The 71,037-nt window shown below is 48.6% G+C and overlaps 1 protein-coding gene across 1 annotated transcript; it reads left to right on the top strand.

Annotated features, from left to right (window-relative positions):
- Positions 1-61,557: 61,557 nt before the first annotated feature.
- Positions 61,558-67,676, top strand: TLR4 (toll like receptor 4). Its single transcript, XM_032131037.1, has 3 exons — positions 61,558-61,797; positions 62,599-62,765; positions 64,033-67,676. The coding sequence occupies exons 1-3, from the start codon at positions 61,693-61,695 to the stop codon at positions 66,290-66,292; spliced, it is 2,532 nt and encodes an 843-aa protein (XP_031986928.1). The 5' UTR covers positions 61,558-61,692; the 3' UTR covers positions 66,293-67,676.
- Positions 67,677-71,037: the final 3,361 nt, after the last annotated feature.

The following is a 71,037-nucleotide window of genomic DNA, read 5'->3' as shown; positions in this document are numbered from 1 at the left end:
ATTGGGCAGCGAGTGCTTGGCCACTTACAGGAGAAAAACCCCAAATCCATGGAAAAGTACAAAATTACATTCATGCCTCTATTTATTGGTTTTCCATGCCATATGGAAATTTATGTAAATACACAAATGAGAAAGAGGCCCTGGAGCTCTGGTGAGTTTGCCAATGAGCCACCAGTGCTCCAAACATCGGCCATTGTTGATGCTTTAGGAGATCAGAGGGAGAGAAATGAATTCTGGCTCCAAGAGTTGTCCAGAGACATGGCTTCTTTTCTTTTTTTCCAACACAATACCTACTGTTCTCCTGAAGAGCCATGCCAGCCTCCCCCAGCTGCTCCAGTGAGTGATGGCTGTTCAGCCCCAACCCAGCCAGGCTCAGAAAATCAGACTGCTCCTGTGCCTTTGGATGTGGAGCAGGTTTTCTGGCAAGCAAATTCTGTTTACCCAGTTCTGCATGTGAAGGGTGTGAACTGGTAGAGGAGCAGTGCATGGCAGAGTTAAAACTGAAGGAATGTGCTCATTCTAACCCACTGATGGGGCGTTGGGGCTCTTCCACTCCCCACAGGAATAAGGCTTGATCCCACATGGGCTTCTCAAATGCCTCCAGTGTTTTCTGGAAGTACAGGTGGCAGCAGGAGGCAGAAGGAGAAGCTTATCAACCCTTACATATTATAACCTTATCCATAGGGTTGTTTTTAAGTTATGGGGTGATGAAAGCTGTTCCTTTTTGGATCCCACACCTTGGGAAACAGGAAAACACACCCATGAGCCACGTACCATTATCTGACCTTGGCTGGACCAAAAGTTCATATCCAAAGTGTGAGTCTTGAGTAGCTTTTTATACATATAGATACATTTACACGCATATTAAAAATGTATGTCTGGCTATGTATGTGACTAATTTGTGTACATCAGTTTTAAAAAGTGGTTCACTTATAGAATCACATCTTCCTCTCATTTTCCTTGCTTTTTCTAAGACTCAGCAGTCTTTTCTTTACAGGATGAGGTTTGTTTTAATTATTATTTCTTGACTCAGCTTGGGAGGAAATCTAGGATCTGTGGAAGACAGGGAGAAGTCTGAGCAAAATCCTCCCAGTAAGAAAAAAAAAGGTGCTTCTACGAATGAAAGCTGGAGAAACACCTCTCAACTATGCAACTTCTCTGCTTGTTATTAATTTAGTTCAAGTTCAAATATTTTTGGCATAAACATTACCATTTGTGCTTTGAACATGTATAAGGTTTCATATGTGCTAGATGCTGTTTCTAAAGAAAGTAAAAAAGATTTATGTCTTGAGTAAATTATGATTTGGATAATTGCATTCTGTCCACCCAAATCCATCCTGCAGCTCCACTGGAGTGTGGAATCCACCTTCCCTGCCTGGCCTGCGCCGCTCTGTGGTGCTGCCATGTGTGATTAAACATCTGCTGCCCATTCCCTGTGGGAGCAGGGATGCGTTCCAGTGGAAGGGTCGGGGTTGGTGAGGTGACACCACTCAACAGAGGTCTGCCCACAGCAGGAGTGTTGAGGCCATACTGGATAGAGTAGGCGGGAATGGATTTTCTTTCCGTCATGCTCACAGTTCCATGTTGGGCTGGGCAAGGAGTTCATAAGAAGCTCCAGATTTTGTGTGACCAATGTTTGGCTCCTCAGCACCCTCAGCCATGCCTGGACTGGAGAACAAGCACACCCTCAGGCTAGGGGATGCTCTCTGGGAAGATGAGGGGAGTCCCATGATGGTGGTGCCTTCCCATGATGGGTTGAACAGATGCTGATGGGACTCAGACTCTCATGGTATTTCTCTTCAAGCTCCCCATCCGGGCCCATTAAACTTTGCAGTTTTGTGTAGGCATGGCTGAGCTGGCCATGGTGTGCTGGCCCAGATTTGGGCTGTGCTCTGGCCAAGCCTCCCCTGTGTTTCACTGGTGAGCTCCGTAACTCTGTGGGTGCATTGAAATCTATGGGCACATCAACTCTGCAGGTGCACAGGGAAACAAGCACAGGGCCTTGCGTAGCGGACTGAAATGGTTCTGAAATGTGGGCCATATCAAGCTCTGGAGCTCAATTGTTTGGTGGAAACAGCCCCGAACCCTTAAAACCTCTTGAGTTGAGTCTGTAAAGTCACTTTTCACTTGCTTTAGGCTTCTCTTAGCTCTGCAGAGGGCACTGGCTCTGACACAGACAAAGCAACGAACGCCCACAGCTCTGTCTAAAGGGTCCCATGAGAACTGCAAAAACTGGTGCATTTGGAGTAAAAAAGACAGACCTGCTTCCATCAAGACAGATTTCCTTGCCTGGAGTTATTTCACTTGTGGTATGAGTGGAAACAGCAAGTTCCCACTTCAGTCAACAGCTCTTGGGAGGCGTCTGATGTTCAGCAAATGCTGAGGCTCCTTCAGCTGCTCCAGAGTCTCAGCAGAAACATCGGGTGTTGCTCGGTGCTGTGCTGTGAGCCCCGAGCTCTCCCAAACAGGGAGGGGAGAGGAAGGAGCACAGTGGTGTGTTTGTCCTTTAGCTCTGAGTAGGCTGGGAGCAGGAGCAGGTAAATGGAATTTTAATTTCTTTCTTTCCATTTTTACCACAGTCACTTGGGTCTGGAGCTGCAGCTGTAAGAGGAGAGACATGATTCTACTGATAAAAGCAGGAGAATCAGCCTTCAAGGGCTCTCCAGTGGGCTGGGACTAACATGAGTCATCAGTCATGGTGGTGACTGGGGGTATTAACATACTTTTGACTAACATTTGCCAGCACGAATGCAAAGTAGAATGAATCTGACAAATCCAGAGTTATCCGACCTCCTGTGCTCGGGGCAGCTACCAGAACGTAGAACTCAGAACTTCTGCTGGGCACGTTTCGTGTTCATGCTCAGAATATGGGGAGCCCAGGATGTCCTGCACACAGCTGGTTCTGCAGGCTGGACTTTTTGTGCAGAGCATGTTTCTTCACAGTTGTGGGCATTTTTGGATCTTTTTCTGTCTTTCTCAGCTTGGTGTGGCTGTCACTTCCAGCGGGTCTGTGGATAAGTGGATGCAATGGCCACAGTGCATTCACCAGGGAGCTGGGCAGCACAGATGTGAAAGGGCTGACCTGTCCAGATGTGCAGGGCTCGCTGACCTCTGCTGTGGACATCATCTGTGCATTTGGAATTCTGTTGTTGCTACTCCTAGCAAGTAAGCAGACAAAAATAAGTCCTCAAACTCACCCCAGATCAAGTTCTCAGGTGAAGAAAGAAGACACCCTTCACCATTCTCAAATATACGGTACAGGTTGCCCAGAGAAATTGTGGACATTCCATTCCTAGAAGTGTTCAAGGCCAGATGGAGCTCTGAGTAACCTGGTCTAGCAGAAGGTGTCCCTGCTCATGGTGGAGGGGTTGGAACGAGCTGATCTGTAAGGCCCCTTCCAACCCAAACCATTCTGGGATTCTGTGGTAGCCCTACAATGTCTTGGGGTGCAGATTATCTGGCACATCACTGTAGTGGGGGATGATGTTGAAAACCTATGGAACCAGGAATAACAAAAATAAATGTGGGCAACAGAACCACTGAGAAGCTTCCTCTGCTGAGAGCTGGCTTCTTAGTCCTTGGGAATTACTGTTTTTCCCGGTAAATTCATCAGTTTGTGAGGGTAGGAAACGTGACCTCACTGTACTCACAGAAATTTGCTATTTTATACGTTGCTGCCAGCATGGATCTTAATCAACCAGAAAAACTCAAAATCACAAACAAACAAGAGACAGCTTTTCTATCTGAGGTTCATTAGCTCCTAGCGACCTTTCAAATCCGCAAGAAACCAAAGAGAAATGTTCAGAAAACGGGAGGGCTTTCAAGGCATTTTGCCAGTAATTTCCACCTATTCCCCAGTTCCCCCTCAATAATGAATGGCATTTCTTGATTGTTTTCCCAAGATTTGCTTTTATCTAAGCAAATGTGGACTGGAACTTTGACCCACGCCATACGAGGATGGGAGGCAGAATCTCCCTGGAGGAATGGCGCACACATTGTGTCTTGCAAAGTTATTTGAAGCTGACTTTCAAGGGCATTGTTGTCTCCATCTGGGAGGCTGCAAATGTGAGCAAAGGGCAGCCTGGCTCATGCTTGGCACAAGCACACACCAGGGAGCCATCAGCACTCTGTGCTGCAGAGGTTACGTGCAGGTTCACGAGGAGCCAGCACAGACCTGGGCTCTGGAATGCATCCAGCACTGGGAAAGGAAAGAAAAGGAAGAGCTGAATGTGGATGATACATTCTTTGGGGTGCCCCTGGGCCAGGAGAACCAGCGAACAGAAAGCAGAGCCAGAGAGCATCACTTCATGGATACAGACAGGCCAGTTTCAGGGTGCTTCTCCACGGCCTCCCAGGGCCAGCTCCTCAGCAGGGGTGAATAGACCCCACTTTTCATCTACCTGAGCTTAGCCCTCTGCACCTGTACTGGCAGTTTTCCTTCCTGGGGGATTTTGAACTGCTAGGCTTCCTTGCCTAGCAGAGGCAGCAGATGAATTCCTTCATGGAATTAAAGACTCATAGAATAGTTTGGGTTGGAAGGGATCTTAAGTATAATCTCATTCCAATGTCACTGCCAAGGGCAGGGACACCTCCCACTATCCCAGGCTGCTCCAAGCCCCATCCAGCCTGGCCTTGGGCACTTCCAGGGATCCAGGGGCAGCCACAGCTTCTCTGGGCACCCTGTGCCAGGATTTCACTGCCCTAACAGGGAAGATTTTTCTTTCTAATATCTAATCTAAGCCTACCCTCTGTGAGCGTGAAGCCCTTCCCCCTTGTCCTGTCACTCCAGACCCTTGTAAACAGTCTCTCGCCATGTTTCTTGCAGGCTCCCTCCAGGTCCTAGAGGGGCACAATTAGGTCACTCCAAAACTACTCCTGGCTGAACAATCCCAATCCTCTCTGCCTTTCATGAGGCACAGAATCTGCCCTCTCACCAGTCCTTCATCTTGAGACCTTGTCACCTTGTCCAAGTAGAATGATGACAAGAGTATCATTGCTGGGGTGGAGAGAGGAGGACTGTTTGAACTACAAGCAAAATCACTTGAGGCCATGTTGTATCTTCTCAGAAAGTGCTGCTCTGCTGGGACCACAGCTGAAGAATGACTGACTGTAGATGGAGAACAGAGAAAAGCAGACAAAGCATCAGCAGGAGATGAAATGTTCAGACTAGGCAGAAAAAGGGGGCCCTGAGGGCATCTCTGGGAGATGTTTTCTGTGTTTTACTGACTTGTTTTGATGGGGAAAGAAAGGATTTTTCAAAGAAGAGACATAAAATGTCACACATGTATTTACAAGACTGTAGTCCACCCTGACAACCTCTATGAACTTCGTGCATCCAAGAAAGAAGTTGAAGAACTTCTGAAGAGATGAAAACTAAGAGATGAAAACATTGGCTAGAGGATGGAAACTCCCTTTCCTCCTGCCAAAAGAGAGCTTGTGGTGGGACCTGTCCTTTCGGCCTGAATGCAGCCCCCACCAAGATCACTGGGAGTTACTGGGATCCAGCAGGACTGGAATCCAGTTTCGTCCAGGCCACTGGCAGCATGGAGGAACAGGAGCCCAGGGCTGAAGAGCAATGAAGCCAGAGAAGGTCTACGTCACACAGGAGCAGCTGGGCAGGATAATTTGCCATCTGTGCTGAGTGGTTTCACCCCAGTGCTGCCGGTCACACCAGAGCGTGGAATCGAGAGACATCTCTTATTTATTGTGGGGAGGGGAGGCAGGCGAGGGGGAGAAACCATCTGTGGGAGGGAATCAGGCCAGGATGTGGCCTTGGAGGGTCACATCCAGAGGGGCTGAGCTAGGAGGCATCTGGCATTTATCTGGCATCTGTGAGAGGGTGCAACAGGGGTGCTGAGAGCAGCTGTGAGAAGCACGTGGCTCGGGATGTGAGGGGCAGCAGGGACAGGCTGGTGGTGCCAGGGATTGGGAAAGGACAGGAGGTGCCAACTGTGCTTTGTTTCTACAGCCAGAGCATCGGGGTTCTCAGCCTGGGGTCTCCCACCCTGGCTGCCCTGCTGCTACATGGATTGGGATACCACCGTGGAAAGCGGGAGGAAAAGGCACTGGGTCTAGGAACAGAGGGTAAAGGTCGGCTGAAAGGTGTGTAGGGGCTGGGAAGGTAAAGGGACATATTTTTAAGTCACCTGTAAATCCATATGGGAAGCCCTAATGGTCTTTAATTCCCAGGTCCACCGTCCAGTGCCTCTCCTCATTACCCTCCCAGCCTGGAAGACCAGTGAGCAGAGGATCTTCCAAGCAGAGGTTAATGCCCTGCAGTGCTGGGGGCAGCATCCTTGACAGGATGAGCCACCTTTGTCTCCCAGATTTCTGACAGCACTGCAGCCCTATAAGAAACCAAGGGGAAAACAAAGAAGTGTTGATAGGCTTCTCTGGACTTGGACTGTTAATTCGAATCTGGCTGGAGGCCATTAGTGTTTTCACACTATTACCTTCTAATGGCTTCTTGCTCTTGGCTCAGCTCTTCCTTGGCAAGTCACAGCTGTGAACTTTGCTAGCTGTAGGCTCCCAGTTAGCCTCTTGCTGGGAATCTCACTCAAGATTATGACTTGTGTCCGTGTTAGGAAAATAGCCTGTGTGTAGCAGCTGCTGTCAGACCCTGCTCCTTCCAGCACTCCCTCAACAGGTGTGAGGAGCTGTTTTTCTGCCTCCATGGGTGGATCAGCTGTTCCAACAGAAGGTGCACTTGTAATCCATTCCCCCTCGCTGTGCTGCCAGGGTCACAAGGAGCTGCTGCTGAACCCGAGGCAGGTTTTGCTAAGGGAGCTGCATTTTTTAGCTCAGGTGCTGGAGACTTGCAGTGCAATCCCTTGGTGCTTCATCCAGAGCTGCAGTTTTGCCTCTGGATTTCCTCCCTGAGGCCCTGCTCTCTGCTCAGGACCTGCTGAGGGAGCTGTCATGACACCACTATGTAGATACCTGCTGCAAAGTGTGGCTCCTTCCATGGTGCAGGAGTAGAAGACTTCATACTCTCTAGCCCTTGATTTTTCCATGTTTATCCATCAAGACTGGTTTTTTTTTTTTTCCCCCCCAAAGTTTATACTCCAGGAAAACTGCAGGAAAATCCCATGGTTTCTTACACCTGAGGTCAAACCAGGTCATCCCCCTGGACTTAGGATCTATGTTTCCATGAGATCACATCAAGGAGCTGTGTTGGGCAGTATGGCCTCACCATTTCCAGGACTAGTTCCCCGAGAATCAATAATCTCCAATGTTTACACAGCTTCTCCTCTGGGATTCAGGAAGAGCTGTTGGACAGGTGGATTAAGAATCAGCCCTGCTGTCTCTTTTCCATGCTTATTCTGAGGCTGACACAGGAGACTTCAATGTGCAGGTCCAGCTGACTGGTGTGAAACTAATTTAAAATTTGAAAAGTAAATTAGGGGGAAAAAAAAAAAAGCCTCTAAGAATTCCATGGAAAATCAATTACCCAGCACATGAAGGTGACGATGAGAACACTGCTCCACAAAAAGAGCAAAATTCCCTGCAATTCTAATCTCTTCTTCCTGCAATTTCCCTCCCATCCCTTGTGATGCTTTAAGAGATGGATGGCTTTCTTTCTCTAGTTTTAGATATGCTTATTTGGGCTGGAGGGTGGAGAGACCGAGAGAGAAAGACTGTTCCAAAAAATGTAATTAAGGTAATATTACGATGTGAATTACATATTACATTTTGTTTAGAACTATTATTGGCTGGAATGGCTCTGAAATTGAATTGTGCTGCAGATTCCTCACTGATTGTACCCACACTCACTCACGGGCAGGGATTGCATTAGACCCGGGGAAGAGGAAAGTGTGGATGGAGGAGGGGATCCAGCTGGGAAGGAGGGCTCTGTGAGTAATTTCTTCCCGTGCAGAAGCTTTCATCAGACACACAAAGAACCACATTAAAAATTACTCCACACCCATCGAGTAAAACTGAGTCGATGTGCTCACCACGAACTGGTATTTGGGGACAGTGAGGACGTCTCACTGTCCTTAATCAGATCTTCTCTGCCAAGGTGGTCACTCGTGGTGGAGGGGCTCAAGGGGTAATTGCTCACCACAGACTGTCTGAGGAAGGCAGAGGTGCTGTACAGACACTAAAAGCTCTGACTTCCCCCTGCTTTCACTCAGGGCTGCTCTGAGATGGGTTTAATCGAGCAAACAGCTCATCAATCCCATCTCTGCTCACTCCCACACCCTGATGTCCTTCTGGAGCCCGTGATGGGCCAAAGGGTAACAGCATCCCCACCCAAGGGGTGTAGTGAGAGCGGGAGTGTGAGAAATTCACTGCATGGGCAGCAGGACAGAAGATCCCAGGTTTCCTGGTGCTGTTGATTGTGGACTCTCCAATGTCTGATAAAGCTCCTATCTCTTTCCTCCACTTGGCCACTTATTTCTTATGCAACCTGTAGGAACGTGATAGCTTTGCATTAGCTCCTCTTAAATTGGTTGACACTGGCATTCAGGTTCAGAAATTATGAGGAAGGGAGGGATGAGAGAGAGAGAGAAACACCCCGCCAGCACAGCTACAGTAATTCAGAAAATGAAAAAATTATGAGATGCTGCTGTGCAAGAGAGATCCACAGCTGAGGGGTGGGGAAAGGCAGGTAAGAGGACATAGAGCTGTTGTGTGTTAACATTCGTGTCCTCGTTCTGCAATTCTTTGTTCCAGCATTCAGGTTTCTGTGTCTTTGTTCCCTTCTGCACCGAGGCACTGCCCCTCCCAAGCTGCCCTCTCAGTTGCTCTGCTTTGGTCTCTCAGTTTTGAGAGATGAGGGTGCTGCTCAAGGTGGGAGAAGTTTGCTGGGTGATCTGATGTGGTGGTGTGGTTTTGGCCGCTGACAGATGTGTCCTGGGAGGGCTGTGCTGGGCAGAGGCTTTGGATGAGCTGCCGTCTGCAAAGGGGGAGAGGGAAACTCTTTCTTACCTGCTCCTCCCTTAAACCATCAACCATCTGAATAAAGTGGGGGTATTAGAAGGGGATTATCTACCAGCAGGAGAGGTGTAATTCATTTCTGCCACTGTCCGTGCGTCAGGTTTGATTTTAATTTCAGATAATGTCAAAGCCAGATTAAAGCCCCATCGTCTAGGTAGGAAAAGAGACCCATCCTTCCCCCTCACCTCCCTGAGCTGCCAGGACAGGGACTGCCGTCCCTCCCTCCTCTCCCTTCAAACACTCTTGGGTCAGAGCACACCATGAAGGCTCCTGCATGGGAGGTTGGACTCCCTTCTCCTTCTGCTCCCAGATCCTGTCTCTGGACACCAGAGCCCCTTACCCTCCATAAATGATGCTTGTGTGGTGTCAGGGTGCTTTATCTAGGGATAAGAAAGGGATCTGGGAGGCAGAGATGTAATGTCAGCTGTGGACACGGGGAAAATGAGGTTCCAGTGCAGAAGAAAGTGAGAAAAGCAATGAGACCTGAGGAATGACTGGGTTGGCCACTAAAGAACAAGGTGAAAACAGCATTTGTAGAGCTCCCCATCGTGCCTGGCTGTTCCCCAGAGCCCTTCCAGAGGTGCCTGCAGAGTAAGAAAGGGTTATTGGTTCAAGAGGTTTATTCCTGGCTCTGCCAGAGACATACAGAAATTAGGAACACTTAGAATGGCACCATGAGATGAAAAAGACCCCTAAACTAGACAGCTCTCTCTGTACTTCACAGATAATGAGAAACAGTGTGCATGGAGGGTGTTCTACCTTTCTTTGTCATTCTTTGGTGGTTTAATGTTATTCCTCCCTCAGCCTCTCCCTTGCGCACGCTGGGTCAGAGTCAGCTCTGCTGAGATCCAGCAGCTTGCTCCAACTCCTGCTCCTGCTACCTGTGGCTCTCCAGGTTTGCAGGTTTGGGTGCTGCAAAAATGGAGCCTTTTGCCTGGGGTAAGGATGTTTTTAACTGCTTTGAGATGTTTGTGTGGAAGGAGGGGAAGTGCCTGCTTATATCTTCTTCCCTAAGTGAACGCAGACATGTAATTCCTGCTTCAGCTCATACAACATTTAAAGCCAAGTGCTTCTGACAAACAAGAGGGAAGATAGACTTTATTAAAAATAAAAATAAAATCTCTTGATATCTGATCAGGCACTGATAACTCCTCCTGGGCTTTGCTAGCATTTTGTTCTGTTTCTCAGCTATCACAGGCGGCAGCAGTGAAGAAACGCTGCTCTGATATTGATATAACAATCCTGCCATGGGGCTGAGTGTGTGCAGGTGGAGGGGTGATTCTGATGTTTATCATGACAATTAATGTGCTACTGCACCCTTTTCATTACAACTGTATTGAATCTGAGACAGAGTCAATCCAAACAACCGGCTGGGCCTTCCCACTGAAAAAAAATATTAAAACCACGATTATTTTGAAATATGATTAAAAAATACTGAATATAAAGGAATGGCCCTGGTGCTCAATGTGCTCCTTCATCCTTTGTTTGCTCTCTCCATCCTTCCCCAGCTGAAATTCAGCAGCTGTTCCCATCTGTGCCACGTGTACCAGCACAGCCCAAGCCTGGAGCAGGACACTGCCCTGGGGGAAGGTGATCATAACCTCAACACCTCGGTTTTACAAAACTCAGGTTGTAGAAAATGCAAATAATTTGTATTTTGTTTCATTCTGCCACGTCTGCAGTGAGCTGTGACCGCAAAATCGTGTCCTTGGGAAAAGGCCACTTAGCTTTTCCAAAGTACCAATTTGCACTGTGGCTCCATGTCACCTTTTGGCAACACCAACAACATCCAAGGAGCAAATCCCATGTCCCACACAGTATGGGGGAGGTCATAAAGCAAAGAGAGGGATGTGAATAAGGTCAAATTTGGTCTGGCCCAGCTAGTATGAGATTTGCATGCCTCACTGCAGGGTCTCAAAGAAACCTGAAGCCAGCTCAAATTTTTTCTAAATATCCATCGTGTTTTGCCCACATGTACCAGCAAAATCATGTGTGTCTGCCTAACCCTGCCTTCCCTGGCTGCTGCATGTCCCAGAGCAATGGGAGAAGGGAACACCTTGGATGGAGGATGTGGCTTGGTGGATTGCTCCTGAAGAAGATAAATTCTATGCCTCAGAGCTCTGCATAAATCCAAGATTTTGGGGATTACCAGGTGCTGGGGAGACCTAAAGCCTAGGTTTGGAAACAGCTGGTGACGGCTGTTTGGATGCTTCTCAGTGCTGGAGAGAAGCTGGGTGTGCTTCAGGCTGGCACTTCCTAGGTATCCATAGGGATGAGGGCTCCAGGATCCTCTGAAATCCCTACAAGGCCTTTGATACCATGCTGAGAGTGCAGGCAATTGTAATGAATGAAAAGTAAATGAATTGACACCACCACACACCCAGAGCCACTGGACTCCGTTTTGGGGCACATCCCTCCAAACTGGGGCCTGTGAGCTGGCACTGCTGGGTGAAATGCTCAGCAATGCTTCAGTCACGGCTGGTCAAATGTCTGGGATGCAGAGCTCAGTCAATGAGAAGAGCCTGATGCTAACTGAGTTTGGCCAGAGATGAGCAAAAACCTGTCATGAGCCAATAGATCTGATTTGTGTTTGAAAAAATCCCTCGTGTGCCATAAATCTGTCAGTTCTCAGGGAGACAAAACAAAACTAAATAATCCCCCTGGTCTGCTTTAAACCCAGGCTTGTTTCTCAAACAAAACCCTCCTGTCTCGCACCCACGGGGGACGGGGGAAACTGAGGCACAGCCAATCCCCAGCCTCCACCCCTGCCCTCCAGTGTCATTATCTTGCACGGCTGCGAGAGCAGAGATACACAGAGGAGCGTTGGGAAATGTTTCTATTGATCGGAAATGAATAATTATCACCCGCTCCCTGTTCCAGGGCCTCGCGGTGAGCGGAAGAGCGGAAGCACTAAGCGGGATTAATAACTACTTTTCATTACTTTTAATGCAAACTATTGATTTTAAAGTGTTGTAGGGTATGACAGTTTATTACAATAAGACAATAAAACAGACTATATGAAATAATTGAGAATAATCTCTTCCTTTTTCCTGCACGACACAAGGACATTATGTTCTGTGCATGTGGAGACATTTATGGCAAACTCTATCCAGCAATGGCAGCTTAAGCACTCTATAAAACAGCACTTTGGAGCTGGAGTATTATAAATAATAGGCAATAAAACTGGTAAATGGGGCTTTAATTTGATTCCATTATGTCACCGAATGACAGCAAGGAGGGGGCAGAGCAGGGAGGGGAGGCAACACCGAGCTCTGTTTGGGAGCCCTGGATGCTCCATGGTGGAGTGGACCACAGCAGTGCCAGAGGGCCAGGTCGTGCCAAACCCCAGCCCAGCCATGGGCTCAATCCTGCCAGGTGACATCCAGGGAGTCCCTGTGGGGCTCCTCGCTGCAGCAGCGCTGGAGTGACAGCAGGGACACTGCTGTCACAGGGCTGAAGGCTCACAGAGCATGGCTGGGTCCCTATTGAGCCAGGTACCAAATGTTTGGGGTACTATCCCAAAACCTCCACACTGCTGCCAGGTCTCTGACTGCAGGTGCTCCCTTTTTCTAAGTTTCCTGCCCCAAACTGGCCAGTGCTGCCCTTCTCAGCCCCAGCTCTGGTGAGCACAGGGACCCTGGGGAGGTTCCTGCACAACCTTCACTGTTCTCAGCAGAAACTCTCCTCAGGAAGAGCTGCTGCCTGCCAGGTACACCTGATCATCAGGTTCAAATCAAGTATACCCAAAAGAGTGCTCAGTCGAAGTGACCACCAGGAAGAGATGCATTTTATTCCTCAGCACACTGGAAAATCCTGTGCAAGGGGGGGTCTCTGCAAAGATCCAGGAGAAACCACTGTGCACCATCACTGCTTCCCAGCAGGAATGCCCCTGGCACAGAGGGTGGTATTTGGGGTGGGCTGGGGGTGCAGGAGACCAGAACAGACCACACAGCTTCTGGCTCAGGGCTCCTGGCTCCCTCCAGAGTGCTCAGACAGGGCCATTACCCACGGATGGCTTTGCTGGGCCAGCCATTTGTGAAATGGGCTGGGAGTCTCAGCCCAGTGCTTTCCACTGGAAAGCTGTTCCTGCTAATTGGGCCCCTCCTCGTCAAGGCTGGGGAGTGAATACACCAAAGGGGTCAAGGGCCAAATGTGGAGAAGGGGCTGAGGAAGGCCTGGACATGTTTCAGTGCCCTGTTGTATGGTTCCCTCCAGCCCATCAGGTCATGTATGGAGCTCTTGTGCTGTCCATGTACCCTCTGCTCATCCTCACCCCTCATCCTCACTGCCTAAAACACTTCAGGAAAAGGACTCGAAGGCTCTGGTACAGAAAAGCACCTGGGCAGGGGCTGATCTTGATGCACAGACCCAAGTCTTTTCCACTCCCTCAGGTCCTTATGGACCCCAAAGGATCTGAAAGGTGAGGGAGAAGGCAGTTCATCATATCCCTGTGCCTGGAGTGTGAAATGAGGTTGGTCAAGACCTACGTGGACCTTCCATGGCCCGGTGGGATCATGCTAAATTGCTGTGCACTGGCCCAGTTAATGTGAAATTGGAAAGGTCTGGAGGGGAGTGAACAACCAGGACCTGGAGACCGCCAGTGGGATGGCCACATCTGGCCTGAGCTCACTCGTGCAGATGGAGCACTGGGGGGCTGCCACCTGCATTCTGCGGCCCTGAAGAGCCTCCACCAGGACAGAGCTCCCCTGGAGATGTGCTGTACCAGCTCCCCTCCTTGCCACCCCTCCTGTCCCCCTCCCAGACACGTCTGCCACGGCCCCAGATCCCCAAACACATCATTATTGCTGTGAGAATTTTTGCAAAGTGAGGGAGAAGCGAGGCAGTGATACTTCTTCACTTTGTTTTCAGTTGCAAAACCCCAGCTCTTCCCAGATTCTTCTGTAGAGAATCTTGGTGTCCCTTGGGATTTTCCAGCCTCTTCCCTAAGAATATAAGCAGGGTTGTTTTAAGAGAGGGGATTACACACACAGCAGAGCAGAGAAGCCCCATCAAAGCCATTTGGAGCTGCTCTGTACCCAAAACAAGCAGCACAAGGGGAAGCACTGAACTAACTTTGCTGCATGTGCTGGGGAGGCGAGGAGGTTTGGGCTCTGGATTTTAATGGGCTTTTCTTTTGGTCCCTGAATTCTGATTGCATCAGGATGTGCATGTCCCATCCCGTGGCCCTGAACACTGATGATATCATGGAATATTGGCTTGTTGCACACTGCATGTCTGATTTTTGTGGACAACAGGATTGGTAAGGTTGGAAAAGATGTTTAAGAATATTGAGTCCAACTGTAGACAAAGTTCACCCAGGGCTGGCAGCTTGGGCATGGAGCAGACAGACTGCAAAGAGGGCAGGGAGCAACAGTACTGGGAGAGAAGGAGCTGCTGGTTGGGAATTGTTAGGCAAGACTTTGCAGGGAGTGAGGGAAGGCTGGAGATGGGAAATAGACCTGCCAGAACAGGAGGGCACAGTTCATTCCTGATGGAGGTCCAGGGAAATGGCATCCAGGATTAATTGGGGTCTGCAGGAAAGGGGAGAAGACAGGGAAAGCCAGGAGAAGGGGTGGGGGGGAGCAAGCTGGATTTGGGGAGAGGTGGAAGTGGGGTAGTGGGACAGGCACATGATGGTCTGTGTGGGGTGACCATTGCCTCCACGGCCCCCTGGGAGCCCTCCTGTGTGGCTGCAGGAGGCTGTGGTGAGGATGGGCAGCTGGTGCTGCTCCTGCTGGGTGTGAGGTTGCCATGGCAACCAGCAGCATCCCAGGAGGAGGAGGAAGAGGAGGAAGGGGAGGAAGAGCAAGCCAGCGTGTCCCACCATGGGGTTTGAGCAGGGAGTTTTGTAGCAGGAGAGAAAGGAGCAACACAAACCCCATGGGGCTGTGGCTGTGTGGTGCCCACTGTCCCCTGGCCATGGAGGACATTTGGTCCAGCTCTCCTCCTTGACCATCCACCCTAGTTTAGTTTCTATTAGACCTGAACATCTTAATATAACTCCAAACAATGCACTTTCCTGCTCCAGAGGGGCACCCATGGAAAAATTACCATTTGGAGACATTTGTGCACTGGGAGAGCTGGCGAGGAAGAAACACCCTGCTCTGGGTGATTCCATTTTACTTCCATTCTTCTGGTGCCCAAGAAAGGGCTACAGAGGGGATACAGATTGTTTCACACCCTTTTGTCTGAGTAGTAAATCTGCCAGCTAAAGTGTTTCAGGAAATAAAGGGTGATATGCTCTGAATGCACAAACTCCTGCACGCATGCACACACAGATGCAACTACTCATTTCAGTGCTTGGGGAAATTGGTTTCATTTCTTACTGGAGTATCTGTACTTAGGCCCAGAACTGGCTTTCCACACCTTTTTCTACTGCAGCCCTGTCATACACTTGGAGGAATTAAGCAATCGCCTGTAATTACATGGCTAATGAGGGGAATTGATTAATGAGATGGGGTCAGGTAGCTGCTGTGTGGGGCAGGAGGGGCTGAGCATGACCCCATCATGGGACAAAGCCCCGGGGAGGCACCCAGGTGGACAACAGGAATGATGCAAAATGGAAGGTGAGACAAGGAGAGAGGACTTTGCCAGGAGGCTGAGCCAGACTCTCTATCTGAGAAATCAAACTGTGAAAGCAGTGAGAAGCAGGTGTGATTGGTTTTCTGCCTGCCTGAGGATGGGGTTGGGATGCAAAGCTGGGGTGATGCGGAGGAAGAGACATTTCTGCATTTAATGTCTCTCCCTGCACACTGGCTCCAGGCCACCCAGGCTGAACACTCACAGTTTGTGCTGAAGTGTTGGAGAACTGAAAGGGCCTGAGGCTGTGCTGGCTGGTCCCTGGCATCTTGCATTTCAAATGCCTTCAAAATGATGGATTTGATGCTTCCCCTTTTATTTATTACATTTAAAGCAGTTTTGCTAGGGGCATAGCTCAAGAGAACAGGCAACTTACTTTCCTGAGGATCCCAGGAGCTGGGCTGTGGGAGCTGCACGCATGGCAAAGGCAGGACCCCGCTAGCAGCCAGCTGTGCCAGGGTTTGGGAGCAGAGAGGGGCTGGGCTGGCAGGAAGGGAGGAGCAGGGGAAAGCAGGCAGGGTGATTCACCTGCTGTGCTCCCCTCCTGCCAGCCGGGCAGTTTTTATCAACACGAGGCAGCTGTAAATGTTCTCTCAGCAGCAGGGACCTGGGAGCTGAGAGTGCAGCTCAGCTGAGTGTGTTATTGGATTATCAGCTGATTAGAGCTGTTAAGAGCCCACTCTTGAATAATCAACATGGTGCTTTTTGGCTGCTGGGTACCAGTGGGAGGGAAGGGAGGCAGTGCAGAGCCTGGCTGACATTGATTCATGAGCGAGCTCTCGTGCTGCCATCAGCAGACCCTGCTCCGTGGGGAGCTGGGATGCCCCACCCGCCCCAGATCCCTGTGCAAGCTCCACAGGGGTTCCTCCTCTTTCCCTGGCACAGGTTTCAATCCACAGGGGTAGGATCTGGAGAGTCTTGACCACTCAGGGAGATGCCCCTGCAGCCTGGTGGCCTGCTGGTACTTGTGGTGTACTTGATCCACCCAGAGCAAGTACTCAGCATGCTGGAGACGCGGGCTGTGTGCTCGTGGCCCTGGAGAAGGGGGGTCCGGGTCTTGTGTGTGGTGATGGAAGAGCTGAATCCCTGCACTGGCTGATATAATGGGTGGGGATGTGGGTGGCCCATTGCAAAAGGGGCTCGCTAGCCAGGGTAAAGGGCAGGGACACTTTTCCAGTGGTATAAGAGAGGTCAAAAGCTTAGAAAGAGCTTGCAGTGATGCACTGGAGTGGATTCCAGTTGAGATAAGGCAAGACAGAGGCCCAGGGATGGAGCTGAGTTAGCAAAGATTATGCTGGGAGCATTTCAAATGAAGACAACACGATGTTCCCTTTCCTCTGCCTCTCCTTTGTACTGACTACAGCAGCATTTGGGGGATAGAGCAACAGCAATGTGCCTGCTGGTCCTTCTTTCTCTTTCTTTTCTCCTCCTTTCTACTGTTAAAGGTTGGTTTGGCCTGCTGCTGAGTCACAGTTTCCCCTGGAGAATCCTCCTACAGCCCCCTTGCAGCAGGAGTCGTCTTGCTCTCCTTTGATGTGGATTTTTGCTGCCTGGAGCTGAGTCCTTCTGGTGGTCTTTGGCCTGGATACCACAATCCAACAGTAACTTCATGGGCCATGTCCTTCCCTTCAGACACAGTGTTCCTGTCCCCAGTAAAATCAATGGCCTGGCACCAGTGTGAGGGGAGAATTTGATATTACAAGGAATTATAAATCACAAGCATATTGACTGCACCCTGATATTCAGGGATTCTGAGTGACAGAGAATATCCCTCTCCCCAGACCCTCCTCTGCTCTCTGTGCCTCTAAGCTCTAGGAGAGGCTTCCCATGGGATATATTCCTTGAGTTTACAGAGCAGTGAAACCAAACATGTTCCAGGCTGGAAGGAACTGGTCTCAAGTTCATGCACAAAAGCATTTGAAGAAGAAAGGGTTTAACAAGAGCGTGGGGTAAGGGAGAAGAAAAGAAGCCATTCATTAGATAACATGATTTATACATGTACAGTGCAATCCAGGGAGGGGAGCGTGTCCTAATTAGAACTTGCAGCCCGCCAAAGAAGGCTCAAGCTGAAGACTTCTGCACCCAGGTTTCTTAGTAATTAGTAATTCTGTAATTACAGAATGGTTTTAGATTGGAAGGGACCTGAAAGATAATCTCATTCCACCCCCTGCCCTGGGCAGGGACACCTTCCACAGCCCTATCCCACCTGGCCTTGGACACTTCCAGGGATGGGGCTACTGCTCCAAATAGCCTGATCCTTTCACCTTTTTTTCAGCGGTGCCCAGCGACAGGACAAGGAGTAATGGACAATAACTATAATACAAGTTCCACTGCAACCTGAGGAAGAATTTCCTTCCACGGAGGGTGGCAGAGCTCTGGAACAGCTGCCCAGGGAGGTCGTGTAGTCTCCCACTCTGGAGACATTCCAAACTCACCTGGACTCATTCCTGTGTCACCTGCTCTGGGTGACCCTGCCTTGGCAGGGGGGTTGGACTGGGTGATCTTCTAACCTGAATGGTTCTGTGATTCTACACAGAAGGACAACGGAAAGTCTCCATCAGCTGAGCCTCATCCAGCCTCCATCTTCATTCTCCAAGGTCCTTGTGCAGGCACTCCTCCATGGGAACACCCGGGCACAGTCACACCCCTCCCCATATCTGCCCTGCACAGAGCCCAGGGAGGCAAAGGAGGAGCTGGCTGTGCTGCTCAGGAAGATGGACCCTTTCCATTATACGATAATTAAATTGCCTGTAATTATGTTCTTGACAGCGAAATGCAGGCAGTAAATGATCCTAACATTCTGCACTCCCTCCCTCTTCCCAGGACCCCCCCAGCTGCCCCTCCCCTCTAAATGCTGAATTATTTTACAGTTGATAGTTCCTTAGATTTGCCGACCTTTAAAAACTGAACACTACATGCCTGTTGAATTTTAATCAATTTATTTTTTTCAACTGGAAATGTCAGACTTCTGTACAGAATTACTTGGTGCCGGCTGATGTGACAAAGACTCAAAGTTCAGCATCTGAAGCCGCGGAGGAGCAGCGCCTTGCGTGCATTAGCACAGATAATTTGCAGGATGTGAAAATGAGAGCAGGAGTGCGGGAGCATATATTTTTCATTAGCTTTGGTTTAGAGGGTTCAGGAACCTGCATTTATTTCATCTGGCGAACTCTGGCCTCATTAAATCCAGACGGTGGCTGGTAATGACTGGAAGTAAGAAGCTGCGAAGGCCACTAAAGGGCAGAAGGTAAAGTGAGTTCACCGATGGAGTGTGGAGGGGACCTTGGTGGGAGAGCTCTGCTGTGCCCACTCCGTGGTACCCAGCGTGGCACAGGAGGTGCCCAAACCATTTCCCAGCCTCCACTGGCCCAGTTCATTAGCACTCCTTCTGCCACACGCTGCTCTCTGGCCCTGAAGACCCCAGGCTGTGACCTGAAGAGCCCAGAAAGGCTTCACCCGCGGTGCCAGCCTTTCCCTGCCGAAGGACATTAACCTTCTCATTAGCACGGAGCCTGGCTGGCACTGCCTGGAAGGATTGCACATTCCCCTGCTGGAGCAGAGCCCACCTGCACAGGAGAGAAGCAGCTGAATTGTAAACACAGTCCTGCAGGCTGAGTGCTGCTGCTGGGGAACCTGTGGCAGTGAGCATGCACCAGTGAGGAACCTTCTGGGTCTCTACTGGGGTTTGCTGGTTTTCATCCTAACTTTGGCATCACATTTGTGAGCTACAGCAATGCTGGGGGGTTCTCTGCCTCCTTTCTGAGCAGGATTTCTCTCCCATCACTGGCTAGGACACTCCACATCAGTCCTGTCCTGCGTCACCTACTTCCCTACTATCAGTCATTCAGGCATAAGTTATCACCTTCTGCTTTCCTTCTGTCAGCAGTCTCTGGTGTTTCCCTTCAGTGCTATAGTCTGCTCCAATCCTGGGCCATGACAGCCCCAGAAACTTGTTTCTGTCCTATTAAAATTTAATTCCTCCTTTGGAATAGAGACTTCTCATCACACACAACCGGATGGATAAATGTTTGCTAAGGTGACAAGGATTGAGTATATTTAATCTTCCTTCCTTCTCTTTAAAAAACTGTGCCATCGTTGCCTCTTGGCACAGGTACATTAAAATCAATAATGAACCTTACAAACTGATCTGTGATAAAATATGGTCTATCCTCCTCCACTGAACTGTAATAAGCAGCTTTTTCAAACCCATTCACATACTTGTGTGCAGCAAAAGGGATGTGATGGCTGTGTGTTGGTTCAAGGAAAGTTCCAGGAGACCCCAAGGACCGAGGTGCCTCGAACCCAAGTGTCCTTCCAGTGGCACAAACCACCTGTAGTTCACAATGGATTTGGAAACTGCCTGACCTAGAGAATCATTCCCTATTTATCCTGATCTTAGAACCTCTCTGAAGCTTTGCTCTGTGAGGTAGGGGCCAAGGAACCTTTGGTCTGACACAGCACTACAGATCCTTTATTGTGGCTTCATTTGCCTGAAATGGATTTTAGTGGGAAAATGCTCATGGGTGCTAATGGGGGACGAACCAGCTTAGATGAGTTCATAATGGGAGCAGGACAAATCTAATGGGCAAAGATGTAGAACTGATTGAGGTGGGACCTGGGACTGTCACCCAAGGAGTGACTGAGGTGTGATTGACACCAGCCTTGCTCTGAAGCAGGTGGAGGCAGACATGAACCTGCATTTATCTTGTGTTAGATGACTCTGCTGATCACAAATGCATTGACTCATCTGAGGGAACCTGTTCTTTGTGCTTTCCCTCTCGGTTCAGCCCATAAAATTTTGAGATCTCATTTTTGCCCTGAAGAAAACAAAAAATATCCTTGAATTTTGCAAGAAAGGGAACCATCCCTGCTGCGTAGCTTTTCTTTATTTACCTTAGAGGTCCCACTTCTCAAATCCTCTTGTACGAAAAGCCCTCAGAGAAGACAGAGCCTATGGAAAGCAGCCCAGCCCAGGCTTACTAACTATTCATCAGCCTTCCCTTTAGAGGAGGCAAATGTTATTATTCCCTTTGCCAAAAGGGAGTGTGAACACATCTGCTCCTCCACCCACCCTCTTGGCACCCCCTCCCAGTGCAAACTCCCGCAACTCACCCTCTGTCACAGCTCCACAGCCCACGACAAAAGGCTGTGTTTAAGTGAGGTCTTGCTCTTCATCGACAGCTCTCTGGTCGCTGGGATGGGCCCCTTCCCTGGCCTTTGTTTCAGGTTGAGCAAATGTCAGGCTCGTTTGGAGGTTCCTCACCCCCCTGGCTGTGCTGCAGACATTCGTGGTCCTCTCCCAGCTGCAGGACTCTGACATTTACATCCCAGCCAGGCAAGAGGTGATTGTGGTTCTGTCGGATTTTGCTAATCACCGGTTATGTCCAGCTTCAGAAACAAGCTCAGGTGGCCAAAGCTTATTTTCCTCATTTCCTCTCTCACATTCTCACATCCACACCTACCCCTGCCTGGTCCTCCACCCTCCCGCCCCACCACTCATCTGCCTGCAGTCATTTGATGAAATACAAGTTAAAATAAAAAATCACGAATTTTGTAGAGGAGATTAGAATAGCCTGAATTTCTGTCTCCTCCATGCATGATCATCCCTCCCAGCTCTCCCCACCCATTCTGAACCCAGTGGGGAGGATGCTAAAACGCACTGGCAGAGCTGGTGATGAGGAAAGTCTGAGTTTGGGATCTGCCCTGCTCATCTGGGAGATCCTGGGACACGCTGGGTGTCAGGGGTGAGGTAAACTCAGTAAAGAAAGCAGGTTCTGCCCGTTGCATTTTTCTAGTCCAGACACAACACCAAAGCATAAAAAGGACCTGGCATTTCTCCCTGCTGGAGAATCTCCTGTAAATGGGACTGTTTGACAAGGGGATGGATTAGGTGGCATCTGGAAGTGTTCACCCCCAGTTTTCTTCGATTCTGCAAGGCTGACACTTAAGGATCAGATCAAGACTGAAACAGTGGCATCTGCGGGGCTCTACTGATCACAAACTTCATTCAGATTTGAAAGTGAGTCTTGACCAGGGCTATCGATTTCCCTCTTTGCTTTGCTTTGCCAGTGCGTATGCATATGTGTGTATTTGCAATTTTAACCTGGAAGACTGAAAGGCACCACTCCCTCCTCTTCCTGACTTCTGTGCACCTCCCCTTTGAAGCCCCAGTAAGGGACTTCATTAAAAAAAAGCAAACTGCAGCAGTCAGGAAGTGCAAGGGGAGGAGAAATCAGAAGAACTGATGAGGACAGCAAGTGTTTGAAAGCTGAAGAAGAGGAGGAGCTGTGGCAGATGTTGCCAGCTGTTACTCAGTGCGTGGGTGTCACATCAGCCCACCCCTACAGAGGAGAACAAGTCCACAGATTAAGTCTTTGTGCTGTGGCCCTGCTGCTGCTGTCCTGTGCTATTTTAGTTGACACCTCTCGCCAGGCCCTGTCTGTCCTGTTCTCATCCATAATCCTCATCCACCAGTCAGTCCTGGCTGCTCTGTTCTGTGCTCTGGCCTCCGCTGCTGTGTCCAGTGGCTGCCAGCCAGCTGTGAACAACTGGGGAAAGACATCTTTATTCATAGGATTGAAGCCCTCTAAAATCATGAAATCAATCCACTCTCTGTGTTGTGTATAAAAAGAAAAAAACTACTTGTTTTATAGGCTGTCTCTTTTCCCTCTTTCAAATTTGCTTGTTTTCCTAGAATGACACTTTGTTCTATCATCAGAAAGGGAGTGCTGACATATATTTTTCCTTCTCCATATTACACTGTTCCCTGTGTAAGTTGTCTTTTACCAGCCTCCAGAAGGTTTTCTCTGAGCTGTCAGGATATTCTGAAGCTCCCCCATGCAGAAGCAACTTTTACCTCATACCCCAGCCTTGCCTAACATGCAAAAAAAAAATCACATGAATCCTTCTGATGCCTTCCTTCCCCTTCTTCTCCCATTTGACCAAAGAATATTAGTAAAATAATAAAATATTACTATATTAGTAAAATATACAATAATATTGTATTAGGAAAATACAGAATATTAATTTTAAAAGGAAGTTGTACAGGCAGAAGTGAAAGGCCAGCTGTCCATCTAACCTTAAACCTACCCTGTATTTAAACTCATTATTCCATCTTTATCCTTTCAATCCCTGGATATTTTCTCCCTAGGACTTCCACCTTATCCTGTATCTAACACTGGCACTTTTTGAGTGGGCTGGTGAAACGTAGCAGAGGAGTCTGTATTGTAGGACAGTTGTTTCATTTTGTGCAGACAGTGATCTTTTCTCATTTGATCTGTGCTGGCTCCTCTGTGACCCCTTTGCTCCAACTTTTATTCCTGCTCCTGCTTCCAAAAGTCAGCAGAAAAAAGAGAAAACCCCACAGCCCCTGTAGTTCCAAAGGTGTGACCCTCCCTCCCCAAACTCCCCAGCAGCCGTTCCACTGCATGCAAATTTTTACAGCCTATCAATAAAAGGATCTTGAGGCCAAATGGAAATTGAGCAGCTGCTTAAATTGCTTGAGGGGAAAGAAAGCCATTCAAAGAGAGTTATTATTATTATTTTAAACATTCAAATCGATTTCAGGCCTCTTTGTTCTGTGAGCCCTTGCCAGGAATCCCTCAGTGCTCCAGCTGCAGGACTGGCAGCTCTGCCTTGGATAACTCAGAGCATAGCTGAAAGCCCCACTTCTCACCCCCCATGTCCCTCCAGCCCCTCTGAGGTTGTCATTTCCTGAATCTCCTGTCCCTCCCAGGCCACAGCATTGAGAGGATTTTAGCAGACAAATGTATTTCCCTGAAAATCCCTCTGCACTGGGTACAAGGGGAAGAGTCTGGGAAATTTTCCCTCTGGGCAGGGCTGAGTGCAGGGTGAGTCCTTATCATACTCATGGGGCTGTAAAAAAACCTTTTGTGGGAAGGGGCAGAAACAAATAGGTCACCAGAGGGGCTTCTCTTCAGCCCCTAACAGCAGAGTAACCTGAGTGTTGCTGTGTCAAAATTGGCTTTGCATAATGTGATTAATTGATGGATTTTCAGTGTGTGACCAGCACTGCACTGGACTGCAGTGCATTTCCACTTTGAAGACTCTAACTAGAGACCCTCAGCTTAATTTTAGTAATCAATACTCTGACTGGAGCAAGGCTAAGCCGGCCACACGCTTCCTTCAATGCCACGCGTGCCATTCCTCATCTTTATTCTCCTTCTCAGTTCCTTGACCGCTGACCCCTCCAGCAGCAATCAGCCTCTCTGGCCCTGTCATTTTCCTTGCTGTAATGATGAAATAATAGCTCGCTGCCTCGAGCCTGCCATCAGGATGGTCCCGAGTGCAGATGGCCTGGTGCGCTCTCCAAGCCAGGGGAAGTGCCAGGGGATGCATCACTGCCTGCAGGAGCATCCGCACCTTCAGTGGTGCAGCTCAAATGTCCTTCCTCAATGGCACTTCTGCACAGCCCTCAGGGACAGAGCTGCCAGCAGCCGAGGTTCCAGATGCCATCTGAGACTTCAGGTCCATCCCTTCCCTCAGTACTCCACAGAAAAGTCACTCTGAATGGGTTTGTTGAATGTGTTTATTGTGTTTCTTTATTACTTGTTCTGGTGAGGTGCTGCATCCTCATCAGGAGACTTTGGATCCACGCACTGCCCTTGGAAAAAGTGCTTTTTGTCTCTGTGCATCTGCTTACCTGCATTCTCTTTGTGTGTGTGTGTCTTATTAGTGCTGACTGCAAACTTCATTAAGACTGAGGTTGTCTCCTGGAAATATTTGCATAACACTCAGCTGGAAGAGACACCCTCACCTGCGGGAGTGACTGCACAGGCTGCAAGAACAGGGCACTGCAGGGCATCACACACTGCCCTCCCTTCTGGATAGGGCCTTTCTGCAGGGTTCAGCACCTGCAAAAACTTCATTTCCACCTGAAATGACCTCGTTTCCACCTGGAAGGACCTCGTTCCCACCTGCTTCCAGACTCCATAAAGCTGGCAGCCCCTGTGAAATTCAAACTAACTTCCCTGCCCATCCGCCTCTTGTTTGTTTGTTATTTTAATCTTCCTCCCCGCAGTGTGAAGAGAAAGGGCTGATTGACAGCTTAACTGTTTCAAATCAATAGAAAGAGCACTTGGAGATTAAAGCAATTTAAACAAGGTGTTTATGTGGAGCTAAAACTGCACTTGAAGGAAACAAGCGCAGGAGCTGAAGGAAGTGGGTCAGGCGCAGACACGGGGAACCTGCCTGAGCAGAGGTAAGATTACAGCAATAGGCTGGGATGGCTTTTCATCACAAAGAGATCACTGCTTTCCATAAAGGAGGCCTAATCTCGAAATTGCTTTAGCTTTCGACTGATTGTTCCATCGATTTGGACATGCGGGCCCTGCCCCTCCTTCTATCCGGGTGCTCTAATCTCTGGCACATCTCTCTCGTTCGGGTTGGGATGCGCTGTTTTTGTAAGGGGCCTGCAGAGACATCCCTGGCTGCACCTCAGAGATGTCCCCTGGTGCCCTGGTCTGCTGGGCTGGAGAGCAGAGGCAAAGCCCAGCAGTGCTGTGACTCCTGCCTCTAGCTCATCAGGTACCTCAGGGGCATCTTTGAAACCATTGCAACGCTCCCATTACAGTTTTTAATCAATGTGAAGGCCCTGTCCCCCTGCTAAATTGCTTGATCTCCTCCCCTTCGCAGGCTTTTAGGTAATTGCTGTAGATGAGCACCGCTGCGCAGCGAAGATAGCTGAGCCAGGCCTATTGATCAATCCAAATGTGCTCTTGGCATGGTTTAGAGGAGCTTTACTAACTCACCCCAGGGGCAGATCGGGTTTTTCCTTGCAAATCAAGCAAATTTCATGTTCTTAGGGCTTTTTGTAGCCCTAACGAGGTGGTAATTGAACCCTGTCTTGCCTGACACCCGCTGGATGATGGCAATAATTTGGGAAATGCCAACCTTTCTCTAGTGACCATAGGACAAGACCCGGCAATTGGTTTATTTTATTATTATGATTTCTGGACAGCTGAAGTTGGAGGAGAGGGATCCCACTGAGTGTCCCATGAGGGAGCAGCCCCGTGTGAAGCAGAGGGGTCAGTTCTCCCTACAGCCACTGAGGATGTGACCCTATGTGGAAACAATCCTGCAGAAGATACACAGCCTGCTCCACAGAGCTGGAACTGGAGAGAGAAAGGGCATTGGGGGAAGCTCAGTGTCAAGGACAGGAAAACCTGCAACTATGTAAAATCTCCACTAAACCTGCAGCGGTAGATCAGCAAAGCCCCCTGGCCTCCAATCCAGACACAAAGGATGACAGCTTTTGGGGCCACCACAGAAGACAGGAAGTCTTCAGGCCAGTTTTACCCAGGCTTCCAGGGAGCAATTCCCTATTTCTGTCAGTCTCAGGGAGGTAATATCAGGTCCCAAGTCCCAAGCAAGGACGTGAGAGCAGTGTGGGTGGTAAATTATTGTTTACTTTCTGTGTCCCCAGGAGCATGAGGGGGATTCTGCCTCTCTGGCTTCACAAGAGCATCAGGTGGAAACACCTGCTGCTTTGGTGGGGTGACTGAGCGTGCTTTGAAGGCCACCACAGCACTGCTGTAGCCTCCTTCCAAGCGTTCATTATTTTCTTGGTGACAGGTGACCAGCTGACAGAGTAACTCAGCTGTGCCGCAAGAGCTGTCACAGCTCTGTGCAGTTGCTGTGCCTGACAAGGCAGGGCCCATCTTCCTGGGGGATGTGGTGTTTGCACTGAGGCTGTGTCACCTGGCTCGTGAGCTCCATGTCAAACCTTTCAGCTGCCCTGTCCTATGCTCCCAGCAGTGCTTGCACTGAGGCACAGCCAGCAAAGCTCCTGGGTCTTCCAGGAGCATGGGTGAGTTCATTTATCTTGGTATGGGACATGACCAGGGCCAGGTTTGAGCAACCTGGTCTGGTGCAAGGTGTTCCTGCCCATGGCACGGGCTGGAACGAGATGATTTTTAAGGCTCCTTCCAATCCAGAGCAGTCTGTGTTTCTATGCCTCAGGTAACTGGACAGGTTTGCAAGAGTTCAGACTCCTCCTGCACAGATACAAAGAGCTTTCCTGCGTTGAGAGTGCAGTGGCTGATCTCTGAGTCAGGGATCACCATAATTACTTGCCACAGCATCACTTGGAATATGTTTTGCTGGAAGTCCTGCCTGGTGTCTGACCCATGCCTTTGAAATGCACAGCTTGCTCTGCAGAGAGAGGACAGTGGCCTGTGTGTGCAGGGGCAGGACTTTCAGAGATGATTAATTATAAGGAGCTTTATTTAACCAGAGGCTGAAGGTCTGAGCAGGGTATTGTTTGCTGTGCGAGTCCAGAGTCACCCAGGCACTGACAGGGACTCACAAGCTGTGAAACACAGCCCTAGCACCGGCTGGCACTGGTGGAAGGTCTCCAGTTGAACCACTGCCAACTTGGGCTCCTGCCACGCAGGGTCCAGCCTGCAGCTCCTCTCTGCTGTGCAGATGGGCTGGAGCTGGGAACTCTGGGGTGCACCCACAGCCTGTGGGTTCACAGCACTCCATCAGTCTGACACGGGGACCCTGTGACTGCAGATCCTCCCACCCGCAGCAGCACTGGGAGCTGGGAGCAAGTGCCATCCAAATCCACCCAGGACAGGGGGAGATCGCTCCTGGAAAGCTGGTTCTGCCCCAAACACCCTGCTTCTCATTTTCTGGCAGGTGTCAGCCATGGGGGTTGCTCAGAGGGCAGGGGAACTTTGCATAGAGACAGCGAAAATTTGGGATTAATTCAACATCAGCAAATCTTCTACAAAACCACCAGTCTCCTGTGGGCTACTCCCTTTGAAATGGGCTGGGAGCCTGCTGGAAATGGGGAGGGAAAAGTGTCACATTCGCAGCTTTTACCCTCTTCCCTGAGACATGCATTGCGAATCCTGGGCCTGTGCCATCCCTCCCTGCCCACCCAGAGCCGGAGCACATCCATTATGTGCCAGCTGACAGATTAGGCAGTGACAGATTAGCTGAGCTGGAGAAAGGCCATTTGGACCCCGGGATGCTGGCGGAAGAGTCCAACATCCGGCAGCGGGAGCACACAGAGCAGAGAGGTGTGTGCTCTTCTGGGAACCTCAGGGGAGCCAGAAAACTCACAGAAGCAGGAAGGGGCATTCGAGCCATGGGGATGGATAAAGGATATTTCACTACAGGTCCTGAGCTGGCTGCTCCTAAGACCTTTTGGGTGGTTTGAAGGCGAATCTCCCACCTGGAAAATGCTCTCCAGCACATTTTCGCTGTTGGCATCCATCTGTGTTTCCCCATGAGCACAGGCAGTGGCACAGCAAGTTTTCAGCCAGGCAGAGCAGGAGGGAACTCACCCTGGGAGCCCCTTCCCCACATCCCACATGCTGGCAAAGGCTTCCACATGGAAAGGAGCAGCCGTAGGGAGATGCAGGTGTGATTGCACGGGTTGGGAGCAATGTTAGGGAGACGTGAGAACAAAGCAAGGTCAGCTCTGACACCTCTTTGTGCAGCATCAGAGGATGCTTTTGCATTGCCAGCCACTCATCTGTGCCAGTTTGCACCAGCTGAGCACTTGGGCCATGAGTTTTGTGTGCTCATGGCATACAAAATGTTTCACATTACACTGTGTTGCTTGTAAAAAAGAAAAAGAACTGTATTGGAGCTAACGATGGATATCTTCAACATGCTGAATAAATACTGTGCCTTATTTATGAGACTTTAATTCTCCACCAAATTAGAACCTGACTAAAACATGAATCTATTCCCCAGTTCCTCACACAACACAGAAAACAATGCCTGTTTAAATGCAGATTAATTCAATTTTTGAATGTAAAGGCAGGTGGAAAACACACTGAATTCCCACGTGTGTCTAATTCTTACGACTGTGACATTCTCAGAAATGTGACATTCTTAGGAATGTCTCCATTTACCTGGTGGGGAGAAGGTGCAGCTCAGCACCTGATGGTGCAGATGAACCGTAAACCAAGGGAGATGGAGATACCCAGTAAAGTGTCCCAGTTGCTCACTGTGCATGCCACATCCACGACATCTTTCCTGGACTCAAATCTGCCCTCCTGTCATCGCCTTCCTCACCTAAACATGAGGAGCTTTTGTGTAGACAGCAGGGGCACGACATTGGGAATGAAATGCCATGGCTCTCCCTGGGAAAAAGCAAACTATGACAGGAGCTCCAGATTTCCCAGCTCATGTCTCTCATGGATCTGTGAAAATCTAGAGGGGGAAATGACTTGCACAGAGGCATCAGGCTGCTATTTCTATGGAAATAGAGTTCCCTCCTTGCTTTTAGGAAGCCTAGGAAGTATTGCCTTCTGTGGAACTGGTTCCCTGGGGGGAGAGTGCCCTGCTGAACACCCTCTGCTCTCATTGAAACCATGAGGCCCAGGCTGTGAGATGCCAACTGCAAAAATTCTCTATGGGAAGAGGGAGTTTTAGTAGAAGGCCACCACAACAGCACTGCCTTTCTCCTTGTGTGCTGCTGGCCAGTCCCAGTGGAGCTGGAGGAGTGGGGAATTCTGTGGCTGTTGCATTCCAGGGAGCAGGCAGTGAGGATTTCCTTAAACCAATAAAGCAGGGGGCCCTTGGAGCCTGCAAGGAAAGCCAGTGTTGTTCAGCAAGCTGAAGGAGTCGAGTTCTGGCCGTGCCTCACTGCACCACTGAGCACCTGCACACGTTCTGAGGGCTGCCAGCAGGCAATTCCAGGGGTAATGGCAATAACCCAGCCTGATACAGCTCCCAGGCGTGTGAAAGGTGATGGGAGAAGATGGGGAAATTTCTTTCCTAAGGCTATTCTTTCCGTGCATTCTCAGGTCTGAGATTTCCATTCCCCCATTCACAGGTATAATGACATGCTCTTAATGGCTGTAAAATTACAGAGCTCTTTCTTAACTCCAGCTCCAGCACATCACTCTCTGACCTCCTGCAGCAGTGAATTACATGAACTGACTGCACAGTACATCAGCTTTGGTGGTGGTTTTTTTTTTTCTTTTGACCTGTATTAAATTTGCCTAACCATTAATCTAATCGAATAAGATCACAGTTTCCATATTATGATTCCAAGGCAAGAAGAGCAATAAATTCCTGTTCACTAAGACTCTCACAATTCTGAAATTCTCCCGCCATTAACATTCCTCCCCAGGCTAAATGCCTTCTGAGAATTCCTGCCACATGGGGTGGCCATAGACAAAACCCATTTAGGTCTTCAGTTATTTTTGTTTCCCTTCAATTTTTCAATCTCAATTAAACATTGACATCTTCCCCAGTGTGAAATGGCCCAGAACACCCTGTGCTAGAGTCTAAGTATATCCAGGTCAGATTTGGCCAAATATTTCCTATTTCCTTTAATGCCTGGGAGACATGGGCATAGTCTCTTTACCCCACGCAGAAAATTCAAATCCAATTTCCCAAAGATCAAATTTCTTTCTGCTCCCTGAAGCAGCAGAGCTGTCCTGTGACTGTCTATTGATATCCTCACGCCTGGGGAAATACTTGAAAGCCCCTTTGTTATCATAATTTTGATGATCTAATGTCATCCAATCAGTAAATGCTTACTTTGAGTTGAATCTGTTGCTGGATTAGTTTTACAAGAGCCCAGTACTACCCTGGATGTGTCACCACCCCCAAAACGTTTCAAAAAGCAGAAAGTGACCCCATCCTCTTGTTGGTGAATAACACATTGGAAAGCTTATTCCTGACATCATATTAACCAAGATGGATCTTTCCTGCTGCTCATCCTCCTCCTCCTTGGATGCTCTGATCTTTGCTGCTCTCAGACCTCTCCTCTCCTGTCTGTTGATCTTTTACCCTCTGACCACTCTGCCTCAGTCAGCAAACCCCACCTTCAGCACAATCAGGTCTCCTAAAAGCATTTTTGAGCTGGGCAATCCAGTCCTATCTCAACACTAACACTGCCCTGAGACTGCAGGGAATCTCAGAGCAACCTGAAAAGGCAGGAGAGCGTCGTTAGCCACATTTCACAGACAGAAGGCACAGGGAAGGAAATGATTTATTTGAAGTCATATCTCAAGGAGGAGATGGAGGCAGGGAAGGAATGCAGGAGTCCCGACTTGCAGTTCTGTGATGGAGTGTAAGTGGGAACCCACGGGGTGCTTACAAGTGTCTCCAGGTACAGGGAACGCCAGGGCTGCTCTGGCAGAGCTGGCTGCCGGCCAGCTGGAGAAAGAGAGCACATATAGGGCCCAGCTGAAAGAAACGAAATCCTCCCCTGGGAGTTCCAGACTTAATTGGCTGCTTTATGACCAAGTCAGCTAACAAAAATCTTGGGCTACATCCCTTTGCTGCAGCTGAGCAGGCTATGAAGTCCAAACCAAGTCCTATATACACTGCTTGAGCCTCCAGAGACCCCAATCTGCTTTGTGCTTAGCAAAATGTGTCTCTTCTTCTGTGAGATTATGGTTTTTTTCTTTATTACCTTTATTTTCATTTTCTTTTAATTTTTTTTTCATATGGACTCATCTCAGTGGCATTGACAAGGGAAACAACCAAGAGGAGATTTGCAGGGGTTGTGAGACTTCTGTGTGGAAAAATGCAAATGTTTTCCCAATACTCTCCCTGCATACACCTTCCAAACCAGCTCCAGGTCATCAAGAGAGACCTACACACCAGGCAGGCTCTGAAAAGCTCTATCAAGAAACCTTCTGACCCTACCAGAACATGACTCGTGCCCATGGTTTTCTTTTCTCTGCCCATATTGCCCATTTGCTTTTCAGTACTGGCAGCACTTTGCTTACAAATTGCCTTTTTCTCCTTCAGTCTCTTTTCTTCTCTCTCCCCATCCTCTCCTGGGCTAAGCCACAGCACCACTGTGCCCAGGCAGTTTGGCAAGGGTGGCTGTACAAACGGAATATGGGGACTCACGGAATTTGAGTTACTTTTTAGCGGCATAATTACAGCCCTTGGGGACCTGGGTTGAATCCTGGGGTCCATCACTGAGCAGAGCAGCTCCCCCAGACCAGGGGGAGGCTGTGGGGACCAGAGTGAACGCCCTACACAGACAACAATAACCAGGATAAAATCCAGAAAAGCAGCAGGCAGGATGCAAAGATCTCCCTGGAGCCGGCTGCTCTGACAGCCATGTGCCAGCCCTTGCTTAGAGCAGAGTGCTGTGGCCTTCTAACTGCACAAGGTGGTGGGAAAAGGGACAAGGAGGAGAGGCACAAACCTTGTGATAGAAGAGGCAGGAGACAGGCAGGAGAACACGCCTGCAGCAGGGAGCTGCATGGCACGGGAAGGGTCCGCACCAGCGAGTAAGGAAAGCAGATATCCAACATGCAGCAGCCATGGGGAGCAGCCTGCACTCCCAGAATAATGATCACTGCTGCCAGCAGCCTGGGAGACAACCCCGTGCCATCCCTCCCTTCTCGTGCGTCTCAGCTCTGGGTGAGCTGTACCCTGCTGCTGGTGACACCTCTGTGCTGGAAAGCAGCTCCCACCCCAACCCCCCCCGAATGCAGACCTCTGACTGGCAATGAAGACATGCCCCTAATTCTTCTTCCCTTCCCCACTTTCAGGGCTGCAAGGAGCAAATCAAGCCTCTTCCCAAGTGCGGAAATGCAACCTGCAGAGTGTGGCGGTCAAAAGGGCAGAGCAGGGCCCTGCCTCCCACAGTTTGTTTCAAGTTTGTTTGTCTCAAAATGCCTTGAGTGTTTTAGACTTCCACTGCTGTCAAAGGTGGCAGACAGGGCAGGGCTGTTATTCTGCTGAGGGAGAGAAATAAAAATAAAAATAATAACCATGTGCCTTCAGTGTGACTCAGAGTCACAGGAGACAGTACAGGATAAAGAAGGACCTGGGACCTCACCTGCTGTTGTCCTGTGTGAATCCAGAGGCTTTTGTAACATTTAAAATATCAAATACAGCCTCAGGTAGTCTGGTGAAGTCTGATACTTCCCCATCAAGCACCCAGATATCAAGAGACCAAGTCCTTCCTCTGCACGGGTTTGGGCTGTATTTTGGAAATGATTAAATGGTGTTACTTTTTTTTTTTCCCAAGGTCCCTAATCCAAATGCTTTGGCATCTCCAGAAATGATACTCTGAGAATTTGTTTCATCAGACAACACAGTTACCCTCAGCAGTGAGTTATTTGCTCTTCTTTTGCAGACAGGGGAGAGAAACTGATACCTCTGGGGCGCAATCCATCCCGTGCTGGTGTCCACAGCAGGTCAAATGAATCATGCCCTTGACACGTCTCTTGCATCCATAGCCTGGAAAAGGCTGCCTGGTGCTATGGAGCCAGACAAACACTGTGGACATCCAGAGTGAAGAGAGGAGACTATCCAGGCTCTTCATGAGAGACACTCCAAAAGAAAGCAGCCAGGAAGGATTATTTGGGAACATTTACACACCTTTGTATGGGTAGTTTGTGCCATTCCCCTCTGCTTTAGCTGCTGCCACCCGAGGTGCTGGCACAGAGCACCAGGTCACCTTTCTGGGGGGAGCCTCAAAGGGTGGGCTCCAGGTCTCCTCCGCCCCACCCTCACAGGGACCTTCAAAGGGACACTTGGCTGCTCTTCCAGTGGCCTCACGATGGAGCCAGAGCCGCGCACGGCCCCGGAGAGCCAGGGGATCCCACCTGCCGGGGACGGGGCGGGAGCATCCATGCAGCTCCTGTAATTTCTCTAATGGCTTTCTTTGGCTTGATAGATATTGAAGGAAGCTTGTTGCCGGGGCAATTTCCATGGAGAGATAATAAGAGATCATTTTCAAGTGAGCAAAACTTTAATGGCCCATTCTGGTAATGAGGCAGCAAGGAGAGTAATGACCGGAGACCTCGGAGTGCGAGCACATTGTGAGAGGGGGAGAACTCTCAGTTCACTGCTCAAGGCAGACTTTGGAGGCCTGATCTGTGTCCCCTTCAGTTCAGCCTGGTGTGCTGCTGATTACAGGGTGAGGAAGATTAAGGTCCAAGTGTTGGTAGTGGGGCTGGATGGCTCCATGGAGATGCCCCAGCGAATTCACTGGGGAAGCAGGAAGACTCTGTAGGGCTCAGACACCAACTGCTCCAATCTTTTCCTTCAGTAGAAGACAAATTGGAGAAAAATGTCAAAGGAGAGCTGGATACTCCTGAGCTCAATCATGGGGTTTCTCACTGAAAACAACAGGAAATATTTTAGGCTGTGTGTGTTAAGATACCGTGTTCCTGGAGATGGGAGGGAAAGGGTTGTAACAGAGGGTGAAGGTCCTGTCTGGTTTAAGCTCTGTGTTCTGAGATCGACATCTGCAGAAACACTTAGGAAGCAGGTCTGAAATTCAGGGATGGTGGTAGAAGCAGTGCAAAGACTGAGATCAAGGGTTCATGAATAGGGAAAGACAATGATGAAGACTAAAGAATTCCCACTTATTCCATTAGGTTTTAGATCCAAGACGGATCTATACCCATTCCTTTGGCGAGTTCTGTGAGTGTAAATATGGAATTCTGCAGCCAGTATAAACATTAAAGCCACTTCTGAATTAGGAGAGCAGAATGTCCCCAAATTAGATCACTGCAAAGTCACAGATTGCAAAAGACCATGGAGAACCCGTGTGGGCCCAAAGCCACCTAAGGTCCAGGACTGTGCTTTCTAGTCAGTTCTGAATGTCTAAACTGAGGAAACCTTGCCCAGGAACTAAAGTACAGAGGAGGCTGTGGATTTCCTGCCTCCTCCTGGAGGTATGAAGCACTTGCATGCCTCTCCACTCCTTGAATTCATCTCTGCAGCTTGGTTTTGGCAGTGCTTTTAAGGAGGGCTCTCAGTCAGCTGCTTCTTAAGGGCAAAGCCAGTTGCTGTTCACCTCCTCTCAAAAGAAGGAAGGTGAAGGGTTTGCTTTGCTCCAGCCTCGTTAACAGTTGTTTCATTAATCACAGCTTTCCCTTCAAAACCAGAGACAATCTGTCCAATTAACATTAAAGCTCTGGCAGTCGCTTGTGACAGTGGGGAAGTTTGCAAGCAGCACTTTGACAAGCACCGCTATAAGTTTTATATTTTTGAAGCTGCTCACAAACAAACCAGCCCAGTCTCACCTTGTTAATCCCCTCTGCTCCCTGCTTGCACAGAGCCAGCCTCCTTTCTAGTCACTTTTACAGTGAATCCCAGCAGGCATCGGGTCCCACAGTGCTTCTCCCAGGCCTCTGGGATTGTGTAAGCATTCCTTTGTATTACACCCTGACACTGGACTGCACCTCAGCTGAGGTCAGAAAGAATCCTCCAATTAAAGTGCAGGTCCAGCAGAAAAGGTCACTAATAGCGTCTTGTCTCCAAATGCCATGTGATCAGAGAACAGTAGGAGTAGTGATCAGAGAACAGTAGGAGTAGTAACGTGCAGAGAAAAAGTTACCCAGTTAACTCCAAGCCTCTTAGTCTAACCTTGACTGGAGATTTCAAAGTGAATTTTGAAGGGAAGAACAATTAAATACGCAGAGATAAAGGGGAAATGAGATAAGATGCAACATGGGTTTACGAAATGTAGATTGTGTCAGACGAACATGATAGCTTTGTTTTGATAAAATACCTGATTTTCTAGACGAAGGAAATGCTGCTGATCTCCTTTATCTAGGCTTCAGTCAGGTATCTGATAGGTGCCACGTGGGAAATTATTAGTGAAGCTGAAGGAAAGGAGGATTAGTAAACTGTAAGGTGAGGTGCAACTCTCTGGAGGGAATTTACCAAAAGAGTTTCTCACAGAACTGTTTGGGAACTGATCTTTTCTTCTTGTGGATGATCTTGGCAATGAAAGCAGGATCCTGAGGCTAAAATCACCCAGTGACACAGAACTGGAAGTTTTGACAACACAGAGAAGAATGAGAGTACAAGACTGAAAGAACTAAATAACCTTGAGAATCAGAATAATTGAAATGAGAGGGCAAACCTAAAGTTTGAGATGACAGGTCAGGAATGTGAGGACTTGTGACAGTCTGAGATAAACTGTAGGAGATGATGAGCAGCAAATGGTCAAGGACTGTGTGGTCTGAGTGACTGCAGCCTGACTGAGATGCCAGGCAAAGAAAGGCAAATGCTATCCTTGGATGTATCAGGAGGGATTTGTCAGCAAATATAGACAAAAAATGGTGTCACCGACCATGTCTGGCTTCTTAAGGTCAGGGTGGATAAGCTTAACCTTGCTTGAATGCAGAGGAGGGCTGGAAGATGGAAAACAGAACACTTACAGGAGGTCAGAAGGGTCAGGAACAGCATGTGTGATTTGGTAAAAGACAGACTGACATGGGAGAAGCTCCGGAGAGGTAAAATGGCTCCATGAGCTGCTGGGATACAGCTCCTGAGGCAGCTGGGGCACGAGCACAGTGAGAACACGTCAGGAGAAGAGGTTCCCTGCCTGCTGGTGGAAGATGCAGAGAGAAAAGAGAAGGTTTGAGGTCTGAGCTTCTCCTTTCACACCTGCAAGGACAAGGACTGCCCTTTCTAGCCAGAAGGTCCCTGACATTCCTGTGCTCCCAGGCAGGGCTCTTTCCTACGAGTTTTTCCCTCTCTGAACAGCTTTCTCATTCCTGATGATCCCGAGAATCCCTCCAGGCTCCTGACAGAGTCAGAACATCTGCGTGGGAAACTGAAGTGATGATTGCAGCACACATAAGAAAATCTCAAGTTTAATGTAGCCAGAATAGGTGAGAAAACCAGGAAAAACAGGTCAGGAGAGGAGTTAGCCCGGTGTGAGAACACAAACTGTCTGTCCAGGCTCACGGTGATCCGCCTGCTATCCTGTGCTATCTGCTTTTACTGCTCCCTGTTAGCATTTCCTGCCACTTGCTTCCTACTTTACATCAACACAGGACAATCCCTTCTGTATTCTGCTGCCTAAAGCTGCCTAAAGCTGTAAACTGGCATTTGGAACCCAGTGTGCTGATAACATTTGCACAGCGCATGTTTTCCCCTCCTGTCTGTTGCTCCTGTATTAGAGTCATTTTAACTCGAATAAGCTCTTTTCTTTGGCTATTTGCCTCATTTTCAGGCCTTTTGTGAAACTGGGACAAGTGCTTCCTGATGAACTGACTGTGGATTTGAGGAGCTCACTGGGAAGGCTATTTATCGGGTGGCTATGAACTGGGCTTAAATCTAAAGGAACTGCTAATGCCTCGTCTGGCACAGGGCTACCACACGTGTCACAGCTTTGATTATTGCTTCCTGCCATGCTGGGAGGTCAATGTGAGATGAAAGAAGATTGGGAAACAGTCAGATTTGAGCAATCAAGGTGATACATCCCTGGATGGGGCTGGGAGGGAGAGTGGGGAAGGCTTTGGTGAGCTTGCAGGTTTTCCTTCTCAGCGCTGGGCCAGCAGCACACATGCTGTAATTACATGTAGATGCTGGTGTCCTGGGGAGAAAGCTGTTTAAGGGAAATTCTTGCAAAGTTTTTCCCCCTGCTGGGATGATTACATTAACAGGTGCCAGGCACGGGGGAGCCTGGTGGGCCCTGAGGAAGGAAGAGGCAGGAGCTGAGATTTAGAGATTCTCAGTGAGAGACTTGTTGCCTATTAAAAAACGCAACCCGAGAACTGCATCGTGCCTTGGACATGGGTCTGTCTATCTGCCCCACCTCTTTAACATGATGCCCTGCAGTCCTTTTGGTGTACCTGCTCCCCTGTGTGTTGGGAGCTCTGCTAAATCCTAATTGTCACTGCTCTGTTCTCTGTCTGCAGCTCCCAGCTTCTGTTATCCAAATTCTTTTCATGCACAGCATGGGAGAGAGGCTGGTGGGCAGGACTGGGATTGGGGTCTTAGCTTCTGAGGGGCTGGGGACAGGCAGTGAGGGCAGCAAGGGGAACCTTCACTCCCACACTATGTTCTCACCCAGGCCAGTTGTTCCAGCTGGTGACAATTCTGTGTCCACAGAGTAGCTTGCACACTCTCCTGGACCCACCCTTGCCATACCTCCTAAAAACCACCATAGTCTGTATTTTTCAGAGCAGGAAACTTAGGCACAGGCAGTGAAAGTGGTCCAAAGGCAGTGTTTGCAAACGTAGAAAGTACCCTGGAGTCTTTTGCAGTTGGTGCTTGAATCAACATTAAATCAACCCAATCCCTGTGTGACAGGAGCATCCTTCCCCCACTCCATCAGAGGTGTCTTAGTCCAGCCACAGGTGCCCAGAGGCTTCTGTGTCACCTAATCCTGCCCCTGACCTTCTCCTTGCCCCAGCTGTCCCTAGAGCAGCTGTGAATGGGGAGCACAGCTCTGCTCCTGCCTAAATCCTCTTTCAGATGCTCATGTAGAGTGCCAGGCTTTCTCTCCCTGTCTGTGTAGAGCTACCAGAGCAGGAAGCCTTCCTCCCCTTCCTGTGGGATCTCCATGTTGGCAGATGGGTGGTGAAACGCTGAGTGTCAGTATTTGTCCCCTCCAGAAAAGGTCAATGCCCAGCACTTGAGGGCCATGGCACCACGACCTTTTCAAAGCTCAGACAGATGGCAGTGGCTCTGCAGAGAAAGGCCAGGGCAGGAGGGCAGCTGGCAGCCTTTCCAGGAGTCTGTTAGTGTGGCAGGACGTACAAGGCTCCCAGACACAGGCGTGTTCATGGACAGCTCCTCAGCTGCTTGGAGCTGGTTCACAGTCAGTGACTTCAGGGGGCTGTAGTGCTTGAAGCAGTGCTCAGTCCTTGATGCTTCTCTGACTCTGCCTGAATGTGAGTCAGCAGCGTCCTTGCAGCCCAAAGGGCCACCCCTGTCCTGGGGGGCATCAGGCCCAGCATCACCAGCTGGTTGAAGGAGGGGATTGTCCCACTCTGCTCTGGGCTGGGGTGGCCTCACTTTGAGTGCTGGGGGCAGTTTTGGGCACCACAATATAAAAAAAGATCTAAAGCCGTGCAAGAGTGTCCAAAGGAAGGACATGAGGATGGTGAAGGGTCTGGAGGGGCCATAAGAGGGCACTTGGCTTGTGCAGCCTGGAGAAGAGAAAACTGGGGGGAGCCATTGGGGTCTGCAGCTCCTCCCGAGGGGCAGCTCCAATCTCTGCTCCTGGGCCAGGGACAGCACCCAGGGAGCGGCTGGAGCTGGGCCAGGGCAGGCTCAGGCTGAGAGCAGGGAAAGGTTCTTCCCCCAGAGGGTGCTGGGCACTGCCCAGGCTCCCCAGGGAATGGGCACGGCCCCGAGGCTGCCAGAGCTCCAGGAGCGTTTGGACAGCGCTGCCAGGGATGCCCAGGGTGGGGCTGTTGGGGGGGCTGGGCAGGGCCAGGGATGGACTCTGGTCCTTGTGGGACCCTTCCAGCTCAGGGTATCCTATGTTTCTGTGACTCCTCCACACTCTGTGAGACCACTTAGCTCATTTTCTAATCGCACTCCAAAGGTCTGACTTTCCTCTCCCTGGTGTTTAGAGAGCTCCACCTCCACACAGGAGATTTAAGAGATGGATCCATTTCTGATCTCTCCATCTGAGCCATCCAGTCTTATTGTCCATCCTGACCTGAACCCAAGGCTGTAGAGCAGAGGGGACACGTTTGCTGCCTGCTAAGTGCTCTGCATGAGACCACTGCTGGGGAGCATGAAAAGAGGTCAGAACTGAACTTGCAGGTGATGCACAGTGCTGCCCCTCTCAAAAAGATGCCCTGCTAAGAAATGTCCTTGATATGAAGGCACAATCTAAATTATATTTGCTTTTCAAAGCCCATCTCCATCTCACTCTGTGTCAGGATAAGAATTATCTTCCCCCTGTATCAGTATTGCAAAAACAGGCTGTAGGCGTATGGCTCAGAAAAAACCCCAAATTATCTAGCCCAGGGTCCTAGGAGTTGTATTTTCCATGTGATTTTTGGATGTCTTGGTGTCAGGGTGAGACATGAAGGTCTTTGCTGTTTGTGTGAATTTAGTGAAATGCTCGTCTCCACCCCACAGATTTAGGGATGCTCAGATGCACAACAGAATTGGGACCCAGATCCAGAGCCATTCCAGAGGCAAGGACAATAGACAAAGCAGATCCCCTGCTCTCTAGAGAACCCACTTGGGTAACATTACCTTCCTGGCCAAATGAAATGAAGCACGGAGCAGGTTTAATTTGTGTGTTACGTTCTTGTTAATAACAATATCTAATTAAAACATCTGGCGACAACTTAATGGGCAGAAAAGCAAAAACATCAAGGAGGCTTTATTGAATTTTTCTTTCAACTCCAGCTCTCCAGGTCTGAATGAATCCATCATTGGAGACAGTGCCTTGTTTGTCTGATTCTCTCTTCAGGGTAGCCGTGTAAGTTGTAGCTTTATTGTCTAGAAACTTTCCTTAAATTAAACTCGTCATTCTTATGAAGATGATTGCTTGAAGGGGAGATTAACCTTTACGATGTGATGATGGAAGTTGTTGTTCATTTCAAGAGCCCCTGAAGACTGCTGGGAGCTGGAAGTGATGGAAACTGGACTGGGATTTGGCACCACAGATGAGAGGTAGGAATGGATTTGTCTTTGATGGGGCTCCTCATGCTGATTTCATTGCAGGATTATAGTTTAGGTACTATAAAAAAGTATATAAATATATATATATTTAGAACAGCCTAAATCTTATCTGTATGTGTGTGCAGCATCTCATGCAGTAAGATCCCTATCCCTGTCTGGGAACTTTATGTGGTCCTAAATAAGAGCGGGGTAATTTATCAATAGCAGAGTGGTGGGTTTAGTTTGTTACATGCTGAGCATTCCCTCTCCTTCGTGGAAGAGACGACCACGTTGCCCATAGCCTCTTGCAGATAAAAAGCCCTTGGGATTATTGTTCCTATTTTCTTTTAATAAGGATGACATGAAGGCTGTGCCTATCAATATGACAAGCCCTGGCCCCTCAGACTGTGTCACCACTACAGCCCAAAAGGATAACCAGGACTGTGCAGGTGGAGCTGCACCCTCGGGGAGGGAAGCAGAGCTCCCAGAACAGTTCAACCACAGCAAACCCAAACCCTCACAAAGGTTATACACATCCAGCAAGGACACAAGTGGAGCCCTGACTAAACAGTTCCGTGTGAAATGACACGAAGTTGTTTTCAAGCTCTTCTGTGTGTGACTGATCTCCTGTAACAGGACATGTGCAATTAGCCAGCAGCTCTGCTATTAATAACTATCCCCGAGCATGTGGATGAAATGAATTGGTGTCTCTGTGGATTATTGCCTTTCTCCGTCTGACACTTCTCTAGATGAGTGATACAGAACAAAAAGGGAATTTTAAGAGTATATAATTGAGTGTGTATTAGGGTTTACGAAGAGATTCCTACAATAACTGTCATGTTCCACCTGATGGAGTAGCTGTTATGTGAACATGCCAAAGAACCACTTTCCTCGCTGTGATCTTTGTTCTCACTTGCTTTGCCTGCATTATCTGAAAATCTCCTTTAGCTGATGCCACTGAATGCAGCCTGAGTAATGACTTGAGTGCAAAATAAGGACAGGAATAAAGAATGAGGTGAACACTTACTGTCAGAGGCCTCAAACTGGGCACCAAAGTGAAAGGAAGCCCACTGTCTCAGAGGCAGATAGCTTGTGCTGCTTCCACCAGTGACAGATCCTCTGGGAATCAGGAGACCTCGATTTATATCCTGGTGGAAACTGAAGACCCAGGCACCACTGCACTGTCAAACCTCTGCTCCAACGGGAACAGTTACATCAGCAGAGGAAGCACTGGGAAGAGAACAAAGGCGTGGAGGGATGGAGTGACTTGCTTTGTGTGTCACAGCAGGCGGGTGGCACAACCAGGACAGGAGCTCTGGGTGCTGGGTGTCCCAGATCCTCAGCTGGAGAGTCCTGGCAGGGTTGTCCTGTTGCCAGTGAAAAGTGATTCCTCAGAAATGAAAGCTCACCTGTGGTTTTAAACATGGTTCTGTGGAGGCTCCAGCAAGGTGGGAACAGAACCTTTGTGTGCCAGTTAGTGGCCTTTGCTGAGGGTGTGCTGGAGCCCTGTGACCCCAGGACAGCGCTGCCATCCTGCTGTGATACCCAACGACAGCCAAAGCTGTGGGGTCTCTGGGACCACCCCATGCCAGGGGGAGAAGGGGGAGATTTGCTTTGCCGCTCTTTGAGGCCTTGCTGTGTGTCACTGAGCTTCTCAACAGAGACATATGCTCCTCTCACCTACCTGCCAACAAAATATCTTGGCTCTGAGGAGCAGGAATCCTATTGGAATTTCGTGGTGTTGGGTTGCTGTCGTTACATTTACATCCAACACACAGAGGAAGCTCCCTTTGCATCCCAGCTTTCCCATCACCAGCCCAGACCTTTTTCCATTGTTGCCCTGGATTTTTCCATCCTATTTTCTTTCTCTGGCCTTACTTCTTTTTTCCCCTCCATTTTTCAGTTTGGCTTGTCACACACACACGGAATCACACACTCAATCCTCCCAGAGCCTCGGGCCTGCCAGCAGATCTCAAATGCAGTGGGGCTGAGGGATGCCCTGTCACCTCCTGCCCCTCCACGTCCCCCCTGCCCTATTCCCCACTGATCTATTGCAAAGGACAGGTAACCTCAGCCAGAAAGATGGATGCCACAATTACATTCCCCTTTTCAGCAGCTCTTTCCCCTTGCCTCTTCCTGATGGAAATCGTGGGCAACAAAAATCTATTATTACTCTCCAAATCATATCAAATATTTATCAGGGTAATTCTCTAGTTATCACCACCAATTGCAAGCCTCAGTCACGTACTAAATCTTGTTAGTGTCATCCTCGGGAACGTGGCTCGTCTGTCTCCTCAGCCGAGTGCTGCACAAACCAGGCTGCCCCAGGGGAACCTGGCTCATGGAAAAGCTGTGGGGAAGGAGGCAGAGGAGGCAATCAGAGATGGGCACGAGCTTCCCAAATCGCCAAATTCTCCCAGGGCATGAGGCGATCTCTGCTCAGGACGGGCCCAGGGCGGGGCAGGCAGGTTGGGTGTGGGAAGGGGAGGTCAGCTGGGCCACACTGAGGGATCTGATGGTGATGTCCAGATAAGCTCGTTCCTAATCAGAAACTGTCTGAAACAGACCCAAAAAGTGAGGTGTGTTCTTGCCCAGGAGTTACCCAGGGCTGTGTGGGAAGTCAGTGGCAGAGACCAGAACACAGCTCAGGGTCTCTGGCTCTAATGACATGATTGCTCCTTTTGGAGCTCTGTGGCTGGCTGGAAGCAGCACTGTCCTGGGGGTCCTGTAAGTCAGGGCAACCTTGACATCCCCGCAAGCCATGCCAGGGAGCCTCCCCTTCCACCCACTGCGTGCAGGACTAGCACATGCAGCCACTCGAGCTGGGCTTTTGTTGTCATGGTTCTTGGCACCAATATGTTTCCAGATTGTACCTATTTTTAAACTCTTTATCGGGTCAGATCTGGACAGCTTGGAGACTTCAGCTCTTCCCTCTCTCTACCCCTATGCACACAACTTCTTGCTGCAAAGGGAAGAAATGAGCAGCAAATTTCCTCTGCCAGAACCAATCAGTCTGGCACCTGTCATCAGCATCACAGCAGCTATAAAATATTTAATTTCTTAATGATGAATTGGCAGATTGTTTAAAAAAGACAACAAGGAAACAAAGAAAAGGAAACAGACACTCACAATCTGCAGTCACACTCTTTGCCAGGCTGAGCCTTTGGAGCTGATAGCAGGAATGTGGTTTTCCATCCCAGCTACCTGACAGTGCTGTCTATTCATAAAGCCCTGCTGGTTGTTTTGGGGATTTTCTGCTCAGTCACTGGACCCTCAATTTACCATCCTAGTGTCCCACCACTGATTCCTGAGCAAACTCAGCCTTCAGAGGGAGATTTTTTTTCAGAAAATGGGCAAACAGCTTCTCAATGGCACAGATTTTACCTCCTGCAGTGCTGTACACTGAAATAAGTAAGGAAAAAGAATGATCAGGCTAGGTCAGAGCACAGGTACATCCAGCCAGGTATTCCAGTTCCAGCAGTGACCCACAGTTCATGTTTTGGGAAATGTCTAGGACTTGTTCAGTCATAAAGTGCCATTTCTCTTACAGCCTCCAGCAATCTGCAGCTCAGGGAGATCTTTGTGGTTTCTAGCTCCAACTGGAATTTTCTTCTGTGAGCTTGCCTAGTCATTTTTTTAAAGAGATGCAAACTTTGGGCATCCACAAAAATCTTCACTCAAATAGTCCCATAGTTCTCTTGTGTGAAGCTGAATTTCTTATTCTGTTTTCAGCATATCTCCTACTAATTTAACTCGATTCCAGTTCCTGCATTAAAGAGACAGTGAAAAATTATTCTCTCTTCACCTCCCATCCCTTGAACATGTTTGGCTCACAAAACAGGGAGAGGCAGAGAGAGGCCCGTGTTAATGAAGACCAGGACTGGGAATTTGCCGTGGACAGTCTGACTGCAGAGGATGTCAGCTTGTGTGTGCCTGTGGATTCATTCTGCCTCCAGTTCCTACAGCTGTGAGCTTGGAGGGGAGCCAGAGTCCTCACCTCTATCATGGTGTTCTTGGAAATGCATAAGGTAATTCTGATGGGAGCCACCTCAAGGAATCCTGTAAATACAAGCAAGAAAACTGCCTGACCAGCCTGAATCCTGTATTGCAAATGTTGTGATATTTGGTGGTTTTTATTTTGTTTTATTAACTTCTAAGTTCTGTTATTGGAACTTTTAATTACAAGAGAGCCATAAGGTCTCACCAAAGCAAACACAAACTTTCATCCATCACAGAAAAAAACCCGGAAACCAGCTTTAACAGCTTGTGAAAGCCTCCTGAACCCTGGGGAAATGAAGAGGAAGGGAACATTTTTCACTTACCACCATTTATTATTTTTAAGCCGTCTCATGATGGGGAGCGGTGACGCTCCTCGCTGGCGTGACCAAACCTACACTGTTCCTCTGGGCCGGGGAGTTTGGCAGGCGTGGGTGGCTGGCTGGCAGCTCTCAGGCACAGCCTTCCTGCTTCCTCCTCTGCCTCTCCCGCAGCGTGTGGGGATCCAGGGCTCCAGCAGAGCTGCTGCTGGTGGGATGGCAGCATGCAGGGGATCCCAGGGTCATGCAGCATCTCAGCTCAAGCTACCAGGAGATACCTGGCAGAGCCCTCAAGCTCTGTCTGCTCTGGTGATTTGGTTTATCCCTCCTGTGCAAATATGCAAAACGAAAGCTCCCGCTTGTACAGGAAGGGCTTGACCTGCTTTCCAGAGGGGTTAATGGAATTAGGAGCACTCCCCAGAACAGGGAGCTGGTACTGGTGGCAAAGTGACCCTTCCCTGCTGGTGTGGGTCTGCTCCAGGGCAAAGCAGGTTTCCCCCAGCCCCTGTGCAAATCCTCAGCCACAGAAGGAGGTTTCCATTGTGCTTTGGCACAGGGATAAGATGAAATCAAAGGACAGCACTTCTGGGTCAGGCAGCTCTTTTCCCTGTTAACTCTGGGCCTCTGTCTTCTGCTTCTGGTGTTTAAAGAGAAGTTTGCTCCACGGATCCTGCCTAATGTCTCTTCCGAAGTTCTGAATGGAAAACATCCGGCTTATCTTAATCAAAGCTGGGTTTTCTCTGCCTCTGGGCCAAAACATTGCAACAGGCTATCCTAGTGGGAGTAGTGGATGCTGATCAGTGGAGCTGCCTGCTGCCTTTTTAGGCATGGGCAGAACCTGAAAACCCACCTCATCCCACCTGTGCCACCAGCTGCAGGGTTTTGGGGTATGGAAGGGGAGATTAGACAGCAGCAATCCAGCAGCTCTGAGCTGCGGCGCAGGGAGCTGGAGAGGCTTCGCTTTCCATCTATTAAAATAGATCCCACTGCCAGCAAAAAAACCTGGGAAGTGTGACTCAAAGTGGGGGAAGGAAAAGGGATAGGGCTGATCAGAAGCTACACACCCACATCAGGACAGCATCTCAGCAGAACCAGTTGCATCTCACCGTTATCAGCGTGGTTGAACACGTGCTGGAGCAGAGAAGGGACTGAGGGAAGAGTTGCCTGTGGGAAGTTTTTGGCTCACAGTGAAGGCACATGGGGGGGTGTCCGCGGGATGGGCAGTGCCAGAGTCCTCTCCAGCACAGGCCTTTTCCAGAAAGCTTTAACAAAGAGCACGAGCTTAGGGAGATTCTCTCTTGCTACCCAAAATCAGCCCTGGACACTGCTCTGAGGGCGTCCCTCTGCCCTTGACTCCTTGCCAGCCATGCCTGGCTGGAAACCTTCCTCCAGATGGAGCAGGCTAGGAAAGGTGTGGAAGTGCAAAGAGGAAGGAAATGAGGATGTAGGAGCACCCCTAACTGTATGTTTTTACTGTCATTTAAACTGCTATAAAATGAATAAAATATTGAGTAAAAAATGAGTAAAATATTGTGATTGCCCTCTAATAACTTTCTTCATCCGCTTATGCTGGAATACATTTACTCTGAGTCGAAACTCATCAGGAGCTGGTTGGGGCAGATCCTTTAGTTTATTATTTGATTGCAAAGAACCTACTTTCTCCCAAATATCTTATTTTTTTTTCATTAAAAAGTGATAACAGGAGGTGGTGAGCCATAGCCACGTGTTGCAGTGAAGGCAGAGCTGTGGTAAGAGAGGGAAACGGGAATATTTTGGGTGCTGAGGTGGGGGCATCACCAAAGCTAATTATAACACTTTCAGCCTAAATAGTTTGGCTCCATGTTAGTTGGATTAAAAAGGTCAAATTTTCTCTGAAAGACTTTGACAGAGGAAGGGTTTTGGCTTTAGGGGAACATTGTCCCTGCCAGCCCACTTCACCCTGGGTGTGTGGTGTGGAGCCATTTGCCCCTCTGCCTGCTCCTTCCCAGAAAACCTGGCTGGGGATGACGCAGCAGAGCCAGGAAAAGCAGCTTCTCATTAAAACAACCCCCTCAGCCACTCGCTGTGGTGGGCCAGTGTCATCAGCTCCTGGGATTTCATCCCCCAGGATGAAAAGCAGTGTGCCGTGAATGGTTGGGGTTTTCTTGCATTAGCTCTTTTTTTACTTGCAGAATTTTCTAGGGCTTGGTTAGGCTCCAGAGCTTGCTTGCATCCTTGCTGCCTGTCTGATGTTCAGGGGGAAGGTGGGCTGGAGCTGCACGAGGGCAGGAGGAATTGACAAAGCTCTGGGCTGGAAAGCTGGCATCAGAGCAGCTGGAGAAAACAGGAGAATGGAAGGAGGCTTTCACCTGGAATTGTGCCTTGGATGAGACTTGGGGAATGGGAAGAGGCAACAGGCCAAGCCATGGGACCCCAATATAAAAAAGACATTAAGCCATGGGAGAGTGTCCAAAAGAGGAACACGAGGATGAGGAAGGGTCTGGAGGGGAAGCCATATGAGGAATGACTGATTTGACTTGGTCTGTTCAGCCTGGAGAAGTGGAGACTGAGGGGAGAACTCATTATGGCTTTCAACATCCTCAGGAGGGGCAGTGGAGAGGCAGGCACTGATCTCTTCCTTCTTGTAATCAGTGACAGGACTCAGGGAACAGCTGGACCTGTGCCAGGGTTGTTTAGGTTGGAAATCAGGAAAAAGTTTTTCCCTCAGAGGGTGCTGGGCACTGCCCAGGCTCCCCAGGGAATGGGCACGGCCCCGAGGCTGCCAGAGCTCCAGGAGCGTTTGGACAGCGCTGCCAGGGATGCCCAGGGTGGGGCTGTTGGGGGGTCTGTGCAGGGATAGGAGCTGCACTGGATGATCCTGGTGGGTCCTTCCCAGCTCAGCACATTCTGTGATTCTGTTTCTGTGATCCTATGATTCCATGATTCTGTGATTCTGTGTCAGGACTGGGGACCTGCCATGGCTGGAGCAGCTTTTATTAAGCAGCAAGAAGGGCCTGCTAGGAAACGCCCAGGATAAGGAATATTCCAGGTGGAACAGAGGGTCAACCCCCCCATTTTCCACCCCACGGCTCTTTTGCTGAGGCACCCTTATCGATTCCTCGCCGAGATCTCCACAGCCTTTAACAGCCCTGTCGGGAATGGGGCTGAAGGACACTGATCGCTGAAACATTCGGTCCCGCAGAGCTGCTCTGCCCCCTGCACCCGTGGCAGCGGCGGCCGCAGCATTCCCACTGCTGGCTGCTCAGCGCCGGAGCAGGGACACGCAGCGCCAGGGAGGTTTTGCTGTCCTCGGCCGGCCGTGCAGGCTGTGGCAGCAGCGTCTGTGCAATGTGCGCCTACAGCACACGATGGCACTGCAGGAGCGCGCAAAGCTCCGCTCCTCTCGGCCCCTCCATCCCCTCCGCGCCGCCCGAGCTGCTGCAGGCGCCGCTTTCCGGGGACAACGCGTGCAGGGAGATTGGGGGGATGCCGCACCCAGAACTTCTGCTGTTCCCAAGTAGGGTAAAGCTTTCTGGGACCCCCCCATCTCCTCGGGACCAGAGGAGACACAGAGCTGCAGCGTGGCCCGAGCGTGTCACCGGGCTGGCAGCTTCCACAATGCGCAGTGGCTGCTTCCCCACAGCGCGACACCCCTGAGACCTCTCCCTGCTGCCCCAAAGGGACCGGCTGTTCCCAGCCAGGCAGCAGCGAGGGGCAGCCCAGGGCTAATTGGGGCAGCAGCGTGTCCCGAATTCCTCCAGCACTGAGGGAAGTTGCCCTGGGCTGGCTCAGCCCTCGTGGCTGCCAAATCTCTGCTTTCACCTCCTGAGCTCCCCCGGGCACGGAGAACGCGCGCTGGTCGGAATGAAGCCCCGGTGCAGGTCTTGCATGATAATATCCTGCTCGGCTGGCAGCTTCGGAAAAGAGACAGAGAAGAATTCGTTACTTTGCTTGCTCCTGAAGGTGCAGATCCTCCAGCCAAAAACCAGGGAGCACCGTAGGGATGAAGAGAAAAGCTGCAACACCATTTCCATATAGAACAGGCTTTTTCCTGAAATAATCCCTGCAGGAAAGAAACTCTGTTAAAATATCTGGAAGTGACAATCCTGGTATTTATCTGTTCTTATCTACAAAGATTTTGAGATACATAAATGCAGCAAGTTCTGCCCAAATTATTGTCAGATCAAAACCAGTGTGATCTCCTTCATAGAGATTGTCTGGAATTATCTGGTGGGCACAAGGTGGACGGCTCTGCTTTTTATCCTCCTTGTCCCCACAGGAAAAAGTTCTCACTAGGACTTTTCCGTAAGCAAGAAGAATTACATCCAGGAGAAAACACACTCAGAAGCAGGAGAGGAGGGGGGGGAAACCCTATTCCAAGTGAGGAAGACAGAGGGGAGTTGATTCCTGCAGCTCTTGTCCCTCTCTCTGGATGGAGCACTCTTTACTTGATACCTCCCTGTTGTAAATGCAGCTGATTGATTTTCTTTCTGTTTCTTCTTTTGCACTTGTTTATTTTAATAAAGATAGATTTATCTTATTTGGAAGCCTGAAGCAAAATGTTCCCGCATCTCCACCCACCCTTCTGGCACTAAGCGCTGATGGTTATTTCAGTGGTTATAATTTGATTTCTGCCTCTCCTGCTGGGCTGATGTGAGAGAAACAATATTTAGGGAAGCTGATTTTTAATTTTATTTTTTTCTGGAGTAAGGGAGACAGAGGCTGGGAGTGGTATGGGAAGAGGGAAAGAGAATCAGCAAAATGCACTCGCATTTTCTAGGCATTTTATCTCCAAGTTTGCAGTTTCTGATGGACAAAAAGGACAGGGCAGCTCAACTCATCCAGTGCTCTCTGAAGAACGGAGAGTGATGTGTCTTTTGGGGTGGTTTTGTGTTATTCTTGGTCTATTGCAGGGACTCGTAGATGCTCTTTGCCAATGATTCCAGGTTTGTAGCCTGAGCTATGAAAATGTCCATTTTGCAAGCAGGGAAACTGGGGCACGGAGGAGTAAATCAGTAGTAAAGCAGCACTAAAGCAGTCCTTTTTCCTTCAGATCATCTGTCACCAAGAACAATGTCAGAATCAGGACTGATTTCCAAATCCAGGATGTCGTCAACACACACAAAAAACCCACTTCAGCACTGCCATCTCTCAATTAAAGTCAGACAAAATGAGAATTTCACCACTACTTAGCAGCCAGGCCTTGAGCAGCAGATTTTCCAAATAGTTCAGTTACTCCCCAGCTCTTGGTGTTTCTTAGAGAAAAGATCCTCTATTTTGCTAAGACGATATTTTTTTTGGCAGAGAAAAAAATCTGACCCTACATTTCAAGACACAAAATTAAAATTTGTCTATCTTTTTTTCCCCCTGCTTTTTAAAGGATCAGCCTCCCTCTTTTTCCTTTTGTATATAATTTTTCTGGCTTCCAGAAAAAGGGCTAGAGAGTGCCTCTGTGCATAGCTGAAGATAATAACTTAGCTAAGTATTTTTTTTCTCTTTTAAAGTATATATCAAGATTGCCTGCTGCACAGTTTACATTTCCTGCTGTGGAGACAAATACTTTAATTAAAATGGGAGGAAAAAAACCATGCAGAAAAAGAAAAGGCCTCTGTGAAAAGAATCTTAAGAGGCCTGAAATGGGTAAAGGAAGCCCTTTGGCAGCCAGGCTGCATTTTGCATATACGCAAATATAAATATTTGGGACTATTTTGCTCAAGGCAAGGAGGGAGGTGTTGGTGAAAGCCAGGCTTTGAGAAAGACCTTTTTGAGAAAAGGTCTCAAACTGCTTGACCTCCACCTCCTCCAGCCCCTGCTCCAGTCCTGGTGCAGGACAGATGGAATGGTTTTAGATGATCATGTCTCGAGAATAAAAAGAAAACAGTATTTTCTAAGTGCTTTGGCCTTTTCTCTTTCCTTCACCTACGTGCAAAGCATTAAATGAATTCCTCGTGGTTGCTGTATTTGATTATGGGACTCCTTGTAGCTGCTCTCCCTCCCTGGGCTCCAGCTTGTCCCGAGGGCAAGCCCAGCAGCAGCAAACAGCCAGAAACTCCTCAGTGTGCCTGGCTGGTCCTAACTCCAGGGACAGATGAGAGGCATCGGAAGCTGCAAGTACAAAATTACTGCTCAGACCTGGAGTTCTTCTCCCAATGTGGAGTTAGAGGCTGAAAGCATCACATTTGGGTTTTTACTGCAAATTTTGGGAATGCAGGAAGAAAGGGAAGCCCTGTTTATAAGGGAGAGTGCAATGTAAGTCTGCAAGCCTTGTCTGGAGGAAAAATGCCAAGAGAACTATTTCCTTGCATTTTTGAGCAGAAGGAGCAGCCTATGAAGGGCACCTCCTCACTCCCCTCCCATGCCTGCAGCAGGTCTGCAGCCAGCAGAGATCAGCTTGTTCTCTCCAAGATATTTCTGGGAAACACTCCCAATATCTTTCCCCTAAAGCACACCCATCCATCCAGGAAAACACCCTGCCTTCCCAAAGCACAGCAGGCTCTCAGGGCTTCCTGTTTAAAGCCAACCGCTGGGGGATCACCGGAGCTCCTTGGCATGACCAGGGGGAGCAGCAGCTGCCAGCCCTGTGTTCCAGAGGGGGGTAGTGAGCAGTAGGATTTGCTTGGATGGATTAGTCAGACTTCCAAAGATCTTTTTCCAGGCCAGGGTATAGGTGCATTGAGGGCATCATAGTGTGCTTCCCCCTGCTAAGCTGGGATTTGTTTCGAGCTCATTGAGGATAATTAGATGATCACCATCACATGGGGAAGCTGAGCTCTCACTTTTTGCACCCTCTCTCTAAGAGAGCAGAATATTGCTCCTGCTTTTCACCAGCCTGAACCAGCCATTGTCTCTTTGAGCTGTGACGCTGTCCCTGTATAATTAAGGCTGTCAGTCAAACTCGGACACCTGAACACTATAAACCATGGCTTAGCAGGGCTGATCACAGGACTTTAGTGCTTGGCAGTCAAAGCAGCAATTGCAGGCTCCTTTCCCGTGTTGGTGGGACAAATTGTGGGGCTGTGAGGGGGAAAGATCCCTGGGAAGCAGTTATGTGCCTCCAGGGCTTCCTGGATGGCCAGGACCGAGGGCCCTGTGCAGGTGGTGGAATGAGCTGCACTGATCCTGAGCATCATTTCTGGTCCAGAGCCTGATTCTTGGGCTCAGGGCATTGGTGGGATCTGCCTGGCAGGGAGTTTGGGTGCTTATTTATTGTCTCGATGGGCCAGAGCACCTAGGAAAACAGGGAGAGAAAAGTTTGACCCACCCAGCTCCTCTGCTCCTTGCATAGTTTTACATGGCTGGAGGGCTGGGCAGGGCAGCCAGAGGAGCAGCAGGATGAAGCAGAGTCTGTGCCATGAAGATGCCTCAGCTGGACTGCCCAGATTCCCTCGTGCTGATGGTCACTTCCAGAGTGCCTGGTGGCCATCCCACAGCCTGGTCACTGCCTGGCTCTATCTGGAGCAACAAATGGGGCTTACCTGAGGCCAAGGATTTTCTAAAACTCAAGCTGTTCAAGGTCCTGAACAGCTTGACATAACTTTGGCAGTAGCTCTCCATCTGTTTCCACCTAAACTCCTCTGTGCAGGAGCTCTTTATGTGCTTGGGAAGGGGCTGGCTGTTCATGGCACTGAAGTGTCCAGGAGCTGGGAGACAGGACAACATGGTCAGGAGCTCAGCACCCTGCACCTCTAGACCTCTTTAAGAGATCTCCTGAACTGTCACTGATTCTCAGGCCATGGTCTGAAAGCCTTTAGGAAGGGCTAGCATGAAATGAACTTGGTTTCTTTCACAGGAAGCATCCTTTGTGTGGAGAGAGGCCTTTCTTGGAAGGTTTGTTACCCATGCCATGGGGAATTTTGTTGGATGAATCAGTGTCTCAGTGGCTGCTGATGGGTGGCAGCCTGGGACTTGTGTGCAGATAAACAGGGAAGGAAATAGGGTTAAATTCAGTCAGGTGTTGCCCGATGACATCTGGATAGCATTCCAAGTGAGCCAACAGGCCAGCAGAACGTGGGATGCAGACAGTGAGGGAAATGTCCCCTGAAGGACAATCAGAAGATGTACTGTTGAACTGATCAGTGAAGCTTTGTCATGGCTGTCATGAGCTCTGTCATGAAATGAATGAATAAATGAAATTAGAAATGGAATCCAGCCCCTCTCTCCTCTTGTGGACAAACAATGGGACGATGAGTAAGTGTTCCCCAAACGTGCACAGATAGAGGAATGATCAGATATCAAACACTGCTTAATGTTTGGAGACCTGCTCCTACCAGGAAAGAAGGACTTTTCTCCCCTCTCACAGCACTGCAGTGTTATTCCAGGCTGCCCCACCACCATTCTGCAGTCAAATCCCTTCTCAGAGTCACATTTCTGTCTGTGGTTCCAGACCTCAGCTAACCTGGTTCTCTGCCGACGAGCAGCTGTGCTGTATGAGCCCTCTCGCACGTGCTCCTGAGCCTTCCCTGTCTGAAGACCATTGCTGGTAATTAGTTAGTGTAAAATGAGAGGAGTTTTGTTTGGCATTCCTTAAAACACTCTCTTCTCACAGCTCTCTGGCCTGGGGCTGCCTGTTACACCCACTGCTTCTGGAGCACAGCTTTCCCCATCACTGCATGATGGAGGATTATTTCATTAATGGATATAATGATACTTTGTCTTTGGTGCCAATGATCTTTGTGGCAGTGCTGTGCAATCTTTAATTAACTTTGAGCCTGCCAGGCACTACGAGGATGTTGATAACCTGCAACGAGTGCAGCAGAAGCTTGAAGGCCTGGCGTGGTAAATAACCTTGTCCAAGGTCACACAGTGACTCTTGGCTGGGTTGAGGTTTGATACCAAGTCCCCTGGTGAAGCAATGCTGGGAAAGAAGTACATTTCCCTGCTAAAAAGTGCAAAGTGGGGTAATCCAGGGAAGACACGTGAAGTGCTTGGGGGACCAGGGAGCGTGGTCAGGAGCGTGGTGGCTGCACTGCTCAGTCCCACGGCTGTCAGGGCAGTGTTTGAGTTTGCATTTGGCTGTGTTGGCTTTGCGTGAGCAGGAGCCGGTTATGCAGCACACAAGGTAGGGACAGGCATTTAATGTGTGGATTAAAAGTGAGGTGTCACACGAGGGCTGCCAGCAGGGAATGCACACACAGAAAAGAGAAAGATGCAGAGACCTTGTATAAGCCCTGTTATGGATGTGGAGTTATTAAAAACTCTGCTGATTTCTTACAGGATTTGTTAAAAGATGTGGTGATTTCTTCCATTCAAAGCTTTTTGATTCCCCTGGAGCTGTATGTTTTACCAGCCCAGAGGCTCTGTTCATGAGCCGTCATCTTCTGACAACCTTTCTGTAAGATGCTCCTTGTTTGAGTTTTGGAGGTGCTGTCCATGCACCGGTCCTGTTTTATTTACATATTTTTTTCATGTATTGAGTGTGGAAGAAGCTGCTGGTCCCAGCTGCAAGGGTGTTGCTGGTGTCAGTATTGTAAAAACATGAGTTTGAAATCCTAAACAGATGCTTGCTCTTTCCCCTTCCCAGAGATCTGCCACCACACGAGTCATTGCTTTGGACTTAAACCCTCCATATGTGCCCAGAGGTCAATGCTGAAGCTTTGGTTACCCTGGAAACCAGGACAAAACTGTGCCAAGCCATTACTGCAATATGGGTCACTTGTGGGAAAAAAAGAGACAGAAAATGTCTCCCCTTCCAACTACAGTGTTTTCCATAGGGGAACCTACAGGTCTGAGCAGGTCACAGTTTGTCCTGTCTCATGTGGGGGGGAGATGAAGCCCTGAGATTCAGAGCACTTTGTTGGCCCCTGGTTTCCAGTGCTGACTGCAGAGGTGGAGGGTGGGATGTTGCACAGTCCTTGGACAATCCCCTCCTGTTTTGTAAGCAGCCACCCTGTGCTCATCAGTTCTTTGGGAAAAGCACCAAAATGAGATGCTAATTCCATTCTTAGTCCCTGAGAAAGGGACGGGGTGTGGGTGTCATACCTGCCATGGGATTTCAGATTGTTTCCTAAACAAATTGGAGTGAGGGAAAGTCATACTCATCCCTTTGGAAACGGGCCAGGTTGAACACTCAGAGATATCAGTGATTTGCTCATTGTTGGGAAACATGACTGCCTGCAGGAGGCAAGAAATGTTCTTTTATTGTTCTGTTTGAGACCAAATGCACTTCTGGTTTCAAGGAGTTGACACTGTCTTGTGGGAGGGGGATTTCGAGTGAGGAGAAGTGAAAATTACCTTCGTGTCTCCTCTGAAGTCTTCCCATGGCTTCATGACCCTTCTTTTTTTATTATTATCATTTTCCTTGGCATGCTGTCAGAGCATTCCATGTCTCTTCCAGGTTGTTTTAAGCATGGAACCACCCTGCCAAGTCTTTGTGTGCTGAAGATCTTCCACATTTAAGAAGCCATCTTAAACCACCGCTTATATGTGCTGGCTCCTGTCCACATTCCACCTTTGGAGCCACATCATCTCATCCTCATCTGCTTTCTTCTAGGATGCAGCTGTGTTATATTTCCCCTTCTTTACTTCCCTTGTTGCTGCTGCTGCTTTATTCCTGGCCTATCACCTTCATGGGTTCACCTCTCCAAAATGCTGCCTCTACCAGCAGAAAGGACCCACGGTGATGGATGTACAAGCTGATGTACAACCACGTTGCTGCAGCCTCTGAGCAGGGTGTCCATCGGGAAGAAGCCTCCTTCTGCACAGCTACTAGAAGGCAAACCCTAAAAGTGGGGTTGGTTTGGCTGAGATGAGGCTGCACCTCCGACAGCAGCTTCATTTGGGGTGTCAAACATCAGTACAGCACCCATATAGCTGCTGTGTCCATGGGAGGTGAAACTTCTGCTTTCCTCACATTTCCTCCCTCCCTTCCCTTCACTGTGGTCAGGCTGTCAGGGCACTTCCTGTCCCCTTTGTGTCACTCCTTTTCCTGGGTAACTTCCCTTCTGGTATCTCAGCCCTGACAGCTTTCTGTAAGACCCTGTCTCATGATGTGCAAAGTTAATGCCCTTCCCCACTGCTTGTGGCTGCTCGGTTCCTCCTCTGGTGGATACTAAGTGGTTTTTTTCCTGGTTGATGCAGGCAACTCAAGGCCAAAGAAATGCTTAAAAAAATCCTCCCCAAAATATGCAAACTGAACAGAACTGGGAGAAAGGGGGTGTTTGAATAAATCCCTCTTTATCAGGAACACTGCTTCAGGTTTTACTCTGTGCACAAGTAAGTCTTTGCTCTCCAAAAAGCACGCAATAGCCACGTGGGTTTTGTAGATTCCAATACACAGCACTCCACATGCAGGCAAACCTGCATCTGGGTCTGGCTCTCCCACTCTTTTGGAATTTATTGCTTTGCAAGTAATGGAAGTGGGCTCTCAGTAGTGTGGACAATTATTACTCTGTGTCATTCTCCTGGCAAATGCCATAAAAGTATTAATTATTAAAACTTAAGACTTAAAGTCTGAGAGCTGATGTCTAAAGCATGCCATGAACTAACTCCAGGAGGGGTTTGCATTTCCTCTCTGGGTAATGTGTACACAAGAACTTTGCCATGGCTTGCAGGAGCTGGCTCTGCGCTTTCTGCTGCAGCCGTTGCGACATTTTCCTGTCATGTGGTGTCAAGCCATGGCAGTGAAACCACAAACATGAGGCTCAAGAATCTTGGCACTAGTCAGTGCCTGTGGCAGTAGTGCTCTCAGTGTTCACAGAAAGCAGGTCTGCTACACAGCTTTTTGCTCTTACATTATGGTTTTCCCTCAAAACAGGGATCTGTAATTTCTCCAGGCCACCATTAGAGCTGCCCCTTGTTTCAAACTTTCCCAGAGTGTCACAGCAGTGCTGTAAGGGCTCGATATTTAACCGTGCTTCAGCTGTGGCACTGAGTGCCCAAGTCAACCTTCTTTGTGTCCAGTTTAAAAATCTGAGCTCTGCAGTGCTCCATGCCCTACTCACCTTTTGTGTTTGCAGGAACTCGTGCCTTCTGATCAACAACTCAGTATGATTACGCAGAAGCATCTTAGTGTTTAAAATACCCCAGTGTTCACACAGCTCACAACTTTGACATAATACCTTACTTATACATTCTACCTACTTACCTTTTGCTACTTATACATATACACATCACTCTACTTATACATCTTCTTACTCATACTTTTTACAATTTCTACATAGCCCAGTACTTATGCACTTTACTTACCCATTTTACCTACTTTTACAGGCTACTCTACTTATACATTTTACAACATATCCATAAGACAGTCCATATACATTTTGCAGCTGCTGTGTATGAGATCTCACATTGCTTGATTGGTTTCTCTATTTTGTCCATGAGCTCCACACACACTTTTCTGATAACATGATTGGTTTTAATCCAGTGCAGCACAGTCCTTTTTATCTATTCCTTGCTGTCTTGGTATTTAGTTTTTCAGCTTCTTCTTTCCCAGTTTAGCACAGTTTACCTTTCAGTCCTTGATATATTCCTGAGGGCTCTAACAGGTGGGGCTCCCAATCCAGGCAAGCAGAGTCAAAATGATGACAGCAACAAAACCCATCCAGTGATCAGCAGCCAAATTAGTCCAGGAAATCCAAACAAGACAGCAAAGGCCAGGGAAGCAGATATAAGCCTGTCCCACCTCTCACTTTTCTCCTTAAGTCTTCAGACTGGAGCTTAAAAGCCCTCTTGGGGCTGATGTGCTGCAGCTGAAGGTGGAAAGGCCAGGTGAGGGTAATTCCAGCCTGGTGCCACTCTGAGGGCTCTGGTAAAAATAACTAAAGATGGTTTGGCTGGGGCACACTATCAAGGTTCAAATACTTCACAACACATATTTGATAGTCTGAATAAATCCTTGCTCTACAGCAGACTCATTATTAGGAGAAATGGGGGAGAGGAGGTAGAATAAGTGGGATAAGTCAAAGCCACAGTAATGCAAAACATATGTAAATCAGGCTATGAGACACCATAATAAGGATGCAATGGAGGGGGAAAGAAAAAGAAAATAAGTCCTATTGTTGTTTCAGTAGAAAAGCCAGCATCAGTCTGAGGTGGCCAATCTACCTTTCTCAGGGCTGTGGAAGGAATTTATACTCCCTCTAAACACAGAGTGCTCCGTGCCAAGGCACTGGGGACGCCCTCACATCCATGGTGACAGTGAATCCCTGGCTCTGGCCAGCCCAGGGGTGACCATGGTTCATCCCAGGCAGAAGGACAAGGTGCTGCTGGGCTGTTTGCTGCCAGCCTGCCTCTCTCCAGGGGTCCAGGGAGCTCCACTGTCACTCACTGCCTGCCCAGGAATGCTTGGCAGGCGAGGCTGGCTGCCTCCACCATCTGTGTGAAATCCTTCCAGCCATTTAGATTAAACATTGACTTCAGTAAAATGTAGGGCTCCTAATGACCTGACATAGTCCATATGGAGTAGCTGCCACAGATAGTGACTATCCTGACACTGATTAATCACTTCTTCTAGGAGTGTATTTGTCCCTGGTTACTTGACACAGTTCTTCCCTAATAGCTTTGGAATAGTTCTGGGGTGTTCATATGACATTGGCTTTGGGGAATAGCCCATCTGATGGCACTCATTGCCTACTCCAATGCAGGCTTGGCTGATTTTCCTCAAACTAACTTAAACTCTGGCTTTCAGGTTGTTTTTTTCTGTCCCCTGCATACACCAGTCTCAGTCCTTCTCTCTAATGGGAAACACCCTCAGCTGTGCTTAACTCTGCTAGGTGCCACCATTGGCAATGGGCTGGGCTTGGTCTGGGCTGTGCAGCACGAAGAGATTGTGATTCCACCTCCATGCCCTTCCTTGACACTTAGAGGCATGACAAGAAACCTGCATTACAGATGCTCCTTGCTCTGGAACTGCAGCTGGAGTCAATCACTGCTCAGAGAGAAGTGATGCTGGGTCTGGTCTTCTTTGGGTCTGATACACCAAACTGAATGTGGAGTGTCTCAGTCTGAGTGTTGTTCTCTTCTTCAAAGCCAGGAGATCCAGATGCAGAGGCAGGGGGTCTAGGCTGATCTTCCATCAAGTGTGAGTTGTGGTTCCCCCATCCCTGGAAGTGTCCAAGGCCAGGTTGGATGGAGATCTGAGCAAGGCACGGGTTGGAACAAGATGAACTTTAAGGTCCCTTCCAATCCAAACCAGTCTGTGATTCCCTTATTAGACTCCCTTCACGTGGGGAAGCATCACAAGTGAGAGTTACAGGCATGAAGGCTCTCTAGGACCTGTTCTGATGCAATCAGTGTCTCAGCTCCCTCCCCAGCCTTGGGCAGGCTCTGTGTGCTCCAGCACTGGCTCTGTCCTGTGGCTGCCAGGTCAGGCAGGGGTTACTGTGCAAGGCAGTGACTCACCATTTCCAGGAAGCAATGTATTTGTGGAATGTGCAGCAGAAAGATCTTAAAGATGTTTTCAGATTATTCTTTCCCCCAATTTCCCTCGTAATTTATATAAATTGTTTTTGCCAGCAGAATGGCTGGGAAAATTCAACTTGCTGTTAAATTTGTGCCACATTTCCTGTCACTCTTCCTTTCCACTCAGACAGCCCTTCAGACCTGGCCAGGTGACTGACCTGCTGACTATAAGGACTGGTGATGTGTCAGGTGAACCCCAAGGTCTGGTAACTGCCTGCACCCCCTGAGCCTGGATCCCTTGGGTGCAGTGGCTGATTTCAGCCTAATTCACCACAGGTGACTGCAAAGTTGACACTGTGATAGGAAGGGACATGTGGCCAGTGCTGCAGCCCATCTGAGAGCAATGCTGGGTCACCTGGTGTATCCTGAGCTTCTCAAGGACTTTTGGAACCTCTTGTGGTGCTCCCCATCTTCAGCTCCACAAGTGCTGTGCTGTGAAAGTGCCAGCACCTCAGGAATGCTCCCCCCTCTGATCCATGAATCTGTCTCATCTGATCCATAGCTCATAACCAAATAGTTGCTATAGATGGTCCTTTCACTTAAAATAAGGCCTGGTTTGTTTAATCTTGAAATAGTTTGTGTCATGTTCCTTAGCCTCTATTTGCAGACAGACTTGGGCAACTGCTTGAGATGACTCCTAGGAAAATAGAGCCTCTCTCCAGGGTAAGAGCTCTGTTGATCTACATGTGGTACTGGGCTAACTGTGACCTTAAAACCACTCTAGGTACAGATAACCCTGTTTTTATGGCTCTCACTACTTGTCCAGGAATTTAGCTAACTTTGCTTTTTGGCTGGAGTTCACAATTCATTTTCTTTTAAAATAAGCAAGGAGAAGATGTTTTGTCAGTCCAGCTATATTGTGGCTGTCTTATGCTCTGTAATACCTTGCTTGAGATCACAAAGGCTGCATATGCACTGTCTGCATTGTGTTACTTACATTAGAATAATGTTCAGGAGGACAAAGATTGCTCAGGCACATGGTTTTGGAAACATATTCTCTGTAAAACCTCCTTGCTAAGAGATCTTTAATGATCCCACTGGTAAATGGCCAGAGTAGTGAATCATGTTTGATTTTAGATGTTATTCTTGTCACTTTAAGGGATTCCAAATAATTCTTTTGGTTTTTGTGAGCAATTACACAGACGTTATGGCTTTCTCTGCATTGTTGTGTGCCAGCTGAGTAATATGAAGTTAACCAGCACTGACTTTCTAAACCGGTGGCCGGGTTTGATCTGCTAACTTGCATGTTTTCTGCTAGTGCCCCATGCCTTGCAGTGTCTGTAGGATTTGTCCTTGAACAAATGGCGATGGGTGTTGTGAAACTGTCCCTTGTGACAGCAGCAGCACCTTCTCTGAACGCCCTTCAAGCTGCACTTCCCACTTGACCTCTGAGCGTGGCTGTGGGAGGGACTTTGTGATGCTCCCAAACTCTTTAGCATCTTCAGTAAGTCTCCATTGAAATGGTAATTTCTAGAGCATACTTCAGGCTCATCTCAGCTTTAGATAAAAATTAAATGTGGATTGCCTCATTCCGCATATTGAATACTAAGGGATGCACTCGTTTGTTCTCTCTGCAGACACACGATGCTCTGCCAATTTCCTTAATCCAGGCACAGAAGCAGTCAGCAATTGTTTCCATTCACTTTTGATTCCATCTATAAAAGGAAATACCTGCAATCACCAGAGGCTTTTCAGAGCAGGGATTTTGTAGAACTTGTCCAATTTCAACAAACTTTTTGTCTGCTGGCTTAATGGGCACTATCTGCCTGCACATCAGGGTGTCGGTTTTAGCTCCCATTGTGCTGCCATGTGTTTTTTATTGCAGAGATCATCAGTTATTTTAGGATTTCCCCATCTACCTCTGGCTCTCTACTAACCTGTCGAAAAAGCCTAACCCTCACCTCTGAAATATTTTAAACTTTTCTTTATAAGCGGATTGCTCACTGGACTGGTACTGCAGCTTATATTTAATATTAATTTTCACAGACTGTCATGAGTCGTCACACTTTACTCCATCTTCTAGACCAATACTCCACCCTTTTCTCATATTTTTGCCACTTCTCTGTCTATGTGGTGTTGATAATACCCAGCAACTCTATGTAACATTTCTTAGTTATCTCCAGGAAGACAGGAGGAGATACATGAATGCATGACCATTTATCAGAGTGAATGAAGGCAGGGAGCTTTATTAGAAGGCTCACAGCTGACTTAAATTAATATTGCCCACTGTGAGGTTTTACAAAGCTTTTTCCTGAAACAATAGTCTGCACTGGGAATTCAGCATTGAGCTGTTCTCTAGCCAGGCATCAAACAGAGATTCAGGCATGACCAGGGCAGGGAGCAGCTCTGAGCCCAGCTTAGGGTGTTTGTGCCTCTCATTTTTGCTGCTCCCAGCAATTTCTCCCACAGGAAGAGTGGGGAGGGGTGGAATTTCTGTGACCACAACTCTGATCATTCTGTGAATCTCCTTGTCCTGGAGATTCCTGCAATAATATTCCTGCAATAATATTCCTGCAATAATTGCAATAAAGGTCCAACCAGATGGATAAAATCTGGATGTTTGTTCACAAGAGCTCGGCCAGAGATAAACCTGTGCTTACCTGGCTTAAGAAGACCTCTTCCACAGCTGAGCACTTCTCCAGTACTTGCCAGGGTGAAGCTGGGAGCGTGGCAGGAGTGCAAAGGCAGAGAGTCACCTCTCTAACCAGTGCACTTGAATTATGGCATGGGGAGCATGAAACTGGGCTCAGAATTGCGCAAAATATTCTATTTTTTGGGGTGTTTTTGCCAATTTGACCTGAGCTAATCAGAGGCAATCAAGTCAAGTGACACTGATGGAACCCATATTCTTCTTTAATTTCTAGCCCAAACTATATCTGTCACTACTTCTTTTTTTCTTCCTTGCTTTTTTTTTTTTAACATTTTTAAAAAAACAATTTCAAGAAGAGCAGTTCACCCAGAGCATGTGTGGAAACAAGACAGTGACCAGGTTTCACTTCCCTTCTCATTCTCTGCAACTCTCAGAGATGTGTGGTGAGAAGCAGGAGTGGTGAAACACAACCCCTGGCACTGCAGGAGGTTCCTCTCTCCAGGCTTCTCTCTCCATGCTCCTTTCTCCTGCACTCCTGGCCTCCTGAAGATGCCCAGGAGAGGAGCCCTTCCTCTGGAGATACTCCTGGTGCTGCTGCAGCTGGTGTTTGTCCCTTCCCCACTGGCAGGCTGCTTCCTCAATCCCTGTTTGGAGGTATGTGAGCTCCAAGTGAGCACAAAATCCTTCTGTTTCTCTGGTGCAACTTTTCCCTTTGCTTGGGAGATTTGTGCTTCAAGCCTCATAGTTGTCTTAGGAAAGCCCAGCTTTTCTTTCAAGGTTGTTATCAAGGAGATTGAAGTATTTGAAGTAAATTCTGGTCTCGAAAACACCTGAGAACCAGAACCAGCATCAAGAACCTTTTCTTCTCGTTGGCTTTCTGTACCTCTGAGGGTGTTGCAGTGCAGTTACTGTAATAGATTATATTTCCCTTGGAAGGGATCCAAACCTTACCTCATTTCTACAAAATACAGATTTTCTCCTGATTTCTGCACTAGTGATTTCACCAAGCACCTGACACTGACCGACTGCCTTTTGCAAAGTTTTGCTGACAATTATTTGCTTGCAGAGTAACTTTGGTTCGAGCTGCCTGGTTACGTGCAGGGGAAGAAGGCTGAGAGCTGGTGCTGGACATGCAGTGTGTCCATGAGTGCTTGTCCTGCTGGCTCTCTCAGAGGTTGCTGCTGGTTCATCTGTAGCCTCAAGGAACACTGCCCTGTAGTTTTGTCCCAGCTTCAATCAGCAAGAAATGCAGCTCTTGCTGGGGAGTAGGACTGGTTCTATTAGAAATGGAAAAATGCTTAGGATATGTAAGATTATTTCCTAAAACTCAGGGTAGGTCCTTTAGAAATGAACTGCAAGGGGGGGTCATTCTGCTCCTGCTTTCCTCGCAGTGACATTTTCTGGTACTTCATGAAGAGCAGATGTTGACCATGATTGGGTCTGCCTCTGTTACAGATCACCCCTAACACAACTTTCAGATGCACCGGACTGAACATCTCTGGAGTTCCTGATGGAGTCCCAAACACCACCCAGAACCTGGACCTCAGTTTCAGCAATCTGAAATCACTGGGCTCAAATTATTTTGCATCAGTCCCTGAGCTGCAGCTTCTGGATCTTTCAAGGTAATAGGATCTATTATGTGGACACTGGTTAATTTTTCTTTCACCAGCTGGGCTGCAATGGTGGCTTATTTTGGGGTCTATTGGTCTTGGCTGTTTATTTTTTTTTCTTTTCTCTTGTGCCTGTGTCCCTGTGTCTGTCATTTTGCACATCCCCGTGGTGCAGTGATGTGCAGCTTTTAGTCCAGTCACTGAGTGCACACTCTCCACTCAGAGCTGAGTCTGTCAGTCTGATCTTGTAGGCTGGGATGTGAGAATGAGGAGGAAGATGTTTTACTTGTCTCTGAGCAAGAAAAATGTCAGACTTTTCACTGTTACAAAAACTCTGAAGTGGAACATCTTGGATGAGCTGTTTTTCTAATCACAGTTAAAAAAAAATAACATGAAGGTACATTGATTTTCTAAAAGGCTGTCTTAAAATATCAACATATTCTCTTCTCCCTTCTCATATATCTGGGGGAGGAGATGGGGGAGGCCTATTAGCAAATTTCAATTGATGTATAATTTCCATTGACTTCAGACAACAGTTTCTCTGGGTAAATTGTTTCACTGAGAAATGTCACTCAGTCCCATCACAGCTCTAGCTCCAAAGTGGCAGAGCACGTTTGCTGTGAGACACACTGGCTGGATTATTAAACTAATTCTGCTGGGATTCACTGCAGAATGAATTTGGGTCTCAAATTCTGGATCTTCCCACATGAAACAAACCTTAGGGGGCCACCCTCATTTTCCTCTCTTACTTTTCTCCTTCAGAGCCAGCACAGCCTGGGGTCTGCTCCCTCTGAGCCATCACCAGATATCAACTGCTGACAGAGTTGTGAGCTCTGCCACAGCTGCACCGCTCTGGTGCCAGTGGGGCTGCCCAGATGTGGCTGAGGTGGAAGTCTGAGGGCTGTGGGGATGCAAGATGTGAGGGAATGCTGGATCTGGTTGGTTCTTCCATCAGTGATGGTCATCACAATGTCACTTTGGCCTAAACTGAAAGCCAGGCTTCTTCTTTCCTGCTGCCTGCATGAATTTGTGATCTTCACCAGGTATCCAGGTCTCTTGCTTTGAATTTTAGATTAGAGAGGGAGGAGAGGAGGAGGTGAGAGGAGGTCTCCTGCTGTAGGAGCCTTCCCTTTGCACATCCAGGGACGCTGGCTCTGCCCAGCGCAGCAAAGTCAAACCAGCCCCCAGCATGAGGCTGAGCCTGAGGATGTCACACCAGCACTCAGTGTAGGCAAGGACAGTGTTTCATGCACTTATATTTTCTTTTCATGCCCAACAGGTGCCACCTCCATACAATAGAAGATAACTCCTTTGTGGATCTCCAGAGACTTTCCACCTTGATTTTAACTGCCAATTCCCTCCAGTACCTGGGGAAAGCAGCTTTCTATGGCTTAACGTCGCTGAAGAAACTGGTTCTGGTGGAAACCAACAGAACCTCTCTGTCTGAGCTGCCCATTGGCCACTTGCATACCCTGCAGGAGTTGAATTTAGGCCACAACAGCATTACTTCATTGAAGCTTCCCAAGTATTTCGCCAACATGACCTCCCTCAGGCACCTGAGCTTCTTCTCTAACAAGATCACATCTATCTCCAGAGGAGACCTTGATGCCCTGAGGGAAGGGAACAGGCTCAACCTCACGCTGGTGCTTTCCTTGAACAATATAAAATTTATAGAGCTGAGGGCCTTTGCAGGGATTCACCTCGCTGAGCTGGCTCTCCGGTCTGCTTTTGAGAACTTCAGTGTGATGCAAGCTTCTCTGCAAGGTCTGGCTGGTTTGCAGGTCAGCAGACTCATAGTTGGGGAATTCAGCGACAGTGAGAGACTGCAAGACTTTGAGAGAGGGCTCTTGAGTGGACTGTGCCAGGTACAGATGGAAGAGTTTGTCTTAATCTGCTTCAAGGGTTTTGAGTATAACACAGACACTCTCTTTAACTGCATAGGCAATGTCTCCACTATTCGTTTGGTGCACCTCAGACTTGAGGAGATATCAGAGGTTCCTGCGTGGTCTAAAGTGAAACACCTGGAATGCAAGAAATGCCATTTTGAGGACGTACCTGCTGTGAAGCTGTCGCTTTTCAAGGAACTGAGAGTGCTTCGTATTACCAAGAACAAAAGACTCAGGATCTTCAAGCAGAAATTTAACAGTCTCAGTAACCTGGAGGTCATAGATTTGAGTGAGAATAGCCTCACCTTTAGTGGATGCTGTTCCCCTCAGTTTGAAAATTGTCCAAATTTGAAACACTTGAACTTAAGCTTCAATTCCAATATCAAACTGACTGGAGATTTCACTAATGTGAAGAATTTGTTATATTTAGACCTTCAGCACACAACTTTATTTGGTCCTGGCTCCTACCCTGTCTTTCTATCCCTTCAGAGACTGATTTACCTTGATATTTCCTATACCAAAACTGAAGTTAAATCCCAGTGTACATTTTGTGGCTTGAACTCTTTGCAAGTGCTCAAGATGGCAGGGAACTCCTTTGAGGACAATAAGCTGTCAAACAACTTCAAAAACCTAAGTCACCTCCACACCTTGGATATTTCAAGCTGCAAATTAGTACATGTGGATCGAAGTACTTTTGATGCCCTCTCTGAGCTAAAAGAGCTAAACATCAGCAACAATAAGCTCCTGACCTTTGATGCTGGAGTCTACCAGCCACTCCAAGCCCTCCGAGTCCTGGATTTCAGCAGAAACCAACTGACTGTTCTGTTGTCCTCAGCCCGGGAAGTCCTGCCTGACAGCCTGGTCCTGTTGGATATCTCTCAAAACCTGTTTGACTGCTCCTGTGTGTACCTGGACTTTCTGATATGGATCAGGGAAAAGCAGGAGCTGCTGCAGAATAAGGAGCTGATGCTGTGCCACACGCCCTCGTACGTGACGAACGTGAGCCTGCCAAGCTTTGATCTGTCCTCCTGCCACATCCATGCAGGCAAAGTTGTCTTCTTAGTGGTTGTGTTGCTCTGTATAGTGGTGCTCCTCTTCATGATTTACAAGTACTACTTCCAGCTCTACTACTTCGTGGTGCTGCTCAGTGGGTGCAAACACTCCGCAGAAAGAGGTGACACCTACGATGCCTTTGTCATCCACTCCAGCAAAGACGAGGAATGGGTGATAAAGGAGCTGGTGGAACCCTTGGAAGGAGGAACACCTCCCTTCCACCTGTGTCTGTACCACAGGGACTTCCTGCCAGGGGTGCCCATTGTCACCAATATCATCCAGGAGGGTTTTCTAAGTAGCAGGAATGTCATCGCAGTCATCTCCACTGACTTCCTGGAGAGCAAGTGGTGCAGCTTTGAGTTTGACATTGCCCAGTCCTGGCAGCTGGTGGAGGGAAAGACTGGGATCATCATGATTGTGCTGCAAGATGTGAATAAGGCCCTGCTGAGGCAGAGATTGGGGCTGTCCCGGTACCTGAAAAGGAACACCTACCTGGAGTGGAAAGACAAGGAAATAAACAAGCACATCTTCTGGAGGCAGCTGACAGGAGTCCTGATGGAAGGCAAAAGTTGGAATCAGGAGGAGGTAAAACTCATGTGAAAAGAAAGAGTGGTTCCTCCTCCCCTGTCTGCCATCCTGATGGCTGGTGCTCAGAAGCTGGGTCTTCTCTTGCTGTTCAGAGTCAGAGGGAGTGGATGGAGGCACTGCCAAAGCACTACAGGAATTCCTGCCTTGCTGATCACCTTTTCTCAAGGGAATTTGCAAATTCAGGAGTGACAAGAGCCAGAAGAGCTGCCTGAGCTCTGTGTTTGCCCATGGCTGTCACCCGCAGGTAGCCCAGCAATACCTCAGGTCTGGTGGGTCAGGGAACAGACCAATGCCCTTACTGTCATCTGGCTGCTTCTGAAAGTGGATTTGGGTCCTGAGACCATTCACGCGGAGGAAGTTCACAGTCTGTTTCTTTGAGTGGCGCCCAGAATCTCAAAGGCAGAGTAAAGACACAGGATTCTTGGCTCTAAAAATGGTGTGAAACAGAAAGCAGACTTTGGATTCCAAAAGTCTTGTGTCTGCTTCCGTGAGCACCATGACTCAGGGGACAGACCCTCCAGAGAGCAATGGGGCATCTTTGTTCCAACTGCTTCTCCTCACCCAGTGTTTGTGGATGTACTCTGGGACTGACTTAAGTGAGCAAAATTGAGCCTGAACAAAGTGTTTTGATGTTTACAGCCAGCCAGTTCTAGATTAAGCTTTTTCACTCTCTGGACCAGCCTTAATTCACTGTTGGAAGGTGCTGCAGGAGCCTTCAGGGTTTGAAATGGAGTTCAGATCTGCCTGTCTGCTCAGCCTTCCCCAGGGGTCAGCTGCCACATGGAGCAGGACTGCATGGGGGGCTTTGTTTTTGTTTCACTGAGAATGTGCCTGACATTCTGCAGGGAGAAGAGATAGAGGGGAAAAGTCTGGATTAGCTAAACTAAATGTATCCCAGCACAATCCTGAATCAAGGGAAGGAAGGTCTAAATGCCATGGAATCATATCACAGAGCACTCCATCGATGTGTGGGATATTGGATGGGGCAGGAGTATTGCTCTCTGTTTATCAAAGGCTTTGGTTGGGATTAATCACTGAATTACTCTGGTTTTAAACTTGCAAATCCTTCTATAATCAATGAGGATCTGCAAAGGCAAAACAGAAGCAACTGAGTGGTGAATCAGATCTGATATTTATCCAGAAGGAAGGCCTGATCCAGCTCACTTTTCTAAGCACCAGACAGGGACATTTCTATGGAGCAGGATCAGGGATCAACATCACACATTATTGCATAGAGGGGGAGAGCCAGTTCCAGGCCTTGTACTGGCAAAAGTTGAATCACAGCTCCCTCCCTGTGTGCTGTGTCAGACAATACTACCAAAAACCCCCACAGCCCTCCCTAAGCTTTTTTGTGGCCCAGGAGATGAAGCTTTAATAAAACTAAGCTTGATGCTGCGTTCCCTTGCCCAGAGAGTTTGTTCTGCATCTGCTAAATACTATTCCAGCAATTCCCAAAATTAAGTTCTTACCTCTGCTGGGATTGCTGGGTCCTGCAGACCTTCCACCTCACCCTTCCACCCACAGCTCCCACCTCCTCCAGCGACAGAGGCTGCTGGAGATGGTGGGGGACAGTAAACCAGGGCACAGCTCAAGGCTCCCTGGACTGAGGACAAAGGAGGGCACAGAGGACAAAGCAAACATTAGCTGGAATTTCAGCAGCTCCAAGTTAAATTGGGAAACAAAAGAGGAAAAATTAAATAGAGTGGGAGTTCCTGCTCCTGAATTGAGCAGCACTGAAGCTGCATTTCTCCTTCACTCTTTCTCTCTGTGGCTCCTCTGCAAACAATTCAGTGGATGTGTATTTCTGGCACAAAGCACAGAGTCCTATGATTCTTGATTGTAATTATAACAATGAGTTTCAGAAAGCCTGCAAGTGGTTCTGGGCATCTATAAAAGGGATTTAAGACAGTATTGTTTAAAAAGTTAGTGTTTTTTTGAATATCAAAGCAGCTTTAGGAGAGCTGGAGTGATGTTGAGACGAGGCTCCCACCAGTACAATTTAAAAAGAAACTGGTCACTTGTTTTTCTCTTCTTATTCAGAGTCTCTACAGCAGAGATAGATACATGAGTAGCCCCTTGCTTCCTTATTGTCCAAGAAAAAGCCACAAAAATCATCATAACTTCAGATGACCCTCTGTGGTCCCTTCCAGCCTGACCCACTCTGTGATTCTGTGACCTGCCCAGGCAGTGCCTGTCTGCCCTACACTGAGGTTTACGAGTCCAAGATGGACAAGACTGTGTGAACAATTGTATTTTCAGTATTTACCCAGCAGAGAAACAGTAGATTTTTTTTGGAAGACTCAAAACAGCTTTCCCCAATACTATAAATGGGGGGATATTGTGGTTCCCACAGAAACACACGTACTCATTTGCCTTCATTGTAGGAAGCAAATGTCCAAAGGAAAACTCAACATTCTCGTGTTTCCAAAGCTGTTGGCGTGCTTTGTTTGAAAGTGCCCACTCTGCAGCAAGTGGCTTTGATAGGATTTACTCATTGGGTGAAAAAACGAGCAGGCAAGCAAACAGCCGTGCAGGTCTCATGTAAATACCTGAGCAAATTCCAGTTATTAAAGCATCTCTTTTGCCCAGGTCATAAAAAGAGATAGAGACAAATCTCCAAAGGGCTGTTGCATCCAAGCAATTCCATTTGCAATGGGGGTGTGCCCTGATTTCACTCTGAGCTTCATTTGCCCCATGCAAAATGCCAGGACAGATGCAGCTCTGGACTTCCTTGCCTTGTGGAGGATGCTGTCCCAGGGGCAGGACATCCTGATGTGCTGGCACTGTCACCAAGCTGTGCTTTGCAGCCAGCGAGGGCTCTGAGCAGAGCGTGCCCTCATTAGTGGGACTGCATTTGTGCTCCCCACACTGCGGCAGCTGTAAAAGCTGGAAACCAGAGCCATGTGCAGTCCTTCCCACCTGGATCTGGCTGGCTGCAGGAGCAGCACTGCAGGAATGCTCCCCAGGCCCCCCTGAGCAGGAGCACAGACTTCCAGTGTCACTTAAAAACCCACCAGAACAAGGAAAAGCAGCTGGCTTCCCCGGACCGACTGATACTTGACAGGAACAGGTTGAAACTTCTCAGGGAGAGCACTTGTCCTTTGGGAAATGCTGTTTTGTAGGTGGTTTATGGAATTTAATGAGGTAGCATGGTGAATCTATGGAATGGGAATTGTCACAGCAGAGTGTCTGGTTTAGTGTTGCATGGGGCTGTAATTTTAGAACAGATATTTTTTCATGGAAACAGTGATTTTTAAAAATCCTTTGGAGGGGCTGAAGAAGGAATTTCTAATAAAAGTTAAATTGGTCCACAATGTCATTTAAAAAAAATGTCTGTTTAGGCTAATGCTGTTGTTTTTCAGAGTACATTTTCATTTTAAAATTTGTTTCTATTTATACAATCTGACTAGCTTCCCAAAACAACACCAAAATGTGAAAATGTTTCCCACACACCCAAATTTAAACCTCTGGATTTCATTTTGTGGGAAAAATAATTTTTTTTTTCATTTTTTGTTAACATGCTGAAAAGTATGTTTGGCAAAATGGAAATTCCTCTTCCAAGACAGTTCTTACCATGACCCTCTCAGAGTCAAACCTTCACCTGCCTGTGTCCCATGTGTGGTTCAGGCAGCAAAAACCACTGACAAACCCCTGGAATGAATTTCACTAAGTGCCTTTTGCGAAACATCTTGAGTAGGTGCAGTGGATCGATAGGAACTGCCTGAGCCTGAGAGCAGCGGTGAACAGGGGAGGAAAGAAGCAATTCCTTAATAAGTTGTTCTTTGCCATCGCCAGCTCAGGCTGGGAATTGGGACAAATGACAGCAAAGCACGATTTGCAGAGAGGAGCCCGTCTGCCAGGAGCCCTCACCTTCCTCAGCCTCAAGGTCACCCAGAGGGCACCGTCAATAATGCACCAGCCTGGACCTCGCTGTGCTGCTCTGAACACACAGAGAAACATTGAGGAACTGAGGACAGCTCTGTTAAAACACTTGAAAAGCAAGAAAAAGGAAGAAAATGAACAGGGAAGATATTCGTGCAGGATCTTGGGGTGGGAAAGTGGCCACAGTTCAGCTGGGTGGATCCCAGATGCTGGAGGTGGCTGGGTCCCAGGGTTTCCAGCTCTAACCAGAGCACCTACAAGGCTGAAGGTTCATGGTGAGTCTGTAAGTGCCACTTTTTTGCACAATGATAATAAGAGGGACGGAGATGAGCATCGTGTGGGTACCAGCCATGTTTTGAAGGTGGCAGGATGGAGACTGGCAGTCCTTGGGGTCCGGCTGGCACAGGTGACTGGGATGAAAGAACTTCAGCACCACTGGAGGGCAAAGGCAGCCCAGCCCAGACCTGCCTTTGTGCCTGCCAGGCTACCCAATACACAGAGAGAGTGACCTGTGGTCACACACCTTGACCATGTCTACAAATCAAACAGCAGGGAGAGGACATTCAAACCCCACACTTCCAAGATCCTCCCACCAGAGCTGTTCAAAATACATTTATTATGGGTGATGAGGATGAGGAGATCCTCAGCTGAGGCAAAGGGTCACCCCGGAGGACTGGGGCTCACAGCCCTCCAGCCAGGGGATTTCCAAGGATAACAACTGCAGCCTCCCCTGCCGGCAGCTCCTTCCTCCCTTATCGCCACATCTTGAGTACTACCACGCAAATAACAATAGAGTATTGTTAGGCAAAAGAGATTTAATTGCAGCCTACACTCCCGGAGAGGGTAAGATCGGCTTTTCTCCAGATCTAATCTTC

The sequence above is a fragment of the Corvus moneduloides genome, chromosome 21, assembly GCF_009650955.1.
Source record: "Corvus moneduloides isolate bCorMon1 chromosome 21, bCorMon1.pri, whole genome shotgun sequence".
Lineage (NCBI taxonomy): Eukaryota > Metazoa > Chordata > Aves > Passeriformes > Corvidae > Corvus > Corvus moneduloides.
Note: the sequence above shows the minus strand (reverse complement) of the source record. Positions and strands in the feature narration are given on the sequence as shown.

Excerpts from the sequence above, each read along its gene's own strand:
- TLR4 (XM_032131037.1), top strand. The coding sequence starts at position 61,693 with ATGCCCAGGAGAGGAGCCCTTCCTCTGGAGATACTCCTGGTGCTGCTG. Across the intron at positions 61,798-62,598 it reads TCCTCAATCCCTGTTTGGAG|ATCACCCCTAACACAACTTT; the intron begins GTATGTGAGCTC and ends CCTCTGTTACAG. Across the intron at positions 62,766-64,032 it reads CAGCTTCTGGATCTTTCAAG|GTGCCACCTCCATACAATAG; the intron begins GTAATAGGATCT and ends CATGCCCAACAG.